The sequence below is a fragment of the Miscanthus floridulus genome, chromosome 9 (assembly GCF_019320115.1).
Source record: "Miscanthus floridulus cultivar M001 chromosome 9, ASM1932011v1, whole genome shotgun sequence".
In the NCBI taxonomy this organism is placed as follows: Eukaryota; Viridiplantae; Streptophyta; class Magnoliopsida; order Poales; family Poaceae; genus Miscanthus; species Miscanthus floridulus.
The window spans coordinates 15,349,809-15,421,897 of record NC_089588.1 but is presented as its reverse complement, the minus strand read 5'-3'; the positions used below and the strand labels follow the sequence as shown (position 1 = coordinate 15,421,897).

Below are 72,089 nucleotides of genomic sequence, written 5' to 3'. Positions count from 1 at the left end.
AATAATTGTTGCTTCCGCGTTCTCTGTTCTATCCTTGTTCTTGTTGTAGAGTATTGTGGTAATACACCGGAAGGTTGTTTTTCTGGGGTGTTACATATAAACACTAATTACATTTAAACACTAATTTCTGGAGTATTGTGGCAATACACTATTTTTGGGGGTGTTACATGTGAAAATGGCTACTTGTTAATGTAAACTGGTATACTATGATTAGTTGAGGCACAAATCATTGTTGAATGCCTACATGTTTAAGGATATGTGAGTATTTATTTGTGCACCAAGGCTCAGTCAGTTATTTGATCCAAAAATGTAATTCTAAAAATCACAAGATTAGTTTCATTAATTTTTGTGTCTGCTAGCTCAACAGGTCCTATATACGCATCTATTTTGTTTCCTGAAGTATCGCATGCTCGTTCAAAGATTTTTAATCATTTAATGGGTCATCCTTAAAGACCCTCACTTATTGTTGCATGATAAGTTATTGGATACGTCAGCATTAATTATTATAATCACTTATTCTCATATGCTATAAATAGGCACGTGCAAAGAGCACAATATTCCTTATATTTGCATGTAAGCATTGTAGCAACACTAAGTGTTAGCCTCTTCAACAAAGAACTAGACGAAGATGGCTAACATAAAATTTCTTCTCGCGGTATTTGCATTAGTTTTGTCATGTTTACATCACATCAAGCTTGGAGTGAGCAGGACTGCCATGAGGATAAAGAAAAACTTCTTACAATATGTTGGGATACCATCAAAATTGATGGTGCTTACGTCCCTCCAACTTCCTTCTGTCGTTACTTTGTCCAAAAAGTTGATATGGCTTGTGTATGCCGTTTACTTAACCCAGCCGACGAAGTTACAACAAGTGCGGTTAAACTTGTTCATCTTGCTCATGATTGTGGCAAGGCGTTGCCTGTTGGAAGCAAATGTGGAAGTAAGTACCTATATATTCGTGCCATTTTTGTATACCATCAATGAGTAATGTTAATAATACAATATAATATGATGTACATTCCTCAGGTTGGACGGTGCCACCACATCGATCACCCTAAGGGTATATCCGTTAAAATTCAGGATGAAGGCAGAAGGCTTAAGGAAGAATAAGCGATGAATAATATGTGTGTTTAGTATCATTTTGCCATAAAATATGTTGGAAGTTTGAACTCATTTACAATACTTCACAATCCTTTCTTCTTCTAGTCACTAAACAATGCTTTTTTGTATTCATGGTTGTTTCTAAAACAAATGAAAACAAGACTATAAATCATATGAAAGTGACATGAATGTACAAATATCTGAGTCCATAAAGGAGAATACTCCCTCCTTCCAAAAAAGAGTCATTATCGCTTCCTAAAAAATCAACAATTTTTAACTTTGACCAAATATATTTAACAAAATATTAATATTTAAGGTATATAATTAGTATCATTAGGTAGATCTTTGAATATACTTTCATAATAAACTTATTTGGAGATACAAATGTTGCACGCATTTTCTACAAATCTAATCAACGTTGAGAAAGTTTGACCAGCACGATTCCCATAGCGAGTCTATTTTTGGGACGGAGGGAGTACGATGGATTATAACACCACTCTTGCTCACCTAGATCAGCATGCCACCGAGCTACATATTCTAAATAATATGAAACTAGGTATACAAAATAGTAATATTACGCCAAGAGAATAGTTATTAGAACTGGGTTGGACATCAAACCAGAGAGGCCATTAATTCACTGGCCCAACATTAATTAAGAACTAAATTGAAAAACAGTAGAGTGAATAAAAAGGAGCAAAAAAAAAAAGGGAGGCACATTTAATGCAATATCAGGTTACAATGAGAATAAACAATATCATTTAGCTTTTGGCGTTCAAGTATGTTCCGCTTTGTGGAGTCTGCCATGTTCAAGTAATCTAGCACAATGAAGGTTACCAACAAGGATGTGTTGTCGATCGTTTTTAATTTAATGGTTCATGAATGTCTCTTAAATAAATCTAGCTCTGATTGCCTTTGCTGCATCTGCTTGTTGAGACGTAGATAACCAGCCAGCCAGCCTGGACTCTTTACCAAAATCAAGGATGATCCATCCAACAGTGGTACTTGTTCATGGATGGTACTGTGATTGGAATCAGCATTAGTGGTACCAGTTGCTCGACACCGGAGTGGAGAGTCCGAGATTCATCACAAGTTTGGGCTGGTGTGGTATGGTTACACCTGCATGTAGTACACTGCCCCAAGCGACCACAGCATGTTCGCTTGGTCGTAAACGATCGTAAATTTCCAGCCAGAACAGTATTTTTCTCTCACACCAAACCAGCCAGCAGTAATAATCCACGATCGTATACGATCGTTTCAACCCTAGCCGAACAGGCTGCAAGCCCCAGCCAGCCTCCGAGCTGCATCAGGGCACGTTGCTGTCTGCAGACCTGCAGTACTTCGTGTGAGATAGGATAGGAGTACTGTCATCGCCACCCTCGCCACCGTCACCTTCGCCGCCACCATCACCATGCCCGGCGGCTATAGCCAGGTTGATGGCACGGCCATACATGCCCACCGCGGCGCCTTCAAGGTCTTCGTCATCTCCGACACGGTTGCCATGTGTAGCTCCATCGTTGTGCTCCTGTGTTTTCTTTGGGCGTGGCAAGACCCCTCCAGGTTCCGGATGAGCCTGTTCGTGCTGGGCCATAGGCTCAACATCGTCTCATGCCTCGCCATGCTCATCTCACTGATGGCCGCCGTCTATGTCACTGTAGCGTCCATAGTACCGTGGCTCGCCTACTTTGTCGTAGCCATAGGTACCGCCACTCCAGTCTTAGGTCCCGTTTTGATCAAAAAATTTTGAATTTTGGCTACTGTAGCACTTTCGTTTGTATTTGGTAATTAGTGTCTAATTATGGACTAATTAGGTTCAAAAATTTCGTCTCGTGATTTCTCACCCAACTGTGCAATTAGTTTTTTTTCGTCTACATTTAGTACTCCATGCATGTGCCGTAAGATTCGATGTGATGAATACTGTATAAAAAATTTTGGCAACTAAACGGGGCCTTATTCTTCCTGGTAGCCGGCAGGCAATTATTCTATTCAGTTGAAGTAAAACTAGCAAGTTTGACCCGCGCAACTGACAGCCAGGTGACTTCGAGTAAAACGTGTTCGCACAAAACTTGCAATTTAAAGCATAGTCTATTGTTTAAGTTGTGGATGGGTGTAACTTAAAGCTCTATATGGATGTTCAACTTAACAATCTCTGTTGAAACACCACTATATAAACAATAGTGGGAGAACGAAAATATCTATACTGGGCAGTTGAGATCTGGTGGGGGATCGTTAGAATTTATATGGATAGTTCCCCTAAATCCATATGAAAAAAATTCTAATAAATCTCAAAGACCCAATATTTGTGTTCCCTAATGGGCTTTAATGTTTAAGCCCATGAATAGAGGTGGGAGGTATAACATCAATTAGTACTATATTCATAGTTGATGTGGAGATAGGAGATTCTCATCCCTATATATATATGTACCAATCCTCCTGTAAAAAGACACACAAAAAACTACTATTGGGAGTTCTAGTTTAGAAAATCTAAAGATAGTAAATTAGTATTTTCCTCTTCTCGCAGCTGCGCCGCCGCCGTAGTCTCTCCATCCCGGCATCTGCAAGCACTGACGTTCGGGAGAGCAGGTCTCCGGAGCCGTTGTCCTTGTGATCCTACACCGGGAGAGGACGAATAAGGTTTTTGGGAAGCGCTCGTCGCGCGACTTCTCCCGACTTTCACGATGGGTCGTCTTCTATCCAAGTCAGACGGCGCTACGTCACAGTATATTCGTCGTCGGCTGCTCCGAGCTCTTCCTTCACCACTCATCGACGACTTAGTACCACCACCACCACCAGCGTCTCCCTCTGCATCATCTTCACCAGCGACACTATTTTCTTCTGCAATCAAAAGGTAGGTACACACCACGTGACCAATCTATTATTGTCGTTTGTCTACTATGTTGATCATGATGATCTTAGCTATATTGCTATTAATTATGCCTGATTTAACTAGTATGTTAGAGATCTGCATGTTAGTTTATGAGATTGTCATGATTTGTATTATGCTATTAGTCTAGAAATTAATCAGGAAATTGCCTAATTATTCAACAATCCAAAAATCTTATTGTGGGCCTTTTCCTGAATTATCTATGGCTAGTTTCGTTGATGCGCTGAGGCCGAAAAAGTTTTCTGATGCGCACTTTAAGAGATGGCAAGTAAACCTGTGGGCTGTAAGTGGATGTTCAAGAAGAAGCTTAGACCTGATGGTACAATTAACAAGTATAAGGCTCGGCTTTATACCTAGAAGCAAGGAGAGGATTTCTTTGATATTTATTCACCTGTTGCTAGAATGACCACTATTCGAGTGCTACTTTCCATAGCTGCCTCATATGGTCTTCTCGTTCATCAAATGGATGTGAAGACAACTTTCCTTAATGGAGAGTTGGATGAGAAAATCTATATGGATCAGCCTGATGGGTTTGTAGTAAAAGTTGAAGAGTGCAAGGTGTGCAAGTTACTGAAATCTTTGTATGGCTTGAAACAAACGCCTAAACAATGGCATGAGAAGTTTGACACAACTTTAACGAGTGCGGGCTTTGTCGTAAATGAGGCTGATAGGTGTGTGTACTATCGACATGGTAGGGGCAATTCTGTTATATTATGTTTATATGTCAATGATATTCTAATCTTTGGCACGAACATTGATGCAATTAATGAGGTCAAGTCTTTTCTGTCTAAGAGCTTTGACATCAAAGATCTAGGAGAAGCTAATGTGATTCTAAACATTAAAATGATTAAGAATGAGAGTGGGATTACTTTGTTGCAATCTCACTATGTTGAGAAGGTCTTGAGCCGGTTTGGCTTTATGGATAGCAAGCCTTCTCCAACACCTTATGATCCTAGGGTGACTTTGAGAAAGAACAAAAAGATAGATAGAGACCATTTGAGATATTCTCAGATTATTGGTTCACTCATGTATTTAGCTAGCGCAACAAGACCAGCTATCTCTTTTACTGTGAGCAAATTGAGTAGGTACATGTCCAACCAGAGTGATGATCATTGGCATGTACTTTAAAGGGTCTTGCGTTATCTTAAAGGTACAATGAGTGTTGGGATTCACTATTCTGGGCACCCGTTATGCTTGAGGGATATAGTGATTCGAACTGGATATCTGATGTGGAAGTAAGTACCTATATATTCGTGCCATTTTTTTATACCATCAATGAGTGATGTGAATAATACAATATAATATGATGTACATTCCTCAGGTTGGACGGTGCCACCACATCGATCACCCTAAGGGTGTATCCATTAAAATTCAGGATGAAGGCAGAAGGCTTAAGGAAGAATAAGAGATGAATATTATGTGTGTTTAGTATCATTTTGCCATAAAATATGTTGGAAGTTTGAACTCATTTACAATACTTCACAATCCTTTCTTCTTCTAGTCATAAAACAATGTTTTTTTTGTATTCATGGTTGTTTCTAAAACAAATGAAAACAAGACTGTAAATCATATGAAAGTGACATGAATGTACAAAATCTGAGTCCATAAAGGAGAATACTCACTCTGTCCCAAAAAAGAGTCATTCTCGCTTTCAAAAAGTCAACAATTTTTAACTTTGACCAAATATATTTAACAAAATATTAATATTTAAGGTGCATAATTAGTATCATTAGGTACATCTTTGAATATACTTTCATAATTAACTTATTTGGAGATATAATTTTGCACGTATTTTCTACAAACCTAGTCAACGTTGAGAAAGTTTGACCAGCACGATTCCCATAGCGACTCTATTTTTGGGACGGAGGGAGTACAATGGATTATAACACCACTCTTGCTCACCTAGATCAGCATGCCACTTTGAGCTACATATTCTAAATAATATGAAACTAGGTATACAAAATAGTAATATTACGCCAAGAGAATAGTTATTAGAACTGGGTTGGATATCAAACCAGAGAGGACATTAATTCACTGGCCCAACATTAAGAACTAAATTGAAAAACAGGAGAGGGAATAAAAAGGAGCAAAAAAAAAAAGGTGGCACATTTAATGCAATATCAGGTTACAATGAGAATAAACAATATCATTTAGCTTTTGGCGTTCAAGTATGTTTAGCTCAAGATACGCAAGGCTATTGTTGTAGATTTGGTGCACTGCATCCATAGGTTTGCTGCATCTGCTTGTTGAGAAGAGGATAACCAGCCAGCCAGCCTGGACTCTTTACCAAAATCAAGGATGATCCATCCAATAGTGGTACTCGTTCATGGTGATACTTGCACGTAGTAACGCTGACGACGACGAAAGTTGCCGAGCGCGCAAGAGGGCCGCAGAGGCTGACGTGCGTAGCTGGTCAAAGAAAAGACGCGGGCACACGCAGCACTGCAGCAGGACCGATTCGTATACGGTACGGTACCATACGATACCCAGACTGAGGGGAGTGGACTCGGGCCTTGTTTTAGTTCGTCCCCTAAAATTTACCGCTCTCTGTCACATCGGATGTTAGGCAGATTCATAGAATATTAAATATAGACTTAAAAAGATAACTATTGCACAGATTACGACTAATTTGCGATACGAATTTTTTAAGCTTAATCAGTTAATGATTTAACAATGTTGTGCTACAGTAAACATATGCTAATGATGGATTAATTATGCTTAATAAATTCGTCTCGCGGATCACCGAGAATTTCTTTAATTTGTTTTATTATTATTATTTGAACACTCACATGTAACGTGCCGATGTGACGCCTCTAAACTTTATTCCCTGAATTTAAAGCTCAGCCCAGCTCACCTCGCCGGTAGTACAGTAGGCGGTATAGAGCTTGCAAGCACGGAAGCACCACAGTCGACACTCCACACGCAGCCGACCAGGAAGAAGAGGAGACGCATCCTGCAAGTGCAAAGCAAGAGCTACCGCACATAGCATGCCGGTGGGTGAAATGGATCGCTGCGAGTGTCAGGCGGCGAAGCAACGGCATGGCGCGGCGGAGGTCGTGGAGATCAGCTCAGCGCTCGAGCAGCGTGCATTGTCACGCTAATGCAAGCTGTAGCAGAGCGATCTCCATCTCCGTAGCTACGGGGTACTACTACTCCCTAATACTATTTACTGCTCCCTCTGTCTCCCCGAAATCAATTCTCGGAGTTATCTTAAATCAAAAAATTTAAACTTTAACCGAATTTCTAGAAAAAAACATTAAGATTTATGATATCGAATTAGTATCATTAGATTTATCCTAGAATATAATTTCATAAGATGCTCATTTTATGACATGGATGTTGTTACTTTCTTTCAAAAAAAGTTTATAAACTTGGTCAAACTTGAATTAGTTTGACCTGCATAAATCCCATAGTTGTATTATTTCATGGACAGAGTAGTTCTATATGTACAGTGCTAGTAGCAATTTTTATAACAGAGATTGTCCGAGTTCCCCCACACGGTCATAACAGTAGTACTCCCTCCGTCCAAAAAAAAAAATGTAATCTTATCTTTAAAATCTTATCTCACTGTAGATATGGGAATAACTTTTCTAATGAGATCCACTTATTAAAATACCATTACTTTAACTAACCATGAAAAGAACATCCTAGAATGTAACGATTATTTTTCATTTTCTACGTATAGGGAGAATGATAGGACAGAGATAAATATGTAATTTTCCACCTATGCTCTCGAAAAGCGAGATAGGAGGTAGTACTCTGTACACCACACAAACACGCACATCTCTGCGGCCTGCCGCAGGCCCATGATGATGGCCGGCCGGCAGACATACACGGCACACTGCCGCTGCGACGAGGGACAACGTCTGCTACCTCCACCTCGTCCCCTCTCCTGTGTGTTTGGTCTGCGGGTTCGAGTGGGATATTTCAGGTCCGTCTCAGATGATTTACTGTTTGGATTGGAGATTGAGTGGAATGGATTGAACCCACATAGGAATATTCCCTTAATATCCGGGTTCCGCTGGTTCCTCCAAAACAGGGGGACCGAGCGAACCCACTCCAACGCTCTCTCCTCCGTCTCCGCGTCCGCATACGCTCCCGGCCCTATCCCTAGCGCCGGCGTCCGCCCCCTCCATGTGCCGGCTCAGCCCCGTCCCTAGCGCTCGCCCTAGCCCCGACAGTCATGGCGGTGCCCACGTCGGTCACGGAGGAGAAGGACTGGAGGAGCTGCTCACACACCGGTCAGACTAAAACATGTCATGAGCATCATGTTTATATGTTAATGCATGTAATAACATGTGTAGATCAATTTCTGCAACTCGAAACGATCAACTAGAATGCGAAACGAAAGTTAATTCAATAGTCATATTATATCACTTAAGGTTGAAAACTAATTTTTATTAAGTAAAAATGCTATGAAACAAGTATGTGGTACTTAAAGAAAGTTTGGAGTGTGAACTTTGTAGAAGATGATGAAATACTTTTGTTGACAAATAACCTTGCTAGCTCATATTTCCAATAGCTTAGAAATGCAATTTGAAATAGAGTTCAACTCAAAACTTAAAAAAAATTACGTCTGTTGACAGTTAGATATTGCTATGTTTAGCAAACTATTTTGAGGAATTGGGTTAAAGAGCGATGTAGTGTTATAGCTTGATTAAGTAGCCTCATATACCATCTTGAGTGTAGTGAAGATCGTTTATGTTTAGGAGTAACAGTTTGGTCGCGGTAGAAGCTTTAAAATCCGTGCACAGCATGTTTCCGGTTTGCTTCCCCGGCGTGGACGCGGTCACCGCGCGTCAGTGGTCGACGTCGCAGCGTCAGTGCGCCTCACGCGCGCCCGCGTGTTGCCGCGCTGGGCCAACCGTGTGCCGTGAGAATAGTCAAGGGCGCTGCCGTGTGAGGCCGCCGCTGCTGCCGCGAGGCCGTGCCGCGCTGCCGCCCTGCCCTACGCGCTGCCATGATGCCAAGTCTGTCGTGCATCGTGACATGCCTACTGCCGCTGTTGTCGCACCCTCGCGCTCGTGTCTGCGCCGTAATGCTCTGCGCCCTGGCCTGGTTTGATTCTGTGCACGTGGTTGCACCCGCCGTCGTCACTCCATTGATGGCGCTGCGGCGCGTAGGCCAGGCCGGCGTTAACACGAGCGTGCTCATTCGCTAGTGGCTAGACTAGGTCGCTGCGGTTACGTCAACCATGTCCCACCAAGGCGTGTCACAGCAGAGCCCTGGTCATATTCCACCGTCCTCGCTCTGCCTCCCATCTCTCTACTGCCCGTCGTCCCTTGCGCCCATGAGTGCACCAGAGATAGGTCACCTCTATTCAATTCGGCTCGTTCGCACCTCCGCCCTCACGTCTCCTCGTCGTCCCGACCCCTCAGTCTCTAGGCGCCAATTTGGCGTCTTCCCACTGGTGCACCGTTAAGGCCGCGCCGCGGCCATGATCGAGGGCAGACCTCCCTATCCCTCCACCCGAACCCAATTGCCCACGCCAGTAAGTGTGCCTTGCCTTCCTCTTTATCAAGCATGCCTAGGGCTTAGTCGCTACTAGCTCCACCCTGTCACTAACGCGACTATGCCACCGCGGTGCACCGCGGCACGACTCGGCTGCACATGGCCAGCTCCTCTCCGCCACTCTCTTCTCCAACGATCACCGTAGCTAGACTCACGGTAGCCTGTTAATGCTCACTCGCTAGCTAGATGGGTTCGTTGATGCTTGAGTTCGCCGGGGTGGTCGCGCCACCGTCGCGGACGGTCGCATATCGCCGTGGCCGGCTCTAGCACGTCCCGCCGCCCCACGCTACCGCTAGGTGTAGCTGGTTGAACTTGGGATGGAGGTCGGTCCGACCGTCGGGCCTAGTGGCGGTCCTAGGTGGTCGGCGTAGCCGTGCTAGGCCATCGCTCGCCGCGTCGCCGCGCACTGAGCCGCCAGGGTGCGCGCAGGTAAATTAGAGAAAGGACGGGGGGTTAACTAAGAGGGTTTGTGGGTAAGTAAAATAGTGTTGGTCCTTGGTTGTGAATTAGGGGAAATGTAAGGTCTCTTTTGCAAAAAAAAACGCTGATGCGCGCGGGACTCTCCCACCGTGGGCCACCTCGCATGTGGTCCTGCTTCGCGTGGGCCACGCCTGTGGGCTGCGCGGGAATTGGTTTTCCTTTTTCTAGCGAATTAGCATATGTTTTTCTAATTTAGTTTTGAGTTGATCTTTAGAAAATTATAGCAAATTCTGTAGATGTCCAAAAATGGTAAAATCAATTTTGTTAGGTTCCTAAAATTGTGCTCTATCTGTTAGTGTATTTAGTTCATATATATATATATATATATATATATATATATATATATATATATATATATATATATATATATTTATATTTGTTGATACCAGTGGCTATTGAATCATTTGAGAGTGCTCAATATGATTAGGTTAAATAATTGTAGGAAAATTTTGTGGTAGATTGGTGATAGCAAAAACCCTAAATTTTTTACAGTAGGTTCATTGTATTATTATGTGCTCACTATAATTTTTGTAGCTTTAGAATAGACTTAACATAAGGGTAGTTAAATGCTCTTTGTTTCAAATATACATTAAATCATTAGTAGAAATAAAGATATATTCTTCATTTATAAAGCTAGGTGTTTGTTAGTTGAACCCAACACTTTACTTAATGAACATGATAGTTAGCTTAGTATCCTAGTCACTAAAGTTAGCTTATTAGTTTACCATGTGTATTCTTATTTTAAGAGTTGGTGTTGCCGAAATGTTAAGTGTTGCATCATCATCGCATGCATGTAGAGAACGAGTTAGCGGAAGATCGTGACCATCGAAGATGTCGACACAAAAATGTGGCGATGTGATCAACACATAGCAAGCCTGGAAGGATCTGCTTGGAGTAAGCCCACAGATCCGCTTGGCTTCAACATAGGACTAGTCGATCCTATGAATCTCGAAGGCGTGCTAGTCAATTTGACCTGCAATTGATAAGGAGAGAAAAGTCTTATTAGTAGTTTAAGGTGGAACATGCCGGTTTTGCCCAGACAATTCCAAATATGCTGCTTCGAGAGCAGCCAAACGGGAGAATCAACTAAATAGTCGATATGAGGAGAAATTGACTATTAAGGACTGTGACGTTCATGGGTCATGACTGATTTATGATAACAAGTACAATGCATCCAGATATAAGTAACATCATCAGCTAGGTGGATATAACCAGTGTAAAGCATTGAGCCGATAAGTTTAACGAGAAGAGATATAACATGCGAACAAATCGACTGTCTAGTACAAATGAATCTATAAACTGCTCATGAATCTAATCTGTTACCATCAACAGTGAGGTTCCACCTAGATCGATACAGCTATGATAATGATAACAAACTAAAGCAAAAGAATCCATAAAGCCATCTATATATTGATAGGTTTATGAAAAACATGCTATATGTGTGAAAGCACAGGACGAATCGACTAAAATAGCCGATTCGAGTAGAAAAAGGATTACAGCATGTGAATAATCGACGATTTAATATGGACTAGATCTATAAACTCATTAAATCTAACATGTTATCCTTAACAGTGGGGTTCGACCGGATCGATGGCAGCTATGATAAAGATAACCGATCAAACCTTTAAAATAAACAGATCTATTCACATTTAACATAATCATGAATACACATTATAAGCGTTAAAGTACTGGGCAATTGGCTATTTAGCCGATGCAGGCATAGCAAACAGCCAAGGTCACGTATGGTCGAAAGCAAATCTACCAACTAGCATACTCTGATTTAAAGTGCTAACTGGTGGGGATCGATCAGATCGTTATAGCCTTAATAGCGAGCTATAGACCAGATTCAACTAGCTAGTAAACCTTCTCAAGATCAAACATGTCTTAGCCATGTACTATGCACGATCAAGATCGAAGTAGAACTGGCCGATAAAATATAATCCGTCATTTAAAGTAAGAACCATCGCAATGTGATAAAATAAATGATGGACTAAAAGGAATGTGAGGCCAATCTAGATCGATCTCGATCGGACTAGGTTGATACTGCTGAAACTAATGACAATAAGAATATCAGCAAGATCGGTAACTTAATGAATCTACCCGAAGGATGCCTACCCTTAGGTAGAGCCGATAACTTGACCTTAATCTAATTCGAGCAGTGGAGATCGAACTTAACCGATGCAGTCGTACTTGAACTAGATAATGATCGATAACTAACTTATACTAGAGCTCGTAAGAGGTCGACCGGACCAATGCAGCCTTACAAACAAAAGTATAAGCCATGACGGTACTCACAGACAAGTCGAAGGTCGACCGGATCGATGCAGCCCTGCTTGTTGAAGAACTCGTCGAGATCTACATTACTTCTACTCCTAAGGGTTGTCATGAAGCCGAAAAGGTAAAGACTATTTTGATTGATTGAGAGATCTCCCTACAACCTGCTGTGTCCCTTTATTATTTATAGGGTTGCTAGACTTTGCGTATAAGAATAAGACTCTTTCATATACGTATACAAAAAAAGCTAATATGAATCTATTATTCCTTAATTAGTTTGGCCATACGCACACATGGGCCAAGCCATGCGCCGATCTGGTAACGTGTACGTATACATGTGCTTCTCTACTTGAACTTATCTTGCATCCTCATCACGTCAGTAGCCAGGAGTTGCAATGATCCCTTCATGTTGGACTGCACCTTTAATCAAGAAGCTTCACGTCCCCATCCAAAGATATATTGATTTATTTCCTTATGCAGCCCGGCCAAACAATATTAAAATATCCCTTCCTTGTTAGTTGATCTGTTTGGCCTTGCATGTGAGTTTTACTATATATAACTGGCCAAATATATTAATTGGTCCATACTTGCATGAATACCCATAATAGCCAAACAAGCAAGTCTGATGATCACGTATACATGTATATCCCCTTTACCTTAATATTGTTGGCATCCACGTCAAACATAGCTAGTATAGCACTTGCGCTCTCATCCTTTTCCATTTGCCTTGCCGATTGCCTTTTGTTGCTTCCCATTAATTTCCGAGCATGAAAGATTCCATCGTATATACCTCATCGGCTCTATGGTTCATTATCGGAGATTTCCTTCTTTTTACAGTCACTAGTGGCTTCCTTCTTAATTACCAAATTTTGGTATCAACATAGGCCCCCTAGTTCAGAGTATGAATTTTTCATACTTTGAACTATTTCGGTCCGATGGTCTTCTTTTTCCCAGCCGATGACATTTGATCGCAATCACTGAAAGTTGCATCGGTTCCTATCTTCTCTTTGATCTTGATAACTTCAAAATTGATCTATCTCTGCATCTCCGTTCATCTGCTTTAGCCGATTAGGAGCTAGCCCCCCGAGTTCGATCATAGCAATACAAGTCAACCGGTAGTACGGAAATATGCTGCATAAAAGATTAGGTATTCTAGCCGATAGTCTTCTTCCAAGGAGCAGAGGAATTTACTGGCAGCGATATTACCTTATTCCAAGCCTCACCTACACATGTGAACTTTGAAGTGTCTACCATACCATCTTGGGTGGTTGAGGAATGGAACGGATTAGAATACAGTCATCCTCGCTTCCCCTGCTCAGAAAACTTGGGTTTTTGAAAGATTTTCAAATTAAAACATAGCTTTGCTCCTCAAATCATTCTCTCAGATCGCTCAATGTGTATAGTTCCTCGTCAAAGCATTGTTTTGTCTCTTCTTATCCTACTTCTAAAAAGCTTATGTGGAGTTTTAGGTAGGGATAAAATATATAGCGTACTTACCTTGCATATATTGTAAGGTCAGATCCCTGGATCCAAGGAGAGAAATGTCATACTCTTAGATCAAGATATGCATGTGCGTGGAATATTTGGTGGCTAACCTAATTCTACTATGCTCTTTGAAATATATTTCTCTCTTATGGAATATTTTTTGCGAGAACATGGGCTATATTTTCTCATCTTTTTCTTTTTCCTTTATTTATTTATTTATTTTGGACTTCTTTTGTATCCATCTTTTATATATTTTCGAATAACCCATGTCTCTCTTTATAACAAATTTTTGAGAGAAATATTATCAAGAACTTGGAGCATTTATTCTAATAAAATCTAACATATTTTTGTCTTCTCCCAGTGTAGGAGCAGAACATTTTGAGGTAGATGAAAAACATGTTTTTGCGTACTTCCAGTATAGAAGCAGGCACATATATGTGGCGTATACTGTGATCTTAATCTTGGGAACATGATAAATCTCTCAACAAGTGTCAACAAGACTTGACAAAACTCAACATAGAGCAAGCAGCTTATGTGGAAGGTTTTTAATGAGACTAATATATGGTTCTGGTAGGAAATTCAACATCATTAGGGAGACAAGCTATTGATTTTGAATTTTTGTAAGAAAATTTCCCAAGTACTTTGCAAAAAGAAGCAATATTTCTTTCATCATACAATATCTCATTCATCAACTACTTAGATAGCATGCTTTCCCTATGATAGATTATTCACAAGTGATAGGAAAAGCATAAAATAAAGAATATGTGTACCTTCGCTTTGAACCGATGAATGCCTTTGTTCGAACTTTCTCCCAGTATGTATATATCAGCTAGACTTCATTGGCCTTATGATCTCTACGTTCTCAATCAAACATATGATATGGCATGACCGCATGTACTTCTAAGATTTGACTCATCCTTTTTGTGCCCACGTACATCGTGTATATATATGCATGGAAATCTGACTTGCATGCACGACATAAAGGGCTTTATTGGCTTGATGTCTTGTTCTTCCAATTCAGAGCCGATTGCGAGCAATCTTTCATTTACTGCTTCTGACTTTTAATAAGGCGATTGTCAGTTTCGGAAGTGCCACAATTAGATCAAGTTGAGAACACAGATAGAGCACTGCGAAAAAATCGCTTGCCGAAGCCACAAACTGCAACAAAGGTTAGGGCTGGCTTAGAGGCTTCCTGCATTGGCCGTTGAGCAAGCTGTAGGTATATCATGGTAGTGCAGATGCCTTTGTTGTCATCGGACATGTTCTCACCAAGCACGAGCTTAGAGACCCTATTTTCCACCAGCTTCTATCTTGTCGCCAATAGAGCGGCAATCAGTCATGTTGGCGTGGGGCTTCATGCTGAGCCGTCTGAAGGGTGCGGCAGGTAAATGTCGAGGATTGGCTGAGGAGCTTGGCCACTATGGTGATCGGCTCGAACAGTCTACTGATGTCGATGCTGCTGCTCTGCTCTGAGAAGGACATGGATGCATCGGACACGGCACAGCTGAGGTCACTCACCATATCAACGAGACTCCATGTGGACAACAATGAGGAGCATTAGTCATGTTATGGCCTAGACTCTTCCACGTCCATTGCTCATCCATCGGTTATGCCTCCACGAGAGAATATAGTCGATGTAGAAGAGGAGGTCCACAGCCTTGTTTGCCAGCATCACTTCCTTGTCATCGCCGTCAGCTGCGATTTCCTTGATCTTGTTCCATAGTAACTTGTTGCTGCTGCCACTGACCTTGCATCGCCAGACGTACATAGCAGTCTCTACCCGGTCGGCCATTCGCCAGCAAGTCATGCTCCACTGAGATGTTGAGCGTGGCAAGCAAGAATTCCAGTGAGAACTTGTCGACGCCTAGCATGACATGATACATCGGTTCCTTGTGCTTGTTTATCCACTCTTGGGGAACAAATGGTTCATAGGCTTGGGGGCAGCCGATTCTACTTCATTGGAAGATGGTGTCCTAGGACACTAGGGCATCAACAGCCATCACTAGTCCTCGCTCTGGTGATCTGACCTCCTGAATGACAATGGTGTCCTTGCGACGATGATGACGAAGTAATCAAGCCAGATGACCTTGTCTTGATATCCTTATCGATAGCTAATCTCCACCGTCTTCCGCATGTCAATAATAATTTTCAGCCGATGGTCTCCTATCGGTTGTTAGGTTGTCAACCTTTTCCGTATCTCTGATACAACCTCCCATGATGACTTTTCCTTCTTATCAGAAAATATACTTGGTCGAACAATCGATGATAATAACCCATGGTGGAAAACTCAATGTGACCTCGATAATCGAACTAGCGACGGTCATCGGGTATGTTGATCCTCATTGGCTCTATGTGATTATTCTTGAAATTCCACTGATGTACCAGAAACTGATATCTCACTAGTCTTACACCCTTGTCGATCGGCTACAGACTCTATCAGTTTGAAGGGTAAGGTCTTGAACCAATAGCCGATTCTATCTCAAGAGAGGCGGTTGGTCTTTGTTAGCTTGGAGAGTAAATGCATCATCGACAAGACCTTCCTCGCCTAGCAACTTAAAGAAACAACAATTCCTTGCTTCCTGGTCCGCTTTTCAATAATGGACCACTGAGAGTAAAATGCCTTCATGCGTATGTAAAATAGCCGATCTCAATTAATCCATGTCATGTATGCATCTATGAATAGTAAGCCAATGTAAAAATAGCTTATCTCCATATATTAGAATAATCATTATTAATTTGATCTTCTCTTGCTTGCATCGGTTGGCATAACAATGATATACTCTGAGCATCTTATCGGCTATTGACTTGATACCTTTGTTCTTGGCTACCACAACATTTAAACAAACTCTAAGAACCATTCAATACTCGAAGCCGATTTTCTGTATGTTGATAATAACTTTCGGCCGATGGTTATTGCTCAAAATCACTTAACCGACGGTGGGGTAATTTGAAGAATTATTTCCTTAACCTATCAGCCATTTATAACAGCATGCCAACCTGACCTGTGAAAAAACCTGAGTTCGGACTTCACATCTTTTTGTAGACGCACACATGCAAATTTTCCTTTTATTTATTTCTTCATATATGCATCCCGTGTCACAATATATTTGGAGTCCTGATTCTCGGCCATCATATCAATAATTGCATATGTGATAGTCCTCGGTAGATTCCTGTTTGCACTCTAATCCCTTCCTTTTTTTGTCTCAGCAGCAAATTTAGTCAATTGTGGCTGCATCGGCTCTACATAGCCGATTGTGCGTTCAGAACACCATCTACATATCCGAGCTCTTCACATCGCATGTGGTCATCCACTTCTGATGTACCTTTGCTGGTGATAGCTCTACTTGAGTCGGCCACGTCGTGTCTGCCAGGCCAAATGGCTTCACCACCTGATGCATCAGCTGAAGTGGAAACTGAGCCAGTACTGGCCCCCAGCCGATCTCTATATATTTGGACTCTTGATTCTTGGCTGCTTGCAGTAAAATACCTCATCGACTTTTGTTGACATGCGTGCCATCGGCTGTCATAAGTTGAAGTTTTTGACCTTGATGATGAATTTGTCGTGCACCTTGAACGTGTGCAGCTCCCTAGACCTAACTACCACGGCGTACTTTGTGACCTGCTTGTCGAGCTCTGACAGCTCGTGGCGGTCCTGGTTGTCGTCGCCGAAGGAGTCAGGATTGGCGGTAGCCTGGTTGAGGCCGTGCGACATCCATTGTACCACGCCAACGCTTCTCATTCATCCTCACCGTAGTTGGCGAACATGGTACTCAAGATCATGCTCAACTCGAATTCGTCGGTATGATGTACGACGCACTCAGAGCTGTATCCATCGTGTCGTTCACTGCGATGTTGATGTCCGTCTTCCTCATCGCCGACGTGTTGTTGACGCCATCATTGGTACGTCATAGATGTTTCTAGCCACTTCATGATCTCGTACCTACACTTTAGGAACATCTCAAAGGATCTGTCTACCTTGTTGATTGGACCATCCATCGCTGGCCTTGTTCTCTGTGATGTCGTGTCTCAGTGGATCGAACACTGGTAGGAGGCCGATGAACTACCATGGTTCATAAGCGCTTTCCTTTTCCCATCCAATGTAGTTGTAGATCTTTTCCTTGGCACTCGTGTTCATCCGGCACGGCTGATGATCTGCTTGAGGTCCACATCATTCTCCTTTCAAACTTCGTTACGTGACCATGCTTCATCGACTATTAGCTTCTCAATAAAATAACTCTAGTCAGCTAATACTCCATTGGCTGTTTAGTTTTTATAGCCAATGAGCTATACTCACTTTATGCAAGCCGATAGGCAACCTAGAGACCACTTAGGATTTCATGCAAGCTAATGAGTCAATAGAATTTATCCATGATCTTCAAAGCCAATATCATTATTCTGGAATATAATCATCGGTTGTTTTATCCTTGTAACATGAACCTTTAGAAATACCTGTAGTTAGATGTGTCCATAACTGATGAATTTACTTCTGTCAGAAGCTGATTCTAGCTGTATATGACCATGTTAATAGAGTCTGCTCCTATTTCGATCTGATTCCATAGGAAGTTTGCTGGAGAACCTGAGGAACTGCTGGCGTGATCTTAGAGCTGCCCGCACTCTTCATCCGCACTCTTCATCCGCCATGACTTAGATATTTGGAGAATTGACATGCATGAGTTTAGGCCTGATAGCCCCCCATGCATAGTCGATGCGGGGGATTGAGACGTCGGGCGTGTTCATCTCTAGGATCTTCTCGACATTAGCTCCTATGATGAGCTGATTATATTGTTGGTGACATCAGGCTTGGCGAGGTAGCTGGAGAAGAAGTCGTCAGGGGTGGCCGCTTTTGCCTTGTATGGGACTCATTCATCCTGATCTTGCCTTGTATCTTCCTGCATAGCTGACTGTATTGGTTGTTTCATAGGCCGATGTCCCAACAACTTTCATGATGTATTTTATATTCTTTTTTATCACCGGATCATCAATGTTGTATATATATATTCCAATTTCCCTGTTGGTGACCCGTTTCTTTCTGTTTCTTATACTAGGAGCCGATGAAGGTTTAATGCATCGGCTCTTGAGTAGGTATTGATCTATCATCGTCTTGGTAGAAGATGCCGACTTGTCGAAGTAACTAGTTGTTATCTGTCAAGAGATCCTCGGCAAGGGCCAAGAACTAAAGAATCTTTCTAAAGCTATCTTACAGAACTTGCACCAATCAATGTTGCTTGATAAAATGCCCAATCAACTATTAGCCTGATCTTCGCATTCTGAGCTAATGAGTATCTTTGTATCTTTGATTCATACATCAAAATTAGCTGATGGTGTCCTGCATTTGTTTCTATCAGTTGTGCCAACTGCTGGCATGGCCTACAGTTCTTTCATGAGTCCAATCAATTAGGGGATCCTCAGTACTTTAGTAAGTCCATCTACCACTTGATCTATTGGTGTCCTTGGTGGCATTGTGGCAGCAGCTGAAGTACATAAACCACCATGTGTTGGCAATGTGTCAACTTCTGATGCATCATCAGGACTTGCTAACACGTATGTGACAAGAATTGAATTTCTCTCATGCTGATCAGTTGGGAAGCCAAAGACAGGCAATCTAGTGCAGTAGCTTTTCATCCAAATGCATGTCAGTGTCATGCAAATTTTCATCCGTACTTGCCTCAACCCCTCCATCATCGGCTTTATTTAGCCAATTGGTTATAGACATGTATATGCTTCCCTTTAGATAGCTTCTCCTTCTTCTTAAACATTGCACCTCTGTGATCACGCCAGTCAAATAATCCATGGTATGTGTTACTCGTCTGGCCTGATCCTTGTTTATTTTACGATGATGAATTAACTCGCAGCGTCTTGATGATGGCCAAATAAATGCTAACTTCGGCCTCTGACTTCTGATTAGATGATTATGGGTTCGAGTCCCACTGGGCATGCCAGAATGCGTGTCGACACAAAAATATGGCAATATGATCAACACACAGCAAGCCGAAAGGATCTACTTGGAGTAAGCCCAGAGATCCGCTTGGCTTCAACACAGGACTAGCCGATCCTGTGAATCCTGAAGGCATGCCAGTCAATTTGACCTGCAATTGAAAAGAAGAGAAAGTCTTATCAGTAGTTTAAGGCGGAACATGTCAGTTTTGCCCAGACAGTTCCAAGTGTGCTGCTTCGAGAGCAGCCAAACAGGAGAATCGACTAAATAGCCGATACGAGGAGAAATCGACTGTTAAGGACTGTGATGTTCATGGGTCATGACTGATTTATGATAACAAGTAGAATACACCCAGATATAAGTAACATCATCAGCTAGGTGGATATAACCCGTGTACAGCATTGAGCCGATAAGTTTAACGAGAAGAGATATAACATAAGAACAAATTGACTGTCTAGTACAAATGAATCTACAAACGCTCTGAATCTAATATGTTACCATCAATAGTGAGGTTCGGCTGGGTCGATACAGCTATGATAATGATAACAAACTAAAGCCAAAGAATCCATAAAACCATCTATATATTGACAGGTTCATGAAAAACATGCTATATGTGTGAAAGCACAGGCGAATCAGCTAAAATAGCCAATTCAGGTAGAAAAAGGATTACAGCATGTGAACAATCGACTTGCTTAATATGGACAGATCTATAAACTCATTAAATCTAACACGTTATCCTTAACAGTGGGGTTTGACCGGATTGATGGCAGTCATGATAAAGATAACTGATCAACCCTTCAAAATAAACAGATCTATTCACATTTAATAGAATCGTGAAGACACACTGTAAGCGTTAAAGTATGGGCAATAGGCTATTTAGCCGATGCAGGCATAGCAAACAGCCAAGGTCACGCTTGGTCGAAAGCAAATCTACCAACTAGCATACTTCGATTTAAAGTGCTAACAGTGGGGATCGATCAGATCGTTACAGTCATAATAGCGAGCTATTCAGATTCAACTAGCTAGTAAACCTTCTCAAGATCAGACATGCCTTAGTCATGTACTATGCATAATCAAGATCGAAGTAGAATGACCGATAAAACATAATCCATCATTTTAAGTAAGAACCATCGCAATGTGACAAAATAAACGATGGACTAAAAGGATGTGAGGCCGATCTAGATCGATCTCGATCGGGTAGGTTGATATTGCAGAAACTAATGATAACAAGAACATCAGTAAGATCGGTAACTTAATGAATCTACCCGAAGGATGCCACCCTTAGGTAGAGCCGATAACTTGACCTTAATCTAATTCGAGTAGTAGAGGTAGAACTTAACCGATGAGGCTGTACTTGAACTAGATAAGGATCGATAACTAACTTATACTATAGCTCGTAAGATGTTGGCTGGACCGATGTAGCCTTACAAATAAAAGTATAAGCCATGACAATACTCACAAATAAGTCAGAGGTCGACCGGATCGATGCAGCCCTGCTCGTTGAAGAACTTGTCGAGATCTATATTACTCCTACCCCTAAGGGTTGAAAATGTAAAGACTATTTTGATTGATTGAGAGATCTCCTTACAACATGCCGTGACCCTTTATTATTTATAGGGCTGCTGGACTTTGCATACAAGAATAAGACTCTTTCATATACGTATACAAAAAAACTAATATGAATCTATTATTCCTTAATTAGTTTGGCCATACGCACACCTAGGACAAGCCATGCGCCGATCTAGTAACGTATACGTATACGTGTGCTTCTCTACTTGAACTTATCTTGCATCCTCGTCACGTCAATAGCCAGGAGTTGCAACGTTCCCTTCATGTATGGACTGCACCTTTAATCAAGAAGCTTCACGTCCCCATCCAAAGATATATTGATTTATTTCCTTATGCAGCCCGGCCAAACAATATTAAAATATCCCTTCCTCGTTAGTTGATTTGCTTGGCCTTGCACGTGAGTCTTACCATATATAACTGCCAAATATATTAATTGGCCATACTTGCATGAATACCCATAATAGCCAAACAAGCAAGTCTAGTGATTCACGTATACATGTATATCCCCTTTACCTTAATCTTGCTGGCATCCACGGCAAACATAGCTAGTATAGCACTTGGCTCTCATCCTTTTCCATTTGCCTTCTCGATTGCCTTTTGCTGCTTCCTATTAATTTCCGAGCTTGAAAGATTCCATCGTATATACCTCATCGGCTCTATGGTCATTATCGGAGATTTCCATCTTTTTACGTCACTAGCCGCTTCCTTCCTAATTACCAAATTTTGGTGTCAACAGGATATCACGAGTTTGAGGAGGTGATTGAAGAGTACGAGGGGAGATCCTCGTGCAGGAGGAGGTCCTAGAGCCACCACTGACTGACTGAGCTGACACCGCGCCTGCCCAAGGCAAGCCCCGGTGCATAACCCTTATTTTGACTAATCACTGGATATATATATATGATGTGCATTTATGTTACATGCATTTTATGGAAACAACATGCATAGATAACCTACCTATGAGTCCTACTAGCATAGGTCGAGTGGCTGCTATGCTTAGGCTATCGATAGCATGAATAATCTATCGTTACTCACAGTAGGTGATTATTATTATCACTCTCATGATAAAATGGTGAAATGAAATGGAGACCAGGCAAGGATATGGTACAGGTTGTGTCCTATGGCCAATGGGCATAGCTTGGTTACACTATTTTCTCTGCCCATATCGGTTAAGGACCGACTGTTGCATTGGGTTCTAGTCTAGTTACAGACTTATTATCCTGAGCACATACTTGTTTATGGGAGCAGGGAAGGCTCGTTGCTCTCTTGTCGTGGGTTTCGGCTCTTTTTGGACTGATTGATTGAAGGTAGGGATGGTGAAGGTCTAAGCACCATACTGAGTCCAGGACTTAGGTGTGGGGGCTTGGAGTCCAAGTTTGGACGGGGACCTGGACCCCTTGACAGAAGAGTGATGGGTTGGTCCTGCTTGTGCCTGGGGTACAAGAGGGGTCTGTGTTTCGGGGTACCCAGCTAGGCACATTAATTCACGAATCGCTGGATAATCCGGTATGACTTGTCTACCATCTAGCATTGTAGTAAGAACTCGAAGATGATAGATGGTGAAATGGATCTATTTGCTCAACTCTTGCTTGAAAGTAGAATAGGTGCTTACCTAGAATGGTTAGATAATGAACTAATCATGACTGCTAATAAGAAACATACATAAGGATTCACTACTAGTATTGCTTTCCATAAAAAGGAAACCCTACAAACCATAAAGCTTATCATATCCTTTGGAGTCGGGAAATTATTCCCACTAGTCAGGTAAGTCTTGCGAGTACATTGTGTACTCAGGGTTTATTTACCCCTATTGCAGGTGTAGCTTGAAGAGTAGCTGTTATGTGGAGGATTCTTTTGGTGGGCACAAACGGATCCTTGTATTCTATCGTTAGATGTTTATTGTAATTCCGCTGTTCAAATTTCGCACTCTGAACTTAGTATTGTAATAATGTATTTCTAAGAACTCTTGTTCTATGAAATGGACTAAGTATTATAAACGCGTTCTCATTATTGGATCCTGGAGGAAAAACCTGGATTATTCAAGTTCTCCCTTGGGGTGTGCTCGATGAAACCATTCGATGTAGCTTACTTTCGGGGCGCTTAGTGTCTCGTGGAAGACGAGCGCCTTCGGAAGTGTGCTATTTTGGGCAGTTCTACCTTAGGTGGTATCAGAGCCAATAATGAGTCTACGAGTTTCATAACTCTTTTCAAAACCTAAAATTTGACCAATAAAAGTTTTATGAAAAGTAGGATGCGATAAAATTATGCGGATAAGTATAAGCCCTAGTAATATGGTCTATCTAGGATAGAGGCACTGGTTTTATCTAATCAAGTTTCTGTAGGTACACTAACTTACGCTGCGTAAGAATCGTTTTGCGTACGGAAAGTGAGTGTGCGATGTGCTAAAATTTTTTGCGAATGCCGCTATATTCCAGCTTGAGTGAATGGGTAGGACGATGCATGCATCATGAAAACAGAATCTTGCTTGAAACTAAACTCCCCCCACACGTATAATTTGGATTAGTGAATTGATAGGATAACCTAAAAGAATTCTTTAATAAACGTCTTATCATTTCTCTAGTCTCTTGCTCCTAATCTGGAGGGTTGTCCTTAGTGGTTGGTTCCTACTTGTTTACATATGAACCTGAGGTCTGGTCATGGGACTACTAGTGCTGGGGTAGGCCATGGTCTTAGCGAAGGCCAAGGTGAAAGTGGTCGTGGCAATGAGAACGACAACGGAGAGAGCCACAAGGCCCCACTTCTGGCTCCTCCTCCTCTACCACCAGCACCTCCGATGACCCATGCAGAGATGGTGGCAGAGATGTTGGCTGCTCGGTGTGAGTCAATCTGTGCCTTGGAGATGCTTGCCTAGGCGATTGATGGCTTCTCCCGTGGGGGCCACGAAGGTAATGGTGGGAATAGGGGAGGTGCTTGCGGTCCCGAGGGGTCCTATTCTTACCAGGATTTCTTGAAGACGCACACACCCACATTTACGCAGACTGTTGAACCTCTGGATGCGGAGCATTGGCTTCGTATTCTAGAGCATAAGTTTTTGCTACTCACTGTAACTGAGGAGCAGAAAGTACGCTTTGCAGCACAGTAGTTGTTGGGTTCTGCCAGTGCATGGTGGGACACGTTTAATGCCATGCAGCCGGTGGATCACTGTGTGACTTGGCAGGAGTTTACCGCTGCTTTCAGAGAGTACTGCATTCCTACTGGTGTGCTGAATAGGAAGTTGACAGAGTTCCTAGACCTGAAGCAAGGGAGCATGTCTATGATGGATTACGTGAACAAGTTCAACCATCTGTCATAGTATGCTAGGACCCACGTCGATGCTGATGAGAAGAAGATGGACCATTTCTATCATGGCCTCTCTTGTAGTCTGTAGAAGGAGTTGTACACAGGGAACTACCAGACTTTTAGTGCTATGATGAATGTTGCTATTACCATGGAGAGACTTTAGCATGACTCTCAAGCTGAGTGGAAGCGCAAGCGGGTAATTACTGTGTCTTCTAGTCACTCCTAGGCTCAGAAGGTATAGGTTGTCAGACGGGTGCCCTATTAGTCTTTGAGTGGGTAGTTGTTCTGTTAGCCTCAATAGACCTACTGGGCACCTTCCACTTAGTATCATGCACCTACTTAGCAGGTGCAACAGCAGCCTCAGGGATAGTAGGTTTTGCCTCATCAGGGGGCAGGGGAACAAGCCTAGTGCTTGTTTCAAGTGTGGCAAGGAAGGCCACTATGCTCAGGAGTGTCCACAGAACCAACCTATGCAATCTTCCCAGCCTTCAGCCAACTCCCGTCTGGTCAAGCGGATGATTATCAAGAAGAAGGTGCCCATAAGCCGCTCTAGGAAAGTCAACTTCACTAAGGCTGAGAAGATCTTGCAGAATGAACCGGTGATGGCTGGTATGTTTACCATTGATTCCCACTCAGCATATGTGTTGTTTGATTCTAGTGCATCACATTCATTTATGAGCTTGGGGTTTGCACAGAGGCACAATATATCTCTTATGGCTATACCTATTGCCTATAGAATCAGTACTCTGGGTGCGTAGTTGTGTGTTAATACTCGGATGAACATAGTCAAATTAGTGCTAGCCACTCGCACTTACCGCCTCCAGTTCATGGTGCTGCCCGGGCAAGGCATAGATGCAATTCTAGGCATGAACTGGTTGCAAGTTTATGGTGTAGTCTTGGACCTTAAGCAGAGAGTTATTGAGTTATGGCTTCCTTCTTCTGAGGATAGGATGTCTCTTCTTATGCCCTCTGATCTAGTCTTACTAGTTGCTGCTCATGTTAAAGCTTCTCCTGATCTTGCCTCTATTCCTATGGTCTATGAGTTCCTAGATGTCTTTACTAAAGATCTACCTGGGTTGCCACCGGATAGGGATGTGGAGTTTTCCATTGAGTTAGAACCTAGCACTGCTCCTATTTCTCGGCATCCCTACCGCATGGCTCCTAAAGAACTAGCTGAAATGAAGAAGCAGTTAGAGGAATTATTGGAGAAGGGATTTATCCATCCTAGTTCTTCACCATAGGGTTGTCCAGCTATTTTTGTGAAGAAGAAGGATGGTACTCTGCGGATGTGTGTGGATTATCGCCCTCCCAATGCGATAACCATTAAGAACAAGTATCATTTACCTCGTATTAATACTTTGTTCGATCAGTTGGCTGGTGCCAAAGTGTTTTCAAAGATTGATCTTTGTTTTGGGTATCATCAAATTAAGATCCGGCCACAAGATATACCAAAGACAGCTTTCTCTACTAGGTATGGGCTATATGAATACCTAGTCATGTCTTTTAGTGTCACCAATGCTCCTGCATTCTTCATGTATCTCATGAATTCAGTCTTCATGCCAGAGTTGGATAAGTTTGTAGTGGTGTTCATTGATGATATCTTGATATACTCCAAGAACAATGAAGAGCATGCATAGCATCTTCGGATAGTACTGACTCAATTAAGAGAACACAAGCTGTATGCCAAATTCAATAAGTGTGAGTTTTGGTTAGATCGAGTGTAGTTTTTGGGACATGTTTTGACACCTGAAGGTATCTCTATAGACCCAAGCAAGATGTTCTAAATTGAAAATATCCGAAGTCAGTGCATCAGATCCGTCAGTTCCTTGGTCTTGCTGGTTATTATCGGTGCTTCATTCCTAACTTCTCCAAAATAGCCCAACCAATGACCAAGTTGCTCCAGAAAGATGTCAAGTTTGTATGGAGTCCGGCTTGTGAAGAAGGTTTCCAAGCCCTGAAGAAATTTCTTACCACTGCTCCTGTTCTTGCCCAACTAGATATTGACAGGCCATTTGATATGTATTGTGATGCCTCAAGGACTGGATTGGGATGCGTGCTTATGTAGGATGGACGTGTGATAGCTTATGCTTAACGTCAGCTAAAAAAGCATGAGGTGAATTATCCCACCCATAATTTAGAGCTGGTTGCTGTGGTGCACGCTCTAAAAATTTGGAGGCATTATTTGTTGGGAAATAAAGTACACATTTTTATAGATCACAAAAGCCTCAAATATATTTTCACTCAGTCCGAGCTGAACATGAGGCAATGGAGATGGTAGGAGCTAATCAAGGATTATAATTTAGAGGTTCATTACCATCCTGGAAAAGCTAATGTGGTAGCTGATGCTTTGAGCCGGAAGTCGTATCAAGTTAAAGAAGCACCCTTATCTCTCAACCATGCTGAGGTGCTAGCCCATATTGCTCTAGTCTCGGATTTACTTGAGCAAATTATTATAAAGCAAAGGCATGATGCTTCGGAAATTCCACACATCAAGAAGTTAATTGCCGAAGGGCGTGGTCCTCATTTTAGTATTGATGATCAAGGTGTAGTGAGGTTCAAGAACAAATTGGTTGTTCCCTCAAGTGAGGAACTTAGAAGAAAGATTTTGGAGGAAACTCATCATTCCAAGTTGTCCATCCATCCAGGAAGTAACAAGATGTACCATGATTTGCGCCACTTATATTGGTGGTCAAATATGAAGCAGGATATCACCAAGTACATCACGGACTGTGACACTTGTGGAAGAGTTAAGGCAGACCATATGCATACCCTAGGATTTTTGCAGCCCTTGCCTATCCCTATTTGGAAATAGGAGGAGATTTCCATGGATTTCATTGTGGGTTTACCCCGCACGTCCAAGGGCTATAACTCTATTTGGGTCATTATGGATCGCCTTACCAAATCCGCTCATTTTCTCCTGGTGGATACCAGATATTCAGCCAAGAAGTATGTCAAGTTGTATTTTGACCAGATTGTGACCCTTCATGGAGTTTCTCTTACTATCGTCTCTGATAGAGGGTTAGTCTTTGTCTCTCATAGCAACTTTAGGAATGCCTTGGTACTAATCTCCTCATAAGTTTAACCTATCATCCGCAAACTAACGGTCAGACAGAAAGGGTCAACCAGGTACTTGAAGATATGTTGAGGGCTTGTGCCATCTCTTTTCCTGAAAAGTGGGATGAATGCTTGAATTTAGCTGAGTTTTCTTACAACAATAGCTATCAAGAAAGCATTCGTATGGCACCCTTTGAAGCTCTATATGGAAAGAAATGTAGGACACCACTTAACTGGGTTGAAGTAGGTGACCATGGATATTTTGGGCCTGATTTTATCATAGAAGCTCGAGAGCAAGTCAATATTATTCAGAGCCATTTGAAGGCAGCTCAAAGTCGTCAGAAAACTTATGCGAACAAGAGAAGAAGGCCCTTGCAATTTGAAGTGGGTGATCATGTGTATCTCAAAGTGTCTCCCATGAGAGGTGTGCATCGATTTGGTGTCCGTGGGAAGTTAGCTCCTCGCTATGTTGGGCCTTTTAAGGTTTTGGAGTGATGTGGTCATGTTGCTTATCGTCTCTAGCTTCTAGATATTTTGTTAGCAGTGCATAATGCCTTTCATGTTTCCTAGTTAAAGAAATGTTTGCGGGTCCCCGATGAAGCTATGGAAATTGAAGGACTTCCCCTCCAGCCTGACTTGTCTTATATTGAGCATCCTGTCAAGATCTTGGACGAAAAAGAAAGAGTGACTAGAAACAGTGTGGTGAAGTTTTACAAAGTTTAGTGGCAAAATCACTTGGAGGATGAAGCAACGTGGGAGCAAGAAAGCTATATCTTGAAGCATTATCCCCACCATCTTTCTAGTTCACTGAGGTAATTGTTTAAATCAAAATTTATTTCTTATCTCATTTTCCACACTAGGCACATGAAATCTCAGGACGAGATTTTGTTTAAGGGGGCTAGATTTGTAACACCCTTAGTGTTACACTGTAAATCACTTACTAAAATATGTCATGAGCATCATGTTTATGTGTTAATGCATGTAATAACATGTGTAGATCAATTTCTGCAACTCGAAACGAAAGTTAATTCAATAGTCATGTTATATCACTTAAGGTTTAAAACCAATTTTTATTAAGCAAAAATGCTATGAAACATGTATGTGGTACTTAAATAAAGTTTGGAGTGTGAACTTTGTAGAAGATGATGAAATACTTTATGTTGAAAAATAACCTTGCTAGCTCATATTTTCAATAACTTAGAAATGCAATTTGAAATAGAGTTCAACTCAAAACTTAGAAAATTTTCCAAGTCTATTGACAGTTAGACATTGCTATGTTTAGCAAACTATTTTGAGGAATTCGGTTAAAGAGCGATGTAGTGTTATAGCTTGATTAAGTAGCCTCATATACCATCTTGAGTGTAGTGAAGACCGTTTATGTTTAGGAGTAACGGTTTGGTCGCGGTAGAAGCTTTAAAATCCATGCACAACACGTTTTCGGTTTGCTTCCCCCGTGTGGACGCGGTCACCGCGCGTCAGTGGTCGACGTCGCCGCATCGGTGCACCTCGCGTGAGCCCACATGTTGCCGTGCTGGGCTGGCCATGTGTTGTGGGAATAGTCATGGCGCTATCGTGTGAGGCCGCCGATGCTGCCATGCAGCCGTGCCACGTTGCCGTGCTGCCAAGTCCACCGTGCATCACAACATGCCTACTACCGCTGTTGTCGCACCCCCGCGCTCGTGTCTGTGCCACAATGCTCTGTGCCCTGGCTCGTTTTGATTCTGTGCACGTGGTTGCACTCGCCGTCGTCACGCCATTGATGGCACTACGACACACGGGCCAGGCTAGCGTGAACATGCACGTGCTCGTTCGCTAGTGGCTAGACTAGGTCGATGTGATTACGTCAACCATGTCCCACCAAGGCATGTCACAGCAGAGCCCTAGCCGCATTCCACCAACCTCGCTCTGCCTCCCATCTCTCTTCCACCGCCGTCGCCTTGCGCCCATGAGTGCGCCAGAGATATGTCACCTCTATTCAATTCAGCTCGTTCGCACCTCCACCCTCATGTCTCCTCGTTGCGCGACCCCTTATCGTCTTGATGACGGCCCGACCAGGCGCCAATTTGGTGTCTTCCCGCCGGTGCACCGTTAAGGCCACGCCACGGCCATGACCGAGGGTAGACCTCCCATCCCTCCACCCGAACTCAATTGCCCACTCTAGTAGGTGTGCCTTGCCTTCCTCTTCATCATGCGTGCCTTGGCTTAGTCGCTTCTAGCTCCACCCCACCGCTGACGCAACCATGCCGCCACGGTGCACCACCGCACGGCTCGGCTGCACATGGTCCGCTCCTCTCCATCGCTCTCTTCGCCAACGGTCACCGCAGCTAGGCTCACGGTAGCCTATTAATGCTCACTCGCTAGCTAGATGGGTTCGTTGATGCTTAGTTCATCGTGGTGGTCGCACCACCATCGCGGACGGCCGTGTATCGCCATGGCCGACTCTAGCATGTCCCGCCGCCCCGCGCTGCTGCTAGGTGTAGCTAGTTGAACCAGGGATGGAGGCTGGTCCGACCGTCGGGCCAGTGGCAATACTAGGTGGCCGGCGTAGCCGTGCTAGGCCACCGCTCGCCGCACCGCCACACCCTGAGCCATCGAGGTGCGCGTGGGTAAATTAGAGAAAGGCTGGGGGCTTAAGTGAGAGGGTCTGTGAGTAAGTAAAATAGTGTTGGTCCTTGGTTGTGAAATGGGGGAAATGCAAGGTCTCTTTTGCAAAAAAACACTGACGAGCGCGGGACTCTCCCATCGCGGGCCGCCTCGCACGTGGGCCTGCTTCACGTGGGCCGCGTGTGTGGGCCACGCGAGAATTGGTTTTCCTTTTTCCAGCGGATTAGCAAATGTTTTTCTAATTTAGTTTTGAGCCGATCTTTGGAAAATTATAGCAAATTCTATAGATGTCCAAAAAATTGTGAAACCAATTTTATTAGGTTCCTAAAATTGTGCTCTATCTGTTAGTGTATTTAGTTCATATACGTATTTGTTGATACCAGTGGCTATTGAATCATTTGAGAGTGTTCAATATGATTAGGTTAAATAATTGTAGGGAAATTTTGTGGTAGATTGGTGATAGCAAAAACCCTAAAATTTTTACAGTAGGTTCATTGAATTATTATGTGCTCACTGTAATTTTTGTAGCTTTAGAATAGACTTAACATAAGGGTAGTTAAATGCTCTTTGTTTCAAATATACATTAAATCATTAGTATAAATAAAGATATATTCTTCATTTGTAAAGCTAGGTGTTTGTTAGTTGAACCCAACACTTTACTTGATGAACATGATAGTTATCTTAGTATCCTAGTCACTAGAGTTAGCTTAGTAGTTTACCATGCGTATTCTTATTTTAAGAGTTACTGTTACCGAAATGTTAAGTGTTGCATCATCATCGCATGCATGTAGAGAACGAGTTGGTAGAGATCATGACCATCGGAGACACGAGTTCGAGGAGGTGATTGAAGAGTATGAGGAGAAGATCCTCGTGTAGGAGGAGGTCCCAGAGCCACCACTGACTGATTGAGCTGACACCGCGGCTGCCTAAGGCAAGCCCCGGTGCATAACCCTTATTTTGAATAATCACTGGATATATATATGTGATGTGTAGTTAGATTATAGGCACTTTATGAAAACTACATGCATAAATAACCTACCTATGGGTCTTACTAGCATAGGTCGAGTAGCTGCTATGCTTAGTCTATCGGTAGCGTGAGTAATCTACCGTTACTCACAATAGGTGATTATTATTATCACTCTCATGTTAAAATGGTGAAAGGAAATAGAGACTGGGCAGAGATATGGTATGGGTATTAGTGGGTGTAAGAGGTTGTGTCTCGCGACCAATGGGGTATAGCTTGGTTACACTATTTTTTCTGTTCATGTTGGTTAAGGACCGACCGTTGCATTGGGTTATAGTTAAGTCACAGACTTATTATCCTGAGCACATACTTATTTATGAGAGCAGGAAAGGCTCATTGCTCTCTTGTGGATTCCGACTTTTTCTGGACCGACTGATTGGAGGCGGAGATGGTGGAGGTCTAAGCACCACACTGAGTCCGAGACTCAGGTGTGGGGGCTTGGAGTCCAAGTTTGGACATGGACCTGGACCCCTTGACAGTAGAGTGATGGGTTGGTCCTACTTGTGCCTGGGGTACAAGCGGGGCATGTGTTTCGGGGTACCCAGCTGGGCACATTGATTCATGAATCGCCGAGTAATCCGGTACGACTTGTCTACAGTCTTACGCCGTAGTAAGAACTGGAAGATGACTGATGGTGAAACGGATCTGTTTGCTCAACTCTTGCTTGAAAGTAGAACAGGTGCTTAACTAGAATGGTAAGATAACGAACTAATCATGACTGCTAATAAGAAACATGCATAAGGATTCACTACTAGTATTGCTTTCCGTAAAAAGGAAACCTAGCAAAACATAAAGCTTATCATATCCTTTAGAGTCGGGAAGTTATTCCCACTAGTCGGGTAAGTCTTATGAGTACATTGTGTACTCGGTGTTTATTTACCCCTGTTGCAGGTGTAGCTTAAAGAGTAGCTGTTGTGTGGAGGATTCTTCTGGTGGACATAGATGGATCCTTATATTCTACCGTTAGATGTTTATTATAATTCCGCTATTTAAATTTCGCGCTCTGAACTTAGTATTGTAATAATGTATTTATAAGAACTCTTGTTGTATGAAATGGACTAAGTATTGTAAACTCGTTCTCATTATTGAATCCTGGAGGAAAAACATAGATTATTCGAGTTCTCCCTTAGGGTGTGCTCGACTGAACCATTCGATGTAGCTTACTTTCGGGGCGCTTAGTATCTGGTGGAAGACGAGCGTCTTCGGAAGCGTGCTATTTCAGACGGTTCTGCTTCACTATGCACATCGCGGAGGAGGAGGAGCCCGCGGCAACGCCCACACCGGTTGCGGAGGAGGAGGAGCAGCGGCACGGGAGGAGGAGCCTGCGGATCCATGGCCTGGGGAGGAAGAAGAGGTCTCGCGGGCTGTCGGCATTGGAGCGAGACGGCAGGGCAACGCGGTGGGGCCAGCAGGGGCATGGGGCAGCGCAGCGGGGCCTGCAAGGGCGCGGGGTGGCGCGGCAGGCCGCCGGGGCAGGGTGGCGCGGTGCGGGGCAGGGCGGGGCGACGGTGGTGGCAGGCCGATGCATCACGAGTTCACGATGGGAGGTGGAAGAAAAGGTGAAGTCACTAACAAATGGGTCCCACATGAGATAGCTACTACCAGAGTTAACCATCCCATTCATCCAAACCCGCTCTATCCCATGTACCAAAAAAAACTTAAACGATTCCGACTCGAATTAAACACGAAATGAGTTTATCCCATTAAAAAAAATTAGGTTGGGGCAAGTTTGGATGCCAAATTTTTTGGCAAAACGCTACTGTAGCGTTTTCGTTGTTATTTGGCAATTAGTGTCCAATCATAGTCTAATTAGGCTTAAAAGATTCGTCTCATGGATTTCGTCTAAACTGTGTAATTAGTTTTATTTTTTATTTATATTTAATGCTTCATGCATGTGTCCAAAGATTTGATGTGACGAAGAATCTTGAAAATTTTGGCATTTTAGGGTGCAACTAAACAGGTCTTGGATAGTTGGATCCATTCCAGTCCACTCTTCCCCGAACACACAGCTAGTCTCCTGCGCCTCCCAGCTCGGGTCCCTCTGTCGCCGGGTCCAGCCCGGCCCCATCTCTCTCTCTATGTTTTTTTGTTGTGACTCAAAGCACCACAGCACGCCTCCCGATGCAACGCAAACGCATGACGCAGTGGCAGTGGCAGTGGCAGTGGCAGTGGCAGTGCTCCGCCCGGACCGGCCTGCTCCGCCTTTCTTGTCTGCCATTACGCCAACCGCGACGGCCACCCAGCTTCAACCCCCTCTCCCTCTGAATTCTCTCTCTGCCTTTCCGCCGCGCGCGCAGACCTACTACCTGCTAGTACTCCACCCCTCATCTCCCGTTCCGACGTAGCCGCTCACCTCAGCCCCAGCTCCCCTCCCTGCAGCTGCTGCTGCTGTCGTGCTTGGTCGCAGCTCCCTGCTGCCTGCAAGAATCTCTTGGACAATGCCGTGCTTCCCCCTGCTCCTGCTCCTGCTCCTGCTCCTGCTGCTTTTCGCGCTCCCCGCCCTTCCCCTTCCCCTTCCCCTGCATTTGTTGCTCTGCTCCCAAGCTCTGACCGCCTTGCCTCATCTGTGTCTCCTCCGTCCCCTCCTCCGCTCAGCTGAGCTGCCTGCCTGAGCCCCCACTCTCTTCTTCACCCTGCCTTGCTCCACACGACCACCAGTCCACCACTGGCGCCCGGACATTGGCGTTCCTCCCCATCTTCTCCGCCTTCTCCTCCTACCATCTCATCTCTCCGCCATTTTTACTACCAGTTCCTTGTTGCGCGCGCTCCTCCAACCCAACGTCCCGAATCCGAAAAACCTCTCCTCGCGCATTGGCATTGCTCGTCGCCGAACCACTCTGCTTCCTGAACCTTCCCACCAGCTAAGCAAAAGGAGCGACATTTGAACCCAGCCAGAGCCATCCGCGGCCATGATCACGGCGCTGGACCTGTACCACGTGCTGACGGCGGTGGTGCCGCTGTACGTGGCGATGACGCTCGCCTACGGCTCCGTCCGCTGGTGGCGGATCTTCACCCCCGACCAGTGCTCGGGGATCAACCGCTTCGTCGCGCTCTTCGCCGTCCCGCTCCTCTCCTTCCACTTCATCTCCACCAACAACCCCTTCGCCATGAACCTGCGCTTCCTCGCCGCCGACACGCTGCAGAAGGTCGCCGTCCTGGCGCTCCTCGCCCTCGCCTCCCGCGTTTTTTCCTCGTCTCGCTTCCTCGGCCTCGACTGGAGCATCACGCTCTTCTCCCTCTCCACGCTCCCCAACACGCTCGTCATGGGCATCCCGCTGCTCCGCGGCATGTACGGCGGCGCGTCGTCCTCCACCGACGCCGGCACGCTCATGGTCCAGGTCGTCGTGCTCCAGTGCATCATCTGGTACACGCTCATGCTCTTCCTCTTCGAGTACCGCGCCGCGCGCGCGCTCGTGCTCGACCAGTTCCCCGACGGCGCCGCGGCGTCCATCGTCTCGTTCCGCGTCGACTCCGACGTCGTCTCGCTCGCCAGGGGCGAGATCGAGCTCGAGGCCGATGCCGTCCCCGTCGCCGCCTCTTCCCGCGACGCCGGCGGTCGGATGCGGGTCACCGTGCGCAAGTCCACCAGCTCCCGCTCCGAGGCCGCGTGCTCCCACTCCCACTCCCACTCGCAGTCCATGCAGCCCCGGGTCTCCAACCTCTCCGGGGTGGAGATCTACTCGCTGCAGTCGTCGCGCAACCCCACCCCGCGCGGCTCCAGCTTCAACCACGCCGACTTCTTCAACATCGTCGGCGCCGGTGCCAAGGGGGGAGGAGCGGCGGCGGCGGGGGACGAGGAGAAGGGCACCGGCGGACAATCGCCGCAGCCGCAGGCCGTCGCCGTGGCGGCCAAGAGGAAGGACCTGCACATGCTAGTCTGGAGCTCCAGCGCCTCGCCGGTCTCCGAGCGAGCCGCTGGCGCCGCCGTGCACGTCTTCGGGGCCGGCGCCGCCGACCATGCCGACGTCCTCGCCAAAGGTAACCCCTTTTTTTTCCCCCAGTGAGCAGTGACCAACTGTACTTGGTGTCGCCGTGTTGGTGAGCAGGGCACAGGCACGCATCCCTGTTTCTGTTTGGCTCCATTCCTGGTGAGGCCTTTAGATTACAATTTTTTTCAATCTGGACACTGTAGCACGTTTCGTTTGTATTTGATAAACTTTGTCTGATCATGGACTAACTAGGCTCAAAAGATTCGTCTTATGATTTACAACTAAACTGTGTAATTAGTTATTTTTTTTACCTATATTTAATGCTCCATGCATGCGTCTAAAAATTGATGTGATATATAGAGTGAAAAAATTTGGAATTTGGAGGTGATCTAAACCAGGCCTGAGTCTTGTACTGTGATGTCGACCATTCTTCTTTAGTCAAATCGACTGTTCAGAAACTGAGTTTCTTGTACTGCCCACAAATGTTGTTGGTACTAATTTTGCTTGGCATCCTGTGCTTTTAACGAAATTCAGAAACTGAAACTTTCTTGAAACGCTAATTTGAATACGGAGCATATTGTGTTTTTAACAATGCTTGATGTTTGCTTGGATTTTTGAACTAATCTACAGCACTAGTAGATAATGTGATATGGCTTGCTGAACCAATTGTCTGCTGCTTCTTTTTCATCAATGGCTGCGAAATGAAACAGGAACCCAGGCCTACGACGAGTACGGGCGTGACGATTTCAGCAGGACCAAGAACGGGAACGGCGCGGACAAGGGCGGGCCGACGCTGTCCAAGCTCGGGTCCAACTCCACGGCGCAGCTCTACCCCAAGGACGACGGGGAGGGGAGGCCGGCGGCCGCGATGCCGCCGGCGAGCGTGATGACAAGGCTCATCCTCATCATGGTCTGGAGGAAGCTGATCAGGAACCCCAACACCTACTCCAGCCTCATCGGCGTCATCTGGTCCCTGGTCTCCTACAGGTTGGTGGTTGGTCAACCAAGATCATTTCTCAAATCCTCATCAGGACCATGTTTCATCAGTCAGCCATGATTCATGCAGTTCCATTGAATAACTTCTGCCTGCCTGGGGCTGTTGTTCTCTTCTGTGTAATTCAGGTGGGGCATTCAGATGCCGGCTATCATCGCCCGGTCGATTTCGATCCTGTCGGATGCAGGGCTTGGGATGGCCATGTTCAGTCTAGGTGTGTGCTAGTAATTTCTGAAACTGCATTGCTCTATGCTTTTGTGTCTTGGATCACTGCCGCAAGCACTGAATTCTGAATCACGGCTCTTGTTTCAGGCTTGTTCATGGCACTGCAGCCGAGGATCATCGCCTGTGGCAACAAGTTCGCTGCAATCGCAATGGCTGTCCGCTTCCTCGCGGGTCCGGCAGTCATGGCTGCCGCCTCCATTGCTGTCGGGCTGCGAGGCGTTCTTCTCCACATTGCCATTGTTCAGGTATGCTGGTGTTTTGTGCCCACAAACTAGCTTGCGGCAGAATACTGATGAGAAAAAATAAATAACACTGAGTGTATTCATTCCACATTTCAGGCTGCTCTACCTCAAGGAATCGTGCCGTTTGTGTTTGCCAAGGAGTACAATGTTCATCCTGACATACTCAGCACAGCGTATGATCCATAGCATACACCTTGCCCTGTTTATCTTTGTCCTTGCATGTCTTGTAGTACTGCTAATTAGGAATCTCTGCCCATGTTTCCTGGTACACTTTTTAGTTATTATATATATATTGGAATCATCACTTGCCACAGTAAAAAGAGAGAGCAGAAATGTTCAATCACCCACTGAATTTTCTATGATTCCTAATGATAGTTTTTGGGACTAAACAAGGGGCCCCATGCAGTCAAAGAACAATAAGTAATAATACATTGATCTAGGACAGCATCAGCATGATTGCTTGCTCCTAACATGTTGCATTTCATACTACTCCAGTGCGTTCATCCATCCATCGAGATGGGCCATTTACAGCACAATCATCATATGACACTCCTCTTTGCTTTGCTGCAGTGTGATCTTCGGGATGCTCATCGCTCTACCCATCACCCTGGTCTATTACATCCTGCTGGGGCTCTGAACCTCTCAATTCAGTGTGCAAAAGCACCACGCTACTGACGGTCTCTGTTTAGGACCCAAGACCTTTGCATCATTTTGTTTGGGTAGTAATCCTAGGTTAGCAGCGGGTAATCCTACCGCTGATAGCAATAGCATCTCTGATGTAGTAGTATCATCTCAGATGGAAGCATTAGAACCCGAATTCTGATGAGCATTAGCACTTACGTAGCTAGGTAGAGACACTAAAGATAGTTCCGGTGACAGAGATAATCTCTGAGACATTGCTATCTGTCAACTTATTTGGTGAGATCGATTCAAAAATCGAGCAAAATTTATCTTGGTTCATGCTGTCTAAAGATAACAATATACGGTGTGCTGTCTGAATGAGGTGCAGCTCTTGTCCACTGGGCTGGGCACTTTAGTCTACTTTTAATTACTCTTTGGTGACCAACGTGACTAAGGGGGTGTGTTTAGTTCGAGCTACTAAACTTTAGTAGTTACTAGAGAGGACTAGAGCCCTTTTAGTAACTTTTAGTTATAGCATTTGGTTAAAAAGTTACTAAAATGACTAAAAACTACTAAATTTAATAGGGCGAATCAAACAGACCCTAAAAGTAAGTTTGTGGCCCTAAAAGCCCTAAAAGTAAGTTTGTTTGGTACTTTAGTAACTAAAGTGACTAAAGTTTAGTAAGATGGTGTTTGGTTTCCATGGACTAAAGCATTTTGGACTAAAATCTGCACTTTAGTTGGACTAAACAGTCAAACACTTAGGACTAATTAATTCATAATTTGACAATTATGTGCTACAGTAGCACATGTGCTAATGCTAGATTAATTAGGCTTAATAAATTCGTCTTGCGGCGACGTCTGTATATAACATTCGATGTGACACTCACTCTAAAATTATACAACTGGATTTAAACAAATCCTAGGTAGAGCTGTAGTCACGAAGGCTTGACCAAAAGGTTACGGCGAAAAATGGTCCAGGAAATGGTGCCGCATAATAAGATATGATAGTGTCGGCCTGTCGGGAATGGGGAGTCAGAGTTGATGCTCCTTCGCTAGCGAAAGCTTTGGCTTTTGGCTTTGGCTTTTGGCGTTTCAAGATAGAGTTTCAAATTAGCGTTTCAAGAAAGTTTTGGCTTTTGGCATGCGTACTCGAAGCAGCAGCAGCCAGCAGCGATGATGCTCCTTCGCTAGCGAAAGCAATGATAAGATACGACCAAGCAACGGCATCGTCAACAAAAGCTTGCTTGCGACTCGCTATCATATCAACTAATCCTTGTACAGGCACACATGGCAGAAGACGACAGATTATAGTGCGCAATGGCTGAAGCTTTTAACCATGAGCGACACCACACTACCATCACAAAGGCCCAAAAAAAAAAAAGGAAAAGAAAGAAAGGCCTAAGCAGTAAGCACCACCATTTTCGTCTCAGTTTTGTCAGGCCGCCGGCGGGGAGACACTACTGGCTGCACATTGCGGTTGTGTTTATTGTAATTTATGCAGTTACTATGATGGGTTTTGTTTATTGTAACCACTAGCTGCATATTCCTGTGAAAATCATGTGTTCTAAAGGGTCCTCACTGATTTTTCAGAGAACAAAAGATACTAGGAATTTGATTGGTCGTTCAATTTTCTGGCTGCTCTTGCTCAAGGTGTTTTGTCGTTTCCCACCAGCATTTCTCGCCTTTTGAAGTTACCAACTCAAGCCTGGACTAGATTCTGCCCTGTTTAGTGGCGCCCTTTTCCGTGTGATTAGGAACCTCCAGGCACCGGCAGCCCTACTGTTGAAGCTGTGAAAGGGGGTGAGTACTTAATTCTGTGTTAGTCTGACAGTGTACTTAACTTAAAGGCTTTTTTTAATCGTACACAATTTTTTTTTGCGAACATATCGTACACATACTCTGTACAAGGCATACTTTACTATCAGATTCATAAACTAAAATTGATCAGAGGGAAACTAGTGTAAAGTGTTGCTATATGCAGCTATCTGGCAATATACAGAAACACAACATTTAATTTGAATTTTCTGAACGTGGTGTTCTCTGCCTTGGTGGTTAATGTGCAATGTAAAACAACCAAATGAAAAAGAGGGTAATGAAAAGCAAAATTATGGTACTTTTGGTTATTTTTGTACTTGCGTACCAAATTGTTAGGAGAATTTGTATAGTTGTGTTACCGAATTGTATATTAGATTATACATTTATACTATTGCGTATTGAATTTTTTGCTCGGCTATCCTGGGTTCAAATCCTAGGTCATTAGGTAATTCTGTTCCGCTGTATGTGTTACGGGCGTACGGCGGATAAAGTTGGAGTAAATTGTCCTTTTGTGGCAGTTTATTGAATGCGAGTTTACTTAAAGTACTGCAAAAATGTTCTTTATTATGACATGACTAACTTAAGGAGACAACGATATGGATTTATTTTATTTGTCACTTATAAACTTACAATAGGTCAACAACCTTACTTTTTGCCCTGTCGTTGCCTTTCTGGAAATTGTGACATCTACTGTTGATTGCATTCATGCAATTCTATGAAGATCAAGGACCTAGTTTGCAAGCTTAAGGTATCACTACTTCCCCGTGGAAATGTTTTATGACCACCCTGCACTTGAATTTAGAATGTTGACAATACTTGGCTCTTTTTTTTAGATAGAGGAACAAATGTATTCCGGTCTTCCACATTCATAACCGAATGGGTACAACCAAACTGAACCATTACAAGACCATGGTCTAAGACCACAAGACTGCTAAGCAGACTCGCCCCAACTCCAAACTACTGATAACCAAACAACCCTTGCCTTGACTAAACACAACCCAAAAGATGCAGCCAAATCACATACTGATAAACAGCTAAACCCCAACTCCAACTGTAGCTAAACCGGCAACACTCGTAGTGTCCAATCACAGGTAGTATACAGCAAAAACGAAGCTAGTTCTCTAAACTATTTTGTTGCTTCGACACAGAACTTCTGAAGATTTGCAACCATCATTTCCAACTCCCTGCATCCAAACTTCATAGCTTTCCTCTCTTCCTTTTTTTGATAGCTGTAATCTTCCAGTACATCTCCCTGAGGATTACTGTTTTATTCTCTTTTGATTTCTCCACCCACTGGATCCAAAAAATTGCAGTGACAATCCTTCTAGATACCTGCAGCCCTCCTTCATCTTTCTTCCCTCTTCCTCTTTAGACAACATGGACCATTGTCTGATCCAAAAAGTCCCCCTAAAAAGTACCTGCAAGCAAGAATTAGTAACTCGATTTTGAAATACTGCCTCATTTCTATTCAACCATAGTACCCAACACATAGCTGCAATCCCTACTATTATTTGATTTCTTAGTCTAGGAGCAAATCTCCTTATCCAAGATCTGAACATGTGAGTAATGCTTTTAGGTGGTTGAAAGTTAAAGGTGATGAACAATGTATTCCAAACCGATCTAGCTATTCAGCAGTCAAAGAAAAGATGTTGGATATTTTCTTCTAACCCACAGAAGGTACATTTAGTATCTCCTTTCCATCTTCTCTTAACCAAGTTATCCTTTGTTAAAATCACCCCTTTCTTTAAATACCAAAGGAAGACTTTAATTTTCAAAGGTAATTTTGCTTTCCAGAACCCGTTATTCTCTGAAATCCTCTCTCTTTTCATTAGCTCCCTATATAGTGACTGTGTGGAGAAAACTCCATTCTTTTTTATTTGCCAAATGAAGCTGTCCTTATCATTATTTAGGTTTACTATAAGAACTAAAGAGACTAGCTTTAGCCACTCATTTAGTCTGTCACCCCCTAATCCTCGCCTAAATGAGACATTCAGCGGTGTTGAGTTTAAAACACTAGCTACTGATACCCCTTTTTTCCTTACAATTCTGTACAGTTCTGGAAACCTTCGTCTTAACTGTTGTTGATCAATCCACACGTCCTCCCAAAATCTTGTTTGTTGCCCATTGTTAACTTTGAACCTACCATGTTGTAATAGCAAATCTTTTACCCCCCATCAGCCCAGACCAAAAATGAGAGTCCCCTGGACGTTTTTCTAACTGTAAAAGACACTTGTTCTTGACATACTTCCTTTTAAGTACATCCTGCCACCGACCCTCCTCGTTAAAAAGCTTGAATAACCATTTACTAAGTAAGCAATGATTCTGAGTTTCCCGATCTAAAATCCCCATTCCCCCCATACATCTTGGTTTACACAGGATACTCCATTTAGCCAGTCTGTACTTCCTTTTGTGTTCATCACATTGCCAAAAAAAACCTGGATCGGTAATAATCCAATCTTTTCCTTACCCCTTTTGGGACGGCAAAGAATGACATCATGAACATCGGCATGCTTGACAGAACTGAGTTGATCAACACAAGTCTGCCACCCGAAGAAAGAAGCTTCCCTTTCCAACTACTTAGCTTTCTTTGGAAGCGCTCTTCAATTGAGCACCAGTGTTTATTTGAAAGCTTTCGATAGTGCATTGGAATTCCTAAGTATCTAAAGGGAAAGCTTCCCTCTACACAGCCAAAAATTCTCTTATATTCCAAACCATGGTTATTTGCCGCCCCAAAACAAAACAACTCACTCTTATGGAAATTGATTTTTAAGCCCGACAATTTTTCGAAAGCTATCAGCACCAGTTTTAAATTTTTTGCCTCATCCAAATCATCTTCCATAAACAATACTGTATCATCAGCGTACTGTAAAATAGAAAGCCCATCATCGACTAGATTTGGTACTAACCCCCTAAATTGTCGGCAGTTTTTTGCTCTCGACACTAGGATAGCCAACATGTCTGCTATCATATTAAAAAGGATAGGTGAGAGGGGATCTCCCTGCCTAAGTCCTTTTCTAGTCTGAAAGTTATGGCCTATTTCCTCATTCACTTTAACCCCCATGTTTCCTCGACTCACTACCTCTTCAATCCATTTACACCACATTGGCGAGAAACCATTCATCCTAAGAGCCTGTTGTACAAATACCCAGTTAACTTTATCATAGGCCTTTTCAAAATCCAATTTAAGAACTACCCCACTCATTTTCTTCCTATGCAGCTCATGAATAGTTTCATGAAGTATTACTACTCCTTCTAGGATGTTCCTTCCTGTCATGAATGCAGTTTGCGATTGTCTCACAACTTTATCAGCCACCGCCACTAGCCTGTTAGCCAAGACCTTAGTAAAGATCTTGAAGCTTACATTGAGCATGCAGATCGGCCTGTACTGCTGAACTTGTTTGACTTATTTTTGTTTTGGTATAAGAGTGATTGTCCCAAAATTAAGGTTAAAAAGAGGTAATTTACCAGCATGGAACTCTCTAAACATGGCCATTAAGTCATCTTTTATGAGAGACCAGAATATCTGGTAAAATTCCGCCGAAAACCCATCAGGACCTGATGCCTTATTATGATTCATTTGAAAAATTGCTTCTCTTACTTCTTTCTCTGTGAACATTTCAGTGGGCAGCTTATTTTCTTCCTCAGTTATCTGGGGTGATTTTAGCTCTTTGGAACCATTTTACTTCCTCTTCCCGAAGTAACTGTGTGATTTTTTTCATTTACACTTTGTTTCAAGTCCAGCTCTTGTTGGCTTAAAACCTGGGACTCTGCCAATAAATCCAGTTTCCTAGCCAGTCGGAACAGTTCTTCTTTCTCTTTATTAAAATTCCCATTCTCGTTCTTCGCCCAACCTCTCAAAAACTGTCTTAACCTTCTAATCTTGTTCTGCCATTTCTTCATTGGGGTATCTCCATAATCAACACTCTTCCATACTCTCGCAACTGCCTTGACAAAATCCTTTTTGAGCAGCCAGCTAAGTTTGAATTTGAACTCAGGCTGGTTTGTCCTAGATACCTTGTCACCGGTGCTAAGAAGTAGTGGAGTGTGATCAGAGATTTCCCTGTTCAGTGCATCTACCATGACTAGAGGAAATCTTTGTTCCCATTCCATGCTAGCCAACACCCTATCTAACTTTTCATAAGTTGGTATTCTTTTGGCGTTAGCCCAAGTGAATTTCCTTCCAGACATTTCTATTTCCCTTAGGTTCAGACTATCTATAATAGCATTAAACAAGAAGGGCCATCGATCATCATATCTATCATTGTTTTTCTCACTTGAGTTTCTTATTATGTTGAAATCTCCCCCCACCAGCAAAGGAAGAGATACTTTTCTGCAAGCCTGAACCAATTCCGATAGGAATTGTTCCTTAAATTCAGGTTGAGCAGCTCCATACCGCTACTAAGCACCAATGAAAGTCATCACTCCTATTCCTAAGGTGGAACTTTATAAAAAAAAACCCCTCCTCTATACTCCCAATATCACAGGCATCTAAATTTACTCCTAGCAGCATTCCACCAGACCTTCCATGCAGTTCAGTCCAATGCCACACAAAATTTTTCCCTCCACAATACCTATCTAACTTTGCCTGCGTAAAATCTTTTTTACCGGTTTCCAAGAGAGCAATGAAGTCTAGCCCTTGCTCTCTTGTCGTATTACTTAGAAATTTGGTTTTAGCCAAGTCGCGAAGACCTCTGCTATTCCAGAAAATTCCTTTCATTTTTTACCAATCTTATTGATCTTAAACTTTAATTTCCTCGAAGCCTTAATCCTTGACGACTTAGCGCCAGGCTTCCGTTGAACCGTCCTGCAATCACTACTTAGGTGATAACTATCTTCGTCGAAAATTTCTTCCATTACATCTCCACATAAAAACTCTAATACTTTCTTCTCATAACTATCTAAGTAGACTGATTCCTTGTCCGAGCAATCCTCTTCCACTTCTCCCAGTACCGAACCTGGCTGTTAGACTAGACAATATATGCATGTACGCTGCAAGTGGTAGTTTTAGTTAGCACAAATATATAGGCGTTTTTTTTGCCCTTTAGGGGGCATATGGGCAAATTTAACTTTCCCGCTTATCATCTTCTTTCCAGTTTTCTGCATAACTATTGTAGGAATATTTGAAAATGAATATATTGTATGACTAGATCTTTTGTACAACAAGATGGTGAGCATGACTTATTTGTTGAGCATTGTGAGGACCATCTGTGCCGCGTTCTGCATCATGGCGCTAGTCATGTTACTTCGCCAGCCCCCATATGCTTGCGGTGAGGGCATTTGAGTATGAGGTTGACTGTTTTTTTCTGTTTCTATTTAATCTGTCTCCAATACCTGATCTCTGTTTGCGCTTTGCAAGAACACGTGGCTGGCTCTGCCACTCCAAATTATTACTTGCGGGCTTAACACGGTTACCGACCTCCCTGAACTCTCACAGTTCCCGTGGCTCCTGTTAGCGGATTGGGTACGCAACTTTTTCTCTTTTTTCTTTGTCAAATAGCATAGTGTCACTACTAGGGATGAAAACGGTCGATAATGATATCATTTATACGAAAACGATTCTCGATAAGTCGGTATTTTTTCACATTTCTCAATTTACTATTCATTGCGCGGCTAACACTGTGCCGAAAGGAATTAGAAAATCAATCAAAACTTTTTGTATGTACTGTAGTGCATAACTATATATACTACGTGCTCGTCTCTCCTCCTCGTGTAGTCGTGTCTCTTTAACTCCCTTGTGCAGTTGTGCAATCTTTGCATGCAGCAAATGCCATGATGTTGGTCTCCGGGAGTAGAGGAGCATCAATATAATGGCAGGGTTTTGTCGCCATGTTGCTAATGCGCATCGCTTTGTCGTCTGGTGCGTTTTTTTTTTATTAAGGTAGCGAGACTTCACGAGCAAAGAGAGGATCCACGTTAGCAATTCTTTTTTTACTACATCAGATCCTATATTTTAATGATGCTGATTAACTCCCGGAGAGCATGAACAGTATAGGTCCACACGGTCAACGATTCTATGGCTAGAAGAGAACCGGACAAATATCTCCGGATCGCTCCCTCGTCCGCGTAGTCGCTCCGACCCTCCCAGCGCGGCATGCACAACGACGACGGTGACGTCGCCCTCTTCTTTGTGTTTGCTGCCATATATGTATAATTCCTCACAACAGGATTTATCAGCCTGTTCGGCTGGGGCTGAAACGATCATATACGATTATGGATTATTACTGCTGGCCAATTTGGTGTAAGAGAAAAATATTATTCTAGCTAAAAATTTAAGATCGTTTACAACCAAACGAACAGATTGTATAATGGCTTCTTTGTGCAGGCCAGCAGGCCTTTCTGCAGCACTGCACAAGGGGTGACGTCGCCTTCTTCACTTATTTGTGGAGCCCATCTTTCAAGCAGTTGTCATCAAGTGGTCTCTGGCGTACGGAGCAGCGGTGATGGGCGCCAGAGTGTTGGGCCGTGTTTAGTTGGAGGCCGATTCGGCGCCATCGGATTTGGTGGCACTGTTCATGTAGCGTTTTATTTTTATTTGGTAATAATTGTCCAATCGTTGACTAATTAGGCTCAAAACGTTCGTCTCGTAGAGTACAACCAAACTGTGCAATTAGTTTTTGATTTCGTCAACATTTAGTACTCCATGCATGTACCGCAAGTTTAATGTGATGGGAAATCTTCTTTTTGCATAGTGCCAAATTCTGAAAAATGGGGGAACTAAACATGGCCTTAGGCTCCATTGGAGCCTTCATTGACACGTTTTTTTTGGGGGGGGGGGGCGCTGCCCCCAACATTTCATAACAAAAAAAGTTACTAGTATAACTTTATAATTTCTATCTATATTAAGGTGAAGAATATACCAAATTCTTGTCATATATACCTATCAGTGTTTTCTAGATAATGAAATAATACAAAACACAATTAGATAACAAAATTGTTCCTATGTGAGCATATATGAAAGACTGGGCGGGTACTCAAGATTTACAAAGTCACCTTAGATGTCTTGTCATTAACGGGCATGTCGCTTACTAGTGAAAGAATAGTGTCTGGCATCGCTTACTAGTGAAAGAATAGTGTCTGACATCCTACGATGCATATAAGAAAATGCGAGCACCCGTCAAGTCAATGAATTAACCCGGACAGTCACCATGAGAAACTAACTAGTTGATCGCACTCAGTTTTTACATGTTGACTCTTTTTGCACCCCCATAATTTCTGGCCCTACCCCTGTATGTTATGCCTAATGATGTTGTCTTAGAATTTGGAATAGCTAGTTAGTACTGTGCTAAAGTAAGGAACCGAACTGTTACATCATTACCATGATTCCATCTGACATGTTATGATTTACTATGTCTCAAACTTCACTGACCAATGATGGAAAACTCTCTTTGCTGCAATGATGTTTGGTGTACTGATTGATCTACCCATTCGCTGCAATGGTGCTTTCAAAACAAGACCATTTTGATAGAATGGTTCTATTCTTCATACCAATATTAACTAATTAGTTTACTTGGAACGAGGTACTCGTAATAATTAATCAATTTATCTATTTCATAAAGCAAACAAAAATATGAGTACTGAGAAGTAGACTGACTAACTCATTCTTCAAATCAAACACCCTTTTAATTTATCCTCTTTGATAAATGCTTCTACGGAATATGTGTTGACTACATTGAAAGAGTTGTATTGCTATCACAGTTGCTGACGCACATTGCTGAAATGTGAGATAACTAGTATGTTTTTTTCCTTACTTTGTCTAACATGCCAACAAAATCGCGGTTTAATGCAAAAATAAGCGTGTGCAACAAAATATTGATTTGGGTCTCATTACCGCATCGGTGCACAAGTCGAGTCATGCCTTTTTCTCTTTCTTCTTCTTCCACATCTTTCTCTTCCTCCCTTGCGCTCACCCGTCGTTGCCTCACACCACCTGACTCCACGATGCCAACGCCACCTCCTACGTTATTGCTCTCGACCATGTCCACCCCTAACATGAGCCTCTTTTCCTTTTAGATCCAGTGCGAGCGCCCCTGCCTCGACTAACTCTTTGGTTCATAAGCCTCCTCCTTATGCCTCCACCGCTTCCAAGTGCCCAACCAGCCTTTTCCATCACCTTGCTCTATGCAGTCGTCTTGACTGTCACCACCGCTAGTCCATCGTTTATTTTGGATACACCTCTAAGGGCAAGTACATTGGTGTCGTCTCGTAGCTGGTATCATGTAGTGCCACGTAATTTAAGACGGCTTAATAGACTATATGTACAATGATTGTCATTTTAAGTTGTCTCATAGTAACTCACAATTCCTTAATTTATGCATAAAGGAAAAATAGAGTTGTGAGTTGCATGACAATAGCAACTCATACAGTGGTACAATAGTTGTCTCATAGTCCTAGATTTTAGCTCATGAGGCAGTTGTTTGGCGAAGCAAAGACCTCATTCTTTCTCCCTTCTCTCTTTCCTCCACATCATAAAAAATCCTACGTGATGCTGCATGAGACAGAGTATGAGACGCTGACCTGTAGCTATGTACCTGCCCTAAGTTAGAGCCATGAAAACATCATAACCGTCGAAACACCTAACCCTACCGCCGATGTGCGGTCTTTTTCTTTGGCAGTAGCATGTGAGTTCTTTTTTCTTTCTTTTTTCTCGTTTTCAGCCTGGCCGGCTATGTTTATTTGGTTGTGGCTACAACTGTTTACAACTATGTGGTACAGTGTAATCCAGTTCATTTTTGTCGCCAAAGCACCAGGTGCAGGCAACAAGGAGCGCACCCTGTTCGCTTGAACTACTTCAATAGTACTTTTCAGCGAACGAACAATGTTTTGTTCTTACAACAAATCAGTATAAGCATCATCATAAACCAAATTTCAGCGAAAGCATTTGGGGGTTGGGTTAATGATAATCACGATTGAAGTTAGGGGTTATACGTAAAAAACAAAATGATTCTTGGGAAAAAGGGTTAATTAGATCCGTGCCATTATAATTTCACCGTTTTTGAAACACGCCATTACTATTCAAGAAACTATGTCACTACCATTGCAACTCTGTAGATGTTTGAGATACGCCATTATATATGTACGTTTGGAGATGATTTGGCCCCACTGTAGACGTATAGAGGGGTACCGTATATCTATATGGACAAGATTGCCCCCTTACTCTTCTCCCTCACACCCTTACTCTTCTCTCTCACACTCACTGACACATGGGGCCTGAAAGGATCAAGATACCCAAGAGGGAGATGAATTGGGCTAATTCTAAATTTTCTTGCAATAATCAAATCCTACGGATAGCCCAATTAACCCCTTGTGCCTAGAAAAGTGTTTCTACCAAACTAACGCACAAAGAACTTACAACCTATGTTCCAAACTTACTCTAGCATGGAAATTCTATGAATGTAATAACAAGTATTGAATTGCACAAAGTAAATACTCAAAGTAAATGCTCAAAGTAAAGAGAGAGAGGAACACGGCAATGTTTTGCCGAGGTATCGGAGAGTCGCCACTCCCCACTAGTCCTCATTGGAGCACCCACGCAAGGGTGTAGCTCCCCCTTGATCCGCGCAAGGATCAAATGCTCTCTACGGGTTGATTCTTCGACACTCCATCGCGGCGAATCACCCAAAGCCGCTCACAACTTGAGTTGGGTCACCCATAAGCTCCGCCGGGTGATCACCAAGCTCCCAACCACCACCAAGCCGTCTAGGTGATGGTGATCACCAAGAGTAACTAGCACAAACTCTCACTTGACCACGTGAAGCCTAATGAGAAGATGGATGCACACTTAGCTACTCTTGATTCACTAATGAGGCTACTCTCTTGGATTCTCAAATCTCAATCACCTCACTAGGACCTTGCTCTTCTTAGCACTCACAAACATGTTTCTCAGCTGTTGGTATGAGCAAAAGTGACTCCATATACGAGTGGATCTTCTATTTATAAGGCAGCCTAAAAAACGAATTGTTATGAGCTTCTACGGGGTGACCGGACGCTCTGGTCGTGTTGACCGGACGCTCCGGTCAGTTCAACCCGTGAGCCAGTGAGATTGTGTTGACCAGACACTGGCAGGGTCCGGTCAGCACTGACCGGATGTGTTCGGTTGCATGAAACCCTCACTGGATGGTTACTGGACTCGACCGGACGCTGAACCCTCAGGGTCCGGTCAGTACTGACCGGACGCGTCCGGTCACAGATTCCCTTCTCTGAAACCTCACTAGAGTTGACCGGACGCTGCCTTTCAGCGTTCGGTTGCACCGAACGTAGACTGCTGATCAAATGAACTGACCGGACCCTGCGGCCAGCGTCCGGTCGCACTGGGGCCAGCGTCCGATCAGCATTTGACCCTTCATTCACTTCTAACTTTCGATCATATGTGAATAAAGTTTGCTCCAAAGGATCTTAGGCATTCATAGGAGCTACCTAGAGCTAGTTTAAATAAGTGTGCACCACACCTAACTCACTAGACTTAACTAGGTCAAGCTACCCGTCCATACCCCTCTTAATAGTACGGCCAAAGAAAAATCAAAGTCCTAAACTACTCTAAGTGTCTCTCCAACTCCAATCGACACTTAGAACTAGTCATCCTTAACCTTGTCGTCCATCCTTTGAAAACCAAAATGATTTCCATCGTAGGGGCATGACCATCTCGATTGCCCAATCGATCACCATTACTATGACCTAACTCAATTGCCTCTACAAAACACACGTTAGTCATAGTAATCTTGTATTGACATTAATCACCGAAATCCAACTAGGGGCCTAGATGCTTTCAATCTCCCCCTTTTTGGTGATTGATGACAATACCACCTCGAGTATGTGAAAGAGTGAGGTTTTTGACAGGCTTGGTTCATATAAGCTTTTGTCAATAAGAACAAAAGAGTTAGTCAAGCTTATATGATCAAAGCCAATACAATGTACTCAAAGGATATGAATTAAGCATGAGTACAAGTAACAATGCTCATTTACTTTGAAGTATAAACACGGAAGCAATAAGCAAATGAGCATCACACAAGTGATATGACATTTAAATAATGCAAAGTAGAAAGCACACATGTCATATATCACAATCACGTAGATAACACTATCACATATATATAATAGTATGCATGAAAGTAAACACACTAATGCATAAGTAATAGTGTATCACACAAATAAAACTCCAAATGTATATAATAAGCTAATACTAGATAACTAGCTCTCCCTAAGTCTACATACTCGATCCCTCTCCCCCTTTGGTGTCAAACACCAAAACCTAAGGGTCGGACGGTGGGGCTGCAGCGGACAAGCCGGGCGCTGAAGTATGTGGAGCAAGATGGAACTGGGCGCCATCATCATCTAACCCTGAGCTCTGAACTAACTGACCCTCTGAAGCAGGAAGTGTCGCTAAAGCGGTCTAGGTCTGAGCTGGGGCTGGTGCTGCCTGTGAAGCTGCTAGTATGTCTATCATAGGATCTGACGAGGCGATAGACGAGGGGAGCCTCTGAGTAGTCACTGCAACTGGAGCTGCTGTAGAAGGACCGGCGGTATGCATGTGTGGCGGAATAGGCATGCCGGTCAACTCGCTAAAAGATGCTCCAAGACTCCTGGAGACTGACGTGTCAGGCACAAATAGCGAGGAAGACTGCTCTGGTGTGAAGCCCATCTGAAGAGGCATGAACTGTGGGGCTACCACTGGTGAGGACAACCACTGGGACACCTGAACTGTAGGTGAAGCAAATGGAGCTGGAGGCTGTCCCTGACTCTGAAGCCCGCTGGGCTATACTGCTGGAGTCGTCAAAGTGGTGGTAGGCGGAGCAAGCTAGGGCGAAGACTGTGGCTGTGGGGCCCCAAGCGCTGTCACTACATGCTGCATGAATCCCATGAGCTGCTGCTGCATAAGTAACTGCTGGTGCTGAAGGAGCTGCTACTGCCGCTGGAACTTGTCCTGACGAGCCTGAAACTGTGTGAAGTTGGCAGCTGTCTCCTGTGCCTGTCGTGCCTGCTCCCGCTGCATCCGCTCAAGAATGGCAATCAATGCGGGGTTCGTTTGCGGTGTAGGTGGTGCTGAGCTAGAACTGCTGGCCTCTGTATCATGTCTGTGTGGAGGCATCTAAGGTATCGGATGATAGTCATCATCCGAGCTGTCACTGGACTCAGTCATCCCCTGCTGGGCCTCAAGCTGCTCCTCCTCTATGGCGGCTATGCCTCTGATGATCTCATCCTGCTGAGCTGCTGACTCTAGAACATCAGGACGATGACTGGGCTGAGCTGGTGCCTATGGAGTGCTGTGCCTGATCCTCTGTGCCATGTTGTATGCTAGAAACTCTGTGGTGGTAGCCCTGTACTCGGCAACTATCTCTAGGGTCCTGACTTGCACACACTTAAGTATCAGGAAAGTAATCCAATGGGCATATGGAAGCTGTCTACGACCCTTGAAGCCCTCAGCAATAGTATCCTCCATCTCTGATAGAAGGAGGTCCCAAATATCGAACACGGTCTGCTGCATCAGGGCATTAAGTAGCCAGAGCTGCAAGCGAGTCAGACCCTCTCTATATCCCAACCTAGGAAGCAATGTCCTCCTGATAATGGCCTCTAGCACTCTCACTATAGGAGTCAAGTCACTGGGGTTCCTGCTCGACCCCTCACCAAATGGCTCCTTAAAGCAATGTCGCACCAGATCTATCGGGGGCACCATCCCTCCATGAGGACGCCTAGGAGGCTCCTGCTATCCATAGCACACCTCATGTAGCTTGACAGGATGATCCTATAGCCGCAGTATCTCCTGGGCTCTGAAGCTCATCACCCTGTAATCTCTGTCGTTGAATGCAAAATGAATGAAGTTGTGATGCGGATCAACGTAGAGTGAAGCATAGAACTGCCAGACCCAAGATGGTACATATACTCCCGTCCGGCCAATCAGATCTGCGAGCCCTAGTGAAAGGTCCTAATATGGCTAGAGGGGGGTGAATAGCCTATTTAAAAATCTACAAATCAACTAGAGCAATTTGATTAGTATGACAAATAGCATAATGCAAACTTGCTCTAGCTCTACAAGGGTTGCAAGCCACCTATCCAATAATTCTAGTTGCAATGATTACTTAGGCACACAAACTTGCTATGTAATTACTCACTAAGAGCTCTCAACCTTGCTACTCTAAAGAGCTCAACTAGATGAATGTAAATAATAAAGCAAGCTCTCAATTCTAATTACACTAAAGAGCTTGTATCAACTAGTTTGCAAGGATGTAAATGAGTCAGTAGAGTGATTATACTGACGTGTAGGGGATAAACCAATCACAAGATGAATGTATAGCCAATCACTGGGAGAATGCCAAAGACAAGAGACAATCGATTTTCTCCCGAGGTTCACGTGCTTGCCAACACGCTATGTCCCCGTTGTGTCGACCAACACTTGGTGGTTCGGCGGCTAAGAGGTGTTTCACAAACCTCGTCCACATGATTGGACACCGCAAGAACCGACCCACAAGTGAGGTAACTCAATGACATGAGCAATTTACTAGAGTTACCTTTCGGTGCTTCACCGGGGAAGGTACAACTCCCCTCACAATCACCGGAGACGGCCACGAACAATCACCAACTCATGCCAATCCTCCACCGCTGCACCGAGTCATCTAGGTGGTGGCAACCACCAAGAGTAACAAGCAAAATCCGCAGCGCAACATGAATACCAAGTGCCTCTAGATGCAATCACTCAAGCAATATACTTGGATTCTCTCCCAATCTCATAAAGATGATGAATCAATGATAGAGATGAGTGGGAGGACTTTGGCTAAGCTCACAAGGTTGCTATGTCAATGAAAATGTGCAAGAGAACTCCCTTAAGCCGGCCATGGGGCTATAAATAGACCCCTAATCAAATAGAGCCGTTATACCCCTTCACTGGGCAAAACGCGCTCTGAACGGACGCTCCGGTCATACAGACCGGACCCTAGACTCAACATCCGGTCCACAGATGTAAGCCACATGTCATTCTGAGTTAAACTTGAGCTGTCAGATCACAACGGCTATTAACTGACCGGACGCTCCAGCAAAACTGACCGGACGCAGAATCCTCAGCGTCCGGTCGTTTCTAGTAAGCTCCCTGAGGCGTATTTGTTCGACCGAACGCGTCCAGTCCACCTTGACCGGACATAGACCAGCGTTCGGTGCAATACCCTTGGTACTGTGCAGACCCATTAGTTTGATCGGACGCAGAAACCAGCGTCCAATGCTTTTAGACCCAGCGTCCGATCAGTTGACCGACACCAGCGTCTTCGCGATTAACTCGTTTTCACTTCTAACTTCTTCACCCTTGATCTAATGTGCCAACCACAAGAATTTGCATCCAGCGCAATAGAAAATAGGCATTTCATTTTCCTGAAAGCGCCGAATCCCATCGAGCTTGCGAGGCGGGAGGGAGAGAGGGACCCCAAACCCATCTCAATCCTGCAAACACCACCTCCTTTGTAGATGTGCCAACACCACCAAGTGTATCACCTTGTGCACAAGTGTTAGCATATTTTCACAAACATTTTCAAGGGTATTAACACTCCACTATATCCTAAATGCATATACAATGAGTTAGAGCATCTAGTGGCACTTTGATAACCGTATTCCGATACGAGTTTCACTCCTCTTAATAGTATGGCTATCTATCCTAAATGTGATCACACTAACCAAGTGTCTTGATCACTAAAACAAAATAGCTCCTACATTTTATACCTTTGCCTTGAGCTTTTTGTTTTTCTCTTTCTTCTTTTCTAGGTTTAAGCATTTTACCATCACCATGCCATCACTATTGTCATGATCTTCATCATTGCTTCATCACTTGGAGTAGTGCTACCTATCTTATAATAATCTTGATACACTAGGTTAGCACTTAGGGTTTCATCAATTAACCAAAACCAAACTAGAGCTTTCACTCGGCAAATATAACAAGTAGGGGTGGATGTGCTCTCCAGCTGCTGCCACAATAGACTCCAAACTGTAGACCCTCTGTGATCTGAACACTGCCCCACTGTTGATATAGGCATTATAGAAATCCTCCTGGAGCGGCGTGTAGAACCCCTCAGCTGCTCTCTCATCCCTCCTCGGAGGGAACCACATGTTGAACTCAACAAAACACAGCTGGCAAACCTGTCTGGCTATGGCGGCCCTCAAGTCGAGGTGAACCACTGGAGGTGGACCCTGAGGTCTAGGTGGAGGGCGTGAACCCCTGCGCTATGTAGTTGGCCTTGGTGGAACTGTAGCACTGGTATGACTCGAGCGGTGTAGCTAGGGTGCCGGCTCGGTCTCCTCGGCCTGCTGACCCTCCTGAGTATCCTGAGCTAGCTGAGGCTCTGTTGGTGGAGGCTACTGCTGTGGCTCCTGCTGGGGCTCCCCCTGAGGTCGAGGCTCCTCAATAGCTAGTCAATGACCTGCCATCATGACAGTCCCAGGTGGACTACCATGAAGATGCTCAATCTCCCTCAGTCTGTCCTGCGCATCTGGTGCCAGCTGATCTACTATGATGACTCCACTGCGGGCATCGCCTCTCTCGGCACGCTCTGCGGCCTCTGCAACAGTTGCTACTCTCGCTGTCTCTGCGTCGAGGTACTTGCGCTTCTTGGATGTCACCTGCTTTGTTGACTTGCCCTTCAGTCCTGTAGGCTGGTGAGGCGGGGGCCTCCGATCATCATCACCTGGGCCACCACCAACGTTCTTGGTATGAGCCATCTGATCTGACAAGAGGGTGAACTGCCGCTGATGAAGATCAACAGACAAACTGACACTCCCGAGGCTTGGCCTCGATCCTTACTCGCGAGCTTGGCTCCGAGTTGACTACCAACTGCCACAAGAACCACAACGGCACCGACTCGCTGCACGATAGAATAGATGGATATATGAATAAATACAATATAACTAATAGATGCAAAAACCTAGGAAGCAAGCATGTAGGTACGAAATTGAGATGACGGGCAGGCTACCTGACGAATCGATGATCTGAGAAAAGGAAAGACGTCACGTAGGGGAACCTCAGAACCGGCTAGGGTTAGGTCAAAAGCCCTGAATGCAATGGGGAATCAGTGCACTGCAATTTGATCTAGGTCACAATTGAAAAGATCAAGATTGAAAATGTCTTGCCTTACCAATCAAGGAGGTAGGGTAAGGGTTGGATCAATGGCCTTGAGAGCCCCTCGGTCTTGACTCTGGCGTCGCAGACACGCGAGAGGCGGGTGGTGAGGCTCGACAGAGAGTTCCTCAGCGGTGACACGGTGGCGAGCGAGGCTGGCGCAAGGAGCAACAGCATGGGGGTTACGGCAGCGTGGCGAGCTTGGGCGCGGGAGATGCGCGGGCTCGGGATGGAGCTGCGGTGGCACGGCGTGGCTGGGGCACGGCTGCTGTCGGCGAAGGCACGGGACTGAGGTGGCGCGGCAACCTTGAGCGTGGGAGCGGCAGAGGTGGTGGCAATGACGATTAGGGTTAGGCCAAAACAAAACGCGAAGGCCACGGTTATATGAGGGTCCCAAACACGACAGAGAAGGAAATGGAAAAGAGCCCTGAAGCCGCACGAGATCCACTGACCGGACGCTCCGGTGGTAGCGACCGGACGCTACCACCCAGCGTCCGGTCGATTCTAGAGAGGTCCAATCCCTCTGGAATCGGGACCAGACGCGTTCGGTGGTCCATGACCGGATGCTGGGCAGCAGCGTCCGGTGCACCTTTTTCAGCAAGTCTTCAAAGTGCCTTGCGCTGCCTGTTCCTAATCAAGTCCCAACTTGAATAAGATCCAAATAAACACCAATTGGGACTGATGTGAGTGACCTCTCTCAAACCCTCATATTTTTCAAAATATTTTTCCTTAGGCTATAATTCTTTAAAAAAAATAGGCAACAAGAGGGCAAATAGAACAAAACGACAAACCAACATACATGCATATGCAATACTTGTAAGTAAATCTAGTTTCTTATCAAGTTTGATCCAAGGTTAAGCTTCTTCACACACTTTTCGACGGTTATCTTAACCATGTTAGACAAGTCCTATATGCATTGCCAAAAAAAATAAAATATGTTGTATATTACAATGAATGCAAGGGACAACACAGGCTCAATTTTTAGTGAAGTTGCTAAAGTCAAGTACATTGAGCTCATTCTGCAATCTACAAAATGTAGCCTCATCTAGCGGTTTAGTGAAGATATCCGCTAATTGATCTTTGGTTCTTACACCTTCTAGTGATATATCATTTTTAGCAACATGATCTCATAGAAAGTGATGGCGGATATCTATGTGCTTGGTGTGAGAGTGTTGAACCAGATTATTTGCAAGTTTTACCATACTTTCATTGTCGCACAAAAGAGGTACCTTTTCTAGAACTACACCATAGTCTAGCAAAGTTTGTTTTATGTATAAAATTTATGCACAACAAGCACCCACGGCAATGTATTCCGCTTCGGCGGTGGACAAAGCCACACTATTTTATTTCTTGGAGGACCAAAACACAAGTGATCTACCAAGCAAATGGCACCCTCTGAATGTGCTCTTTCTATCAACTTTGCATCCAGCGTAGTCCGAATCGGAATAGCCAATTAATTCAAATAAAGCTCCTTTGGGATATCAAAGGCCAATGCTTGGTGTGAGCTTAAGATACCTAAGGATTCTTTTTACGACAATTAAATGTATTTCCTTAGGACTAGCTTGAAATCTAGCACACATACACACACTAAACATGATGTCGAGCCTAGATGCGGTTAAATATAATAAGCTACCAATCATAGAACGGTAGAGAGTTTGATCAACCGAGTTACCTCCCTCATCTAGGTCGAGATGTCCATTGATAGGCATTGGTGTCTTGATTGGCTTACATTCATCCATTTTGAATCTCTTGAGAAGATATTTTATGTATTTCTCTTGAGAGATGAAGATGTCTTCTTTCATTTGCTTGACTTGAAAACCAAGAAAGAATGTAAGCTCACCAATCATTGACATCTCGAACTCCTTCGACATCAATTCACTAAATTCTTTGCATGAGTCTTCATTTGATGATCCAAAGATGATATCATCAACATATACTTGACAAATGAAGATATGCCCATCAAGCTTCTTGATGAATAGTGTGGTATCGACCTTCCCAATGGTGAAGTCCTTCTCAATGAGGAAGTCCTGAAGGCGCTCATACCAAGCTCTTGGGGCTTGCTTAAGCCCATATAGTGCCTTGGACAACCTATAAATATGATTAGGATATCTAGGGTCTTCAAACCCAGAAGGTTGATCAACATAGACTAGTTCATTAATAAAGCCATTTAAAAATGCACTTTTCACATTCATTTGATATAGTTTCATTTCATGATGTGATGCATATGCAAGTAGGATACGGATGGCTTCTAATCTTGCAACCGGTGCAAAGGTCTCCCCAAAATCCAAACCTTCAACTTGAGAGAACCTCTTTGCAACTAGTCTTGCCTTGTTCCTCACAACTACACCTTGATCATCTTGCTTGTTGCGGAACACCCACTTTATTCCAATGACTCTTGCATCTTTTGATCACTCTTCAAGAGTCCAAACTTCATTGCGAGTAAAGTTGTTCAACTCTTCATGCATGGCATTGATCCAATCCAGATCCTTAAGAGCTTCTTCAACCTTGGTAGGCTCATAGCAAGAGACAAAAGAGTGATGAACAATAAATGAAGTAAGTTTTTGAGATCGAGTCATTACACCCTTTGATGGACTCCCTATGATGAGATCTTGTGGATGATTTTATAGGAGAGGTGTATTTCTTCTATTGACCACTTGAGGAGGAGGTTATGGGGCATCAATATCTTGTGCTTGTACCACCATTTGTTTATGGGAGATATGAGTATCTTTATTTTTTACTCTTCTATCTTTTTCATCATCTTGTGGTACACTTGATGAAGAAGGTTGGTTAATGACTTATATATTATCTTCATCATCTTTTGGCTTGATGTCTTCCACCGGAATATTCTTCACAGCCTCCCTCAATGGTTCATCACCTACATCATCAAGATTCTCATATGCTCCTTGGGAGCCGTTAGATTCATTAAATTCCACATCATATGTTTCTTCAACCAAACCGGTGGCATAATTAAATACTCTATATGCTTTGGACTTCAATGAGTAACCAATAAGAAAACCTATATCACAACATCTTTAGAACTTCCCTAGGTATTGCCGCTTCTTGTAGATGTAGCATTTGCAACCAAACACCCTAAAGAAGAAGATGTCTGGCTTCTTCCCATTGAGCAACTCATAAGGTGTCTTGCCAAGGAATTTTTGAAGGAATAGGCGGTTGGATGCATAACATGCGGTGTTGATTGCTTCCGCCCATAGAGCTTCGGAGGTGTTGTACTCATCTAGCATTATCCTTGCAAGAGTGATTAAGGTCCAGTTTTTCCTCTCAACTACACTATTTTATTGAGGAGTATAAGTTGCGAAGACTTCATGTTTGGTTCCAACTTTATCACAATAGGCTTTAATATTTGTGTTGTCAAATTCTTTGCTATTATCACTTCTAATCTTCTTGAGCTTTACTTCAAATTCATTTTGAGCTCTCTTGGCAAACTTCTTGAAGCAAGATACAACTTTGGATTTGTCATGAAGAAAGAACACCCATGTATACCTTGAATAGTCATCCACAATCACAAGACAATAGAGATTTCCTCCCAAGCTCTTGTATGTTGTTGGTCCAAATAAATCCATATGTAGGAGTTCTAGCACTCTTGTGGTTGACATGAAAGCTTTGGTTGGATGAGTGTTTGCAACTTGCTTGCCGGCTTGACATGCACTACAAAGCTTGTCCTTCTCAAACTTCACATCCTTCAACCCTCTCACCAAATCATTCTTCATGAGCTTCTTGAGTGAGCTCATCCCAACATAAGCTAGTCTTCTATGCCATAGCCACCCCAAGTGTTGTTTTGGTAAATATGCAAGTCTTCAAGTTTGCATCTTCGAAGGTGAAGTCAACTAGATATAAGTTGTTGTATCTAAATTCATTGAATATCACTTGATTGTCATCTACCTTGGATACAACAACCTCCTTCTCGGTGAACAAGCATTGAAAGCCAAGATCACACAATTGCCTAACGGATAGCAAGTTGAAGCTCAATAAAGCAACATAGAGCACATTGGAGATGGAATGATCATTTGATATTGTCACTTTGCCCAATCCTTTAACCTTGCCCTTTAAATTTATCTCCAAATGTTATTTTCTCTTGTCCATCTACCTCTTCATCTAGTGAGGTGAACATACGAGGATCACCGGTCATATGTTGAGTGCAACCACTATCAATAACCCAATAACTCCCACTGGTCTTGTAGTTCACCTACACACATGAGATTCAAACTTTAGGAATCCAAACTTGTTGAGGACTCTTCACCTTCTCAACAAGTGACTTAGCCACCTAAATCTTCTTAGGCATACTCTTGTTGGGGGTCCTAAGAACATGACTTTTATCTTTCCACTTGAATCTTTTCTAAACATGTAGTGAGCATTGAAAGCAAAGGGTCTAGCATGCTTGGGCAAGGGTTGTGGCGGTGGAGTTTGACATTCATGAGCAAAGTGGCCTTCTTGTCCATACTCAAAACATCTCTTTACCTTTGGCTTTGGCTTTGATTGTTGTTGTTGAGCTTGAGCCTTCTTCTCTACACTTGCCACATATCCAATGCCATTTTAGCGTCCGATCGTAGATTCTCTTCTCTAGAACCTCACTGGAGTCGACTGGACGCTGCCTTTCAGCGTTCGATCACTTTACCTCTTTAGCGTCCGATCACACCGAACGCAGACTGCTGATCAAATGAACTGACCGGACCCTGCGGCCAGTGTCCGGTCACACCGGGGCCAGCGTCCGATCAGCATTTGACCCTCCATTCACTTCCAACTTTCGATCATATGTGAATGAAGTTTGCTCCAAAGGATCTTAGGCATTTATAGGAGCTACCTAGAGCTAGTTTAAACAAGTGTGCACCACACCTAACTCACTAGACTTAACTAGGTCAAGCTACCCGTCCATACCCCCCTTAATAGTACGGCCAAAGAAAAAACAAAGTCCTAAACTACTCTAAGTGTCTCTCTAACTCCAATCGACACTTAGAACTAGTCATCCTTAACCTTGCCGTCTATCCTTTAAAAATCGAAACGATTTCCATCGTAGGGGCATGACCATTTCGATTGCCCAATCAATCACCATTACTATGACCTAACTCAATTGCCTCTGCAAAACACACGTTAGTCATAGTAATCTTGTATTGACATTAATCACCGAAATTCAACTAGGGGCCTAGATGCTTTCAAGGCCCACTCATCAGTCTTCCCTACTATCTTCCTCCCTCTCTGTCTTCTGCATCTCCAGCGACCGCGGCGCAGTAGCCCCCTCCCTCTCTATCTTCTCCATCTCTGACTGGCGCCGGCCATGCTGACTTTAGCACGTCGCAGCACGCCCCTAGATCCACCCGCTTGCTCCGGTCACCTAACAGTGGGAGCGCACCCCGCCTGCTCCACGCGCTCGCCTAGCGGCAGTGTAGTAGCGACATGGTGGCTTGCTCGCCGTCGTGCTCACCTGGCGACAGTGCATCAGCGGCGCGGTGGCCCACCCGCGTGCTCACCTGGCGGTAGCGCAGCAGCCTACACACGCGCGCTTGTCGACCATGGGGCTAAGGGCTGGGCTAGATGTTGCTCGACCGGGGGACGGGGCTCCGGCCAGCTAGACCAGGGCAGGCGACCTGTGGCCCGCGGTGCGGCGCGCTAGACCCGCAGCGGCGCTGTGCCGGCCTACGAGCGGGATACGATGGAGGCGGGGGGTCGAGCAGGGCGATGCGCTCGGCTGGCGGCAATGCTGTCCAAGGGCTAGCGCCGCTACAGGGTACGGCGGTGGCTCAACTGCGGCAAGGGAGCAGCGGAAGTTGGAGGCACGCTGGCCGTGCGGGAACATGGTGGCTCGTGACGTAGATTGGAGGGGCAGCCGGGAACGAGGAAGAAAGTGGATGGGAGAGGGATGACAAGTGGGCCCAATGCGTCATAGAGTGGGACAGAGGGCGACTAGTAGGAACAAAAGTGTCCATACGAAAGTATGTCAGGGGCTGTTTGGTTCCTATAGGAAAATTTTAGTCCATATCCCATCGGATGTTTGGACACATGCATTGAGTATTAAATATAGACGAAAAAAATAACTAATTGCACAGATTGTGACTAATTTGCGAGATGAATTTTTAAGCCTAATTAGTCCATGATTTGACAATGTGGTGCTACAGTAATATATGTGCTAATGACGGATTAATTAGGCTTAATAAATTCGTCTCGTAAATTAGTCTCTATCTATGTAATTAGTTTTATAATTAACTCATATTTAGTTCTCCTAAATAGCATCCGAACGTCCAATGTGACATGGACTAAAATTTAGTCCGTGGAACCAAACACCCCCTTAGCTTTAGGATGCCTGAAAGTGGGCCCAATACGCTTTCGGTGTACATAATTGGTCTGTTCGGAAGGTCATAAACGATCGTGGATTATTTACTATTGGCTGGTTTGGTGTGAGAGAAAAACACTGTTCCCGACTAAAAATTTACGATCGTTTACGAGCAAGCGAACAGGCTGAATGGCGTATTTCAAAGTACGAAACAATTGTAATGGCATTGACATAGTTTCGGAAATAGTAAGGGTGTGTTTTAAAAAAACGGCGAAGTAATAACGACACAGATCCGATTAAAAAAAAAAGTAGGTCTTCCACTCTTCCTCCACTCGGCAGATTTCACTGACTCGCACCGGCGGTCTCTGCCTCCTCCGCAGGCCGCCGCCATGCCGCACCTCGTCCGCGAGCGGCTCTACTTCGGCGACATCAAAGACGCCATCGCCGCGCTCACGGAGTCGTCCCCCACGCCGGACTTCACCCACGTCCTCTCCGTGGTCAGCTCCGCCTCCATCTCCTTCATCACCGACTGCCGCCCGGGCCTCGCGATCCCCACCGAGGAGGTCCGCCGCGTCGTAGCCGGCGAGGAGGGCGCGCCACCGGCCGCCGCGGTGCCCCCCGGGACGCTGATGCGGGTGGTGGAGCGCGCCGGGCCCGGGCTGCGGGTCACGCGCATGGCCGTGCCGCTGCGGGACACCGAGGAGGAGGATCTGCTCGACCGCCTCGACCCCTGCCTTGATTTCATCGATGAGGGCAGGAAGGTCGGGAATGTCCTCGTCCATTGCTTTGCTGGAGTGTCGAGGAGGTAGGCGTCTGGAGCGTTGCCATTTTCTGATTTCGTTTTGTGGGTAAAGTTAGGATTTCTATTTCGGAACAGTCATGTTTAGCAATGGAATTAGGTTCGGCATGGTAGTAGTGGCATAGCAGTTCGAATTTGATTTGAAGGTGTGAAATTTGACCAAACCAATTGGTAGCGCGATGACACTGAATGTTTGGGAATTGTGACACAAACCACTTGGAGCAGGCTGCTGACTGCTTCACAATTCAGAATCGGAATTGGACTTACCTATGTAGCGTTTCTATTTAGTAAATTGATTTGCACAAACCTGTTCACTTGTAATACTGTCAACTCCTTTTTGCATCTTTGTATATTTATTCATAATTTATGTCAAACTTACTGCAGCGCTTCCATCATTGTTGCTTATCTTATGAGATCAGAACAGAAATCTCTTGAAGGTCTGAACTCTCTTTTCCTGGAAAGAGAACATCTATCTTTTCATCTCCTATACTTGAATTTTACTCATGTTGCCTTTTTTTCTTCCCAGATGCATTAGAAGCTTTGAAGGAGATTTCTGAGTCGGCGTGCCCGAATGATGGTTTTCTTGACCAGGTGAGATTTGCTCATGATCTGCTGGCAGCAATGCAGCATATGAACTCCTGTAATGTTTGTTGCTTAGCTGAACATTCTGTGCCCTGCAGCTGAAATTGTTTGAAGAAATGGGCTTCAAAGTTGATACTTCAAGTCCTTTGTACAAGAGATTCCGCTTAAAATTATTAGGTTAGTCCTGATCCATTTTGGTTAAAGTGGTGTTTACTAGTTGTCGTGACATAATTTCGAGTTAATAGGCATTCTCCACTTTTCGCGGGGTATTCTCTATGTTTTATTTGTTTGGTCGCTCCTTGACTACTCTCACTAAAAATAGTGCAAGTTAGTTTCACATGTGTGGTTTAGATAGACCAATAGACCAGATACATGCTTTCAAAGGAAACTTGCTGGCACTGATCGTGAAATGTCTTCCTTATGAATTTCAATGGTGCACAATTGGCAATTGATAGAAAATCATTTTGTGTTCCAGAGCGATCCCTGATTCACGGTGCAGAGTATTCAAATGTTTTTTTCCTGATAATTTGTCTCGTGACCAGCGAGTTCCTACCTGCACTTATGTATCAATAAATATGAAGTGTTGTACGGTTAGGACTTTGGATATGTAGCTGCACCTGAAATAAATAAAAATGTGTTTCAGTATTTTTCCCTCTCAAAATAAAAATAGTCAAAATGGTCGATTGATCAGTCTTAATCTGATAGAAGTTCGAGCATTCAACAATACTATCAGTTCATCAAATAGAATTGGCCATTAGCAGATAGTAATCCTTATTCAATATGGAGCAGTTGTACTCTTTGCCAATCTTTTATCATGAGATTTTTCTTCCTATGCTAGGTTGTTACTCAGAAATCTGTTTGCTGCATGGTCATGAACATTCTTGATTTTTTTTTGCAAGTACAAAAGTACCTTTTAATTTCAATTTATTTCAACAAACATGTATTCTGTAACCTAGCATGTGTTTCCTTTCGCAGGTCAATCCTATAAATTTGGGGAGAAAATAGGCAGCTATATGTTTGAAGATGACCCTGGCCTTGCTCCGCAGTCTGGCTCTTGTCAAGATTCTTCAAAGGTTGAGCAACGTAAAACAGCTTACCGCTGCAGGAAATGCAGGAGAGTTATTGCTGTAGAGGACAATGTTGTAAGTCATGTTCCTGGTGAGGGTGAATCTTGCTTTGATTGGAACCGAAGGAAGAGTGGTCATCCATACAACAACAAAGAACAAGATTGCTCATCTTTGTTTGTCGAACCTCTGAAATGGATGACTCCAGGTAGGCTGTTGTTATTACCTTCCTCTTGGAGTATGAATCTGTATGGCCCATGAAATAGTTATTTGTGTTGCGGAAAAAAAATATCATAGAAGCCTTGCACATATGGTTGTTTCCCATTGAATATAATATATTTTCATGATTTGATGCTTATAGGTCATCTTATAATAACTGAAACCTGAATAAGTGAATATACTTGATGTTTGAGCAGTTGTACACCTGTTTGGTCTTAGTAGCGATTTTATTGCCCCATCCTTTTGTTAACTAAACCTTACATGGTTTCACCTGCCTTTGTTCACCTAGCAGTAGAAGACGGTGCTTTGGAAGGAAAGCTATCATGCATCCACTGCGGAGCTCGGTTGGGATACTTCAACTGGGCAGGAATACAGTGCAACTGTGGCAGCTGGGTTACTCCTGCCTTCCAAATTGTCAAGAGCAAAGTTGATATCAGCACCATCTAGACCTCGGGTATAGGACCCCTACCATCGGCAAGTTTGAGAGACGAGGAGCATGGCACTACTGGCGCCTGTCGGCTAAATATTTTGTGTACAATATGAACTATACAGAATACAGTGAAGCAATAGCATCTTGTATGTTTTTCCATTGCTGATCAGAAGCTGTGTGCAGCAAACACCGTGTATTACGGACTTGCTGATGTAACAAGTTGCGTTGATGTCGGTGATCTATATGGCTGGAAATGGATCGAATACAATTTGAGCAGAGAAAGGCACACGTTAGTGTCTATATTCTTTCAGTGTATTCAAATGCGTGCCCAATATGAATAGTCTTTCATTCCTTTTTCAAGGTGCACATGTATCTTATTAAGATCCAAACATTTTGTGATGTGCAACCACCTAGTCTAACAGCTCTCAGATTTCCTTGCTACCTTCGTTTTGTTGGATTCATTTCTCATTCCTCTCAATGTACTGAACTATGATCATGAGTTTATTTTCATGCATCAAATTTAAAACCTGTCTAGCAGCGCAATATGCACACATAATTTTTCTATTTGAAAACATCTGAGTATTTTGGTAAAAATGAAGTACTCCATTTATCCGAAAAAAGAGTGTAATCTAGATTTGAACTAAGTCAAATTTGTTTAACTAAGTATATAGAAAATAGTACAATATTTATGTCTTATCTACTATTTTAATATATTCCGTGGTTAATCTGACGAACTTATCTCATGTTATAAATGTTATTAGTATTTTTTTTGTAAATTTAGTCATATTTAAAATTGTTTGACCTTACTGAAAAACGAGGATTGCATTTTTTTTATACGGAGGAAGTACTTTCGGATGCTAAAAAGGTCGGTGTACAATGCAGATTTGAAAACGGAAATGATTAGTGCAGGCGTGCAGATATATATCGGTAACAGAATCGGCAGGGTAGGGGGCCATCTGAGCCGTCCAGATAGGTACTTCTCGAGCCTTCGCCCTTCGCCCTTCGCCGAGACGGCGAGACCCGCCGTCCTCCCTGCTCCCGCTCGGCGACCTCTCTTCTCCTGCCGCCGCGCGCCCCTCTCCGGCCACCCGCCTCCGCATTCATCCCCCGCCGCCGGCGCCGGTTTCCATGAACTAGCATCCCCTTCCTTCGCACCCACCCGCTTCCTCCTCCCCCTCCTCTTCTGGCTTGGGTGCCCATGGAGACCAGCGGTGCGGCCGCCACCGAGGTCGGCTGGTACGTGCTCGGCCCGAACCAGGAGGGCGTAGGACCCTACGCGCTTGCTGAGCTTCGAGGTGACTGCTTCCTTCACCCTCTCCCTGGCAATTTAATGCGTTTCAAGTTGAGTTTTCTCTGTGAGGTCGTCCTTAGGGTTCAGTCTGTCCTGAATCAAGCTTCTTGCCCATTTTATTCTTGTTTCTCTGAAGTTTAGTTATCGGGATGATTATCTCGCCGAGAAGGTTTCGTTTCCACGCTTTTGAAGTCGAATAGTTCTGTTCCTACTTTTCCCCCAAATAATATTCTGAATGAAACAAATGTTGCTCCCTTTGCAGAACATTTTGCAAACGGTTATCTCAATGAGAGCACAATGCTCTGGGCAGAAGGGAGGAAGGAATGGATGTCACTCTCGTCCATCCCTGAATTACAATCTGCAGTCACATCAAAGGATCAATCTAAACAAGGTTATATGTTATTGCCTTGTAGCCTTGTACTGTACCTGTAATGGAAATTTTGTAAGGTTTTCTCATCATTGAACTTCTGTGCAGATGCTCCAGCTGCTGATGATGATTTTGAGAAATTTCAGAAGGAGGTTACCGAGGCCGAGGCAGAGGTGGACCAGCAAGATGATGAGCGGCCAGCAACCCCACCAGATGGAGAGGAAGAATTTACTGATGATGATGGCACCATTTACAAATGGGACCGTACTTTGAGGGCATGGGTTCCTCAAGTAAGTACTGATAATCTGTCGTTTCCATCCCTAGATAAATAAACTGCTTAGATCCATCAGTTGATTGCATGACATTCCACCATTGAATTCATGAAAGTCTCCTGAACTTAGAGCCTTGGGTCTTCTGTACTTTCTTTATGAATTATCAGTATAGATCATCTGACAAAAACTTGTGTTGGATGTGGTACATGTCATTTCTTCAAATTATCTATCACTATGTGGTACAACGGACTAATGGAAAGTATCACCCGCCACTTAGTAAACTCAGAAATTCTTGTTAAACTATTTATCATTTGAAGGATTGTACTAGTTTGGGAATTAATACTTGGAGAACATTTAGTATTCTCACTCACATAAGATTTGCAAGAGCTTTAATTGACCTGAGCCCTGTTCTTTACTGAGTTATGTTCTAAAAAAAACTCGACCTGTGCGCGCGTGGGGGGTGGGGGGGGGGGGGGGGGGGGGGTTATGACGGCCCCTGGGTATTTTGTTAAGAAGAAGACCTTCTCACATAGGCCTAGAAAACCCCTGAAATAGTCTTTACTGAGTTATGTTCCCAAACAGTCTGTCTCATAACCTTGAAGACTGAAGCCATCTATTCATATAAATCAACCTTTCTTTATTCTAGAGCATACCAGCTCATTGGTTTCTTGCGTTTCACCATGATACTTGTAGTTTGCTTAAGATTGAAGACACCAATGGGTGTGTTAGTTTTCGCCTTGTTTGGAAGTTTCAATACAAGAAGAAACAACTATATTCTGTCCCACCAAATACTAAGTTGTGGTTTAGTTGCTAATGTACTTAGAATTGCTTTGATCTATTGGTGATGTTGGCAATAATAATGGTATATACATTGGGAGTTTTTCATTACATTTCACGTTCAGCTGTATTCTTTTGAGGAAAAACAACTCACCTTCTTAATACTGTTTTTCCTCATCATTTTTTACAATTTCCTCTTCATGTATGTCTTTATAGAATGATGCATCTGGTAGCAAGGAAAATTATGCTGTTGAAGAGATGACTTTTGCACTTGAGGAAGAAGTATTTCAGGCACCAGATATCCTGGGTCCTTCTGCACTAGAAGAAATCAACACTCTATCTGAAAGCAAAAACAAAGGATCAGATAAAGCAGAAACGAGAGGAGACAAGAAGCGGAAATCTTCTGAGAAGCCAGCTGAGAAAAAGGTATAGTTATCAAGTCTTCCTGGAGTTCTTTATAAGTTTGTGCATGTTGATTCTAGTCTTCATGTAACCTATTGAACTTCTGTGGTAGGAAGCTAACAAACCTCCGGACAGTTGGTTTGATCTCAAAGTCAACACACATGTCTATGTAAATGGTTTGCCTGATGATGTGACAGTGGAGGAGGTAAATTGCTTCTATCAACTAATTCTACATTTCATTTCTCTTATGGAGAACATTTTGTTGAATGACCATGTAACAAATTCTTAATTAATTGGTTATTTAAAAGTATTTGTTCCGAACTTCTGATGCTGGATTTCTTTTGCAGATTGTGGAGGTATTTTCCAAGTGTGGAATAATAAAGGAGGTATGCTTTGTCTGCTGTGTTGCAGAGACAAAATTGTTGTGCTGTATCATTCATTCTTGATGTTGTTTTGATTTTTCTCACCTGTGAAAAGAATTAGTTTTGTCAGTATTTGGACTAATATATAGTATTCATCTGAGAATGTAACTAATTGGAATACTGGCAAAGGAACTTTGTAATTTAACTTATCAGAATCTTGGGACCTTGAATTAATTATGTCAAGGCTGTTCATTATTGCAAACTGTTCAACTCAGCAATTATGTATTTTACTGTCTAACCAAGCATTTAACGAATTTCAGCTGTCCTTGCAGCATGCATTATAATACTAGATATTTGTACAGCTATCCATTGGTCATCATAGATGGATAGTATTAATTGTTGAAATGTTGCGGATGCCTTAAATAAACTGAAAAAATTACAATATTTATGTGATATTTTATTTCGAGTAGGTATTGCTGCTCTTATTAATAATATGTTATAAAAGCATACGGTTGTGCTGTGACATTTATATTTCTTTCCTGAACTTTAAAGCATTTAGACACCTTTAAAAAATGCTGATAATTCATAATACAGGACCCAGAGACTAAAAAGCCACGGGTGAAGATCTATACTGATAAGGAAACTGGCAGGAAGAAGGGTGATGCCTTGGTGACATATTTCAAGGTATCACCTTGTTAAATTTCTCAGATTATTTGGACTCATTACGCATTTCTTTTCACGTGCCTTCTTTTTCCAACAATTCAGGATCCTTCTGTAGCTCTAGCGGTTCAATTGTTGGATGGGACATCATTCCGTCCTGGTGGTAAGACTCCTATGTCTGTAAGTCCAGCCAAATTTGAGCAGAAAGGTATTGTTTCGTTATGCTAAAACCAAATAGGCAAATACTCTATGTGCCATCAGCTTCAAAACTTGTCACTGATGCCATCACATGTGTTTCAGGTGATGTTTTCATTTCAAAGAAAACTGACAAGCAAAAGAAAAGGAAGATCAAAAAGGTCGAAGACAAAATGCTTGGATGGGGTAATTTGGATTGCTGTTTTTGGTAGTTGTTTTAAATAATATAGCTGGTTCAAGAATAGGGTCTAATTTCATTTGTTTTCTTGATAATTTCCTCTAATTAGGTGGGCATGATGATAAGAAGCTGATGATTCCTACTACAGTAATTTTAAGGCACATGTTCACTCCTGCTGAGTTGAGAGTAAGTACCTGAAATATGCTTGATGCCTCCTGCAATATGTGCTCTTTTTGATCTGAGACAGCGCTTACTTGTACTTGGTTGCACATTAGATCATTCAGATTGTTCATATGAGGTTCATGCTTCATAACAACTTTATTTTCATTCTTATTGGATTAACCAAGAATATCCTGCAGGCTGATGAAGAGCTTCTTTCTGAGCTTGAGACTGATGTTAGAGAGGAATGCATCAAGTTTGGTCCAGTGGATAATGTCAAGGTACACCTAACCCCAGATATATAGCTTTTTGTGAACTTGTCTGGAAAGCAGAATCGACCCACTGCTTTCCGAAACAAACTTTTCACCATTTCAATAATAATGATGAGGTGCATATTTTATACAAAAGAAAATTAAGCCAAATCGCATTGACCAGCCATAATTTGCTTAACTGTTCCTGTTGTATCCTTGTCTGTTTTCCACCAAACCGCTGCAGTTTCATTGATTAATATGCTTGTTGTTTTCTGCATGCAGGTTTGTGAAAATCATCCACATGGTGTCATATTGGTGAAATTCAAAGATAGGAAAGATGGTGCCAAATGCATAGAGAAGATGAACGGCAGATGGTAAGTCAACAACTCAACACACACGATTCTTTCCCCTTTGTTTCTGATGTGGTGATGTTAGCGGGGTGGCTGAAATGGAGTTTTCGGCTTGCGGCCTTGCACCTCCTGTCTGTTTCCAGCACAAACCATTTGGTATATCATTTATTCATTGGCTTTACTGTGAAATGTTGCTGAAAACATATGTGATTAAAAATACCGAGTTACCCTCATAACCGTGCATGTTTGCTTGTCTACACGTAGAAGATTATATAGCATTTGTGCACCTGGATTGATCTGTTCTGATAGCATTTGTTCTCATTTCTTGCCTTGCAGGTTTGCCGGGCGGCAAATCCATGCGAGCGAAGACGATGGCTCTGTTAACCATACTCTTATCCGTGATTACGATGCAGAGGTGTCAAGACTGGATCGATTTGGAGAAGAGTTAGAAGAGTCCACGTAGAGGATATATATACATGGGATTGCCGGCCTTGTATGATAAGATAGCAGCAGGAGAGTAGTTTTGTGTTTTACCTCATTCATAGGTTGGGTCTTTCCACTCCTGATTGACATCAGAAAAAAAAGGGTTATTCGATATCAGTTATCAGCCATGAGCGCGTCGTTTGGTGCTGCAAGTCTGCAACTTAAAGAAGATGCATTATTTCCCATGCTAACATGTCACACCTGCTAGTAAGTAGAACCAGCTTGCAATGCTCGTCTTATCACTAGCAAAGTAGCAGCACACTACTGCTTTGTCAAAGGTGCCGTTTAATGAATGAGAAGTTCATTCAGATACCCCTCCCTATAAAGTGTCGGCATTTTTATCTGAAATGTTGAGATTTTTATATTGTGCATAAACCACTACTAAGCTAGTGCATTGCCTTCCAGTCCGACTGTAATTCTGAAATTACCATATGGCTGCAGTAGTTCTGTCAATTGCTTGACCGCAACAAATCAGCTGACTCCCATCCAGACTCCAAAGCTTGAGCAAAGCCTGGCCAGAGAAACGGCTGGGGTGTCTTTATATTAGCCCTGCTGCTCTGAGATATGTGTATTATACATCATGATAAGTTTGGTTTCTAAGAAATAAACTTGAGTTTGGTCCCGAGTACCAGGAAGGAATGGTGCTTCATTGCTCCTGTGATGAGTTTGGTTAGGAAGTCTGGTTAGTAGTGATGCGCCTACATGTGCGCGTGTGTGGTACCTTACCGCCGGCCAGACGTACCCCTGCGGAGATGCGGATTGACATGCCTACTACTTTGGCGATGACCCATTCAGCACTTCCATTCATGCATGCGCGTGGCCAACTGCTACTACGTACGCGTGTTATACTGGTATACACGCACGCCGCAACGGGAAGGTTGCGTGCGCGTGTGTGGTACCTTGCAAGTATAATATGACTTCATCACGAGAAATGCTCGATTATGAACATGAGCACGCGAAGGGATCCTTAGCCGACTGTGCACTTCTATCTGAACCAATGACTGCTAATTGGCCTCTATTTGCTCTTGTCCCATGTCCCCTATTAATCGATACGAATGCATGCCAACTTTATTTGGTCTTCTCCTTTTTTGTTTCTTAATTTCCATCTCTCCCTTGTGCCCTGTATCTTTTTTGAACCTTGGCTAATAAATTTCAGCAGGGACTAAGGTCCCTCCTGTTTCCTAAAAAAACTTTATTTGGTCTTCGATGGTGGTCGTGCATTATCATGTAAACATATAGTAAAAAGTTCGCCATAGGTGAAATTTTATCATGGATCCGCCACTGTTTACACTTACAGATGGAACTGCGGATGATATGCAGAACTCATAAGAAGTTCCACTCCGGCAAGGCGAAATAACTCTTTCCATAACATGCAGGTAAAGACTTTGTCACGGTCTGAAACGACTGCCGTGGGAAGACCATGGAGCTTATAGATATGCATCATGAACTGTTTGGTGACCGACAAGGCAGTAAATGGATGCTTAAGAGCAACAAAGTGGCTATATTTGGAAAACAAATCTACCACCACCAATATGCAGTCAAAACCATGAGAGTTAGGCAAGCCCTCAACGACCTGCCAGGCAGATGTCAGTGTTTCCAGAGGCTGTAAGAGTCCAGGGTACTTGACATGTTCCCCCTTGGCTTGTTGACATGTAGGGCAGCTACGAACGAAAATATCAACATGTTTCCGAAGACCAGGCCAAGCAAAGAATTCCTGTAGGCGCTTGGTTGTAGCTGGAATGCTGGAGTGACCCCCGAGCGGTGAGCTGTGGAAGGCTCTGATGATGTTTTGCTGTAATTCGGCATTTTTACCCACCAAAATCCTGTTGTTGTGGCG

General features: G+C 43.6%; 3 protein-coding genes across 4 annotated transcripts; all 3 read left to right on the top strand.

Annotated features, from left to right (window-relative positions):
- The first annotated feature begins 33,628 nt into the window (after nt 1-33,628).
- Nucleotides 33,629-37,505, top strand: LOC136481414 (probable auxin efflux carrier component 1b). The gene is made up of 6 exons (XM_066478763.1): nt 33,629-35,193; nt 35,855-36,131; nt 36,267-36,352; nt 36,451-36,608; nt 36,702-36,778; nt 37,176-37,505. Exons 1-6 carry the CDS (start codon nt 34,125-34,127, stop codon nt 37,240-37,242), a joined length of 1,734 nt encoding a protein of 577 aa, XP_066334860.1. The 5' UTR covers nt 33,629-34,124; the 3' UTR covers nt 37,243-37,505.
- A 24,192-nt stretch (nt 37,506-61,697) lies between these two features.
- LOC136481413 (uncharacterized) lies at nt 61,698-64,815 on the top strand. 2 transcript variants are annotated; one of them, XM_066478761.1, is made up of 6 exons: nt 61,698-62,216; nt 62,595-62,647; nt 62,737-62,801; nt 62,891-62,969; nt 63,768-64,064; nt 64,365-64,815. In XM_066478761.1, exons 1-6 carry the CDS (start codon nt 61,801-61,803, stop codon nt 64,520-64,522), a joined length of 1,068 nt encoding a protein of 355 aa, XP_066334858.1. In that variant the 5' UTR covers nt 61,698-61,800; the 3' UTR covers nt 64,523-64,815. The 2 variants fall into 2 exon arrangements, with proteins under 2 accessions (XP_066334858.1, XP_066334859.1); XM_066478762.1 differs by having other exon boundaries at nt 61,703-62,216; nt 64,368-64,815.
- A 635-nt stretch (nt 64,816-65,450) lies between these two features.
- LOC136481412 (splicing factor U2AF-associated protein 2-like) lies at nt 65,451-70,376 on the top strand. The gene is made up of 13 exons (XM_066478760.1): nt 65,451-65,800; nt 66,059-66,187; nt 66,272-66,453; nt 67,429-67,638; nt 67,727-67,819; nt 67,962-68,000; nt 68,571-68,660; nt 68,742-68,844; nt 68,937-69,017; nt 69,119-69,195; nt 69,369-69,449; nt 69,702-69,793; nt 70,106-70,376. The coding sequence occupies exons 1-13, from the start codon at nt 65,704-65,706 to the stop codon at nt 70,230-70,232; spliced, it is 1,401 nt and encodes a 466-aa protein (XP_066334857.1). The 5' UTR covers nt 65,451-65,703; the 3' UTR covers nt 70,233-70,376.
- Nucleotides 70,377-72,089: the final 1,713 nt, after the last annotated feature.

Bases quoted from the DNA above. Each gene is read 5' to 3' on its own strand.
- LOC136481414 (XM_066478763.1), top strand. From the start codon at position 34,125: ATGATCACGGCGCTGGACCTGTACCACGTGCTGACGGCGGTGGTGCCG. The intron at 35,194-35,854 runs GTAACCCCTTTT...GAAATGAAACAG, and splicing joins TGCCGACGTCCTCGCCAAAG to GAACCCAGGCCTACGACGAG. The intron at 36,779-37,175 runs GTATGATCCATA...GCTTTGCTGCAG, and splicing joins CCTGACATACTCAGCACAGC to TGTGATCTTCGGGATGCTCA.
- LOC136481413 (XM_066478761.1), top strand. From the start codon at position 61,801: ATGCCGCACCTCGTCCGCGAGCGGCTCTACTTCGGCGACATCAAAGAC. The intron at 62,802-62,890 runs GTGAGATTTGCT...TGTGCCCTGCAG, and splicing joins ATGATGGTTTTCTTGACCAG to CTGAAATTGTTTGAAGAAAT. The intron at 62,970-63,767 runs GTTAGTCCTGAT...TTCCTTTCGCAG, and splicing joins ATTCCGCTTAAAATTATTAG to GTCAATCCTATAAATTTGGG.
- LOC136481412 (XM_066478760.1), top strand. From the start codon at position 65,704: ATGGAGACCAGCGGTGCGGCCGCCACCGAGGTCGGCTGGTACGTGCTC. The intron at 65,801-66,058 runs GTGACTGCTTCC...CTCCCTTTGCAG, and splicing joins CGCGCTTGCTGAGCTTCGAG to AACATTTTGCAAACGGTTAT. The intron at 68,845-68,936 runs GTATTGTTTCGT...CATGTGTTTCAG, and splicing joins AGCCAAATTTGAGCAGAAAG to GTGATGTTTTCATTTCAAAG.